The 59760-nt window shown below is 32.6% G+C and overlaps 2 protein-coding genes and 1 long non-coding RNA gene across 5 annotated transcripts; 1 reads left to right on the plus strand and 2 right to left on the minus strand.

Annotated features, from left to right (window-relative positions):
* Nucleotides 1-2739: 2739 nt before the first annotated feature.
* Nucleotides 2740-6447, minus strand: LOC132728355 (uncharacterized). Its single transcript, XR_009625472.1, has 3 exons — nucleotides 6333-6447; nucleotides 3917-4088; nucleotides 2740-2873 (listed from the first exon to the last, which is right to left on the minus strand). It is a non-coding gene; the product is annotated as an uncharacterized LOC132728355 (long non-coding RNA).
* LOC132728354 (forkhead box protein M1-like) lies at nucleotides 6130-16024 on the plus strand. Of its 2 annotated transcripts, none has more exons than XM_060714007.1 (8): nucleotides 6130-6255; nucleotides 8981-10439; nucleotides 10807-10946; nucleotides 11533-11700; nucleotides 12413-12545; nucleotides 13341-13502; nucleotides 13824-14000; nucleotides 14687-16024. In XM_060714007.1, exons 2-8 carry the CDS (start codon nucleotides 9008-9010, stop codon nucleotides 15568-15570), a joined length of 3096 nt encoding a protein of 1031 aa, XP_060569990.1. In that variant the 5' UTR covers nucleotides 6130-6255; nucleotides 8981-9007; the 3' UTR covers nucleotides 15571-16024. The 2 variants fall into 2 exon arrangements, with proteins under 2 accessions (XP_060569990.1, XP_060569989.1); XM_060714006.1 differs by lacking the exon at nucleotides 6130-6255 and adding an exon at nucleotides 6537-6653.
* An 8145-nt stretch (nucleotides 16025-24169) lies between these two features.
* Nucleotides 24170-40189, minus strand: LOC132728356 (myb-like protein X). 2 transcript variants are annotated; one of them, XM_060714009.1, is made up of 4 exons: nucleotides 39902-40189; nucleotides 29088-29171; nucleotides 27470-27637; nucleotides 24170-25003 (listed from the first exon to the last, which is right to left on the minus strand). In XM_060714009.1, exons 1-4 carry the CDS (start codon nucleotides 39917-39919, stop codon nucleotides 24395-24397), a joined length of 879 nt encoding a protein of 292 aa, XP_060569992.1. In that variant the 5' UTR covers nucleotides 39920-40189; the 3' UTR covers nucleotides 24170-24394. The 2 variants fall into 2 exon arrangements, with proteins under 2 accessions (XP_060569992.1, XP_060569993.1); XM_060714010.1 differs by lacking the exon at nucleotides 27470-27637 and having other exon boundaries at nucleotides 39902-40187.
* Nucleotides 40190-59760: the final 19571 nt, after the last annotated feature.

Genomic DNA, 59760 nt, shown 5'->3' on the forward strand with positions numbered 1-59760 from the left:
TTTGTTCATGTCGGTGTTATTATAAGTGTCATTGGTATGTTTTTTCTTTAAGTTAAATTTTTAGTGATATTTTATGTATATTTGTATTAAATACATGTATTTGTTGTTTTTTTTTCTAAAATGAGAGTAAAATTCTAAGTCACCAGAATAAAACACTGAAAAAAAACCCATAAAACTGCCTTTTGCTTATTTATTTATTTTAAACTACATGTTCAGTTGATGCTAGTTTTTGTTATATATTATTTATGAGGGAAAACATTGACTAGTAGTTATGTATTTTCTTGATAAACTGATGGATGTGGATGTAACTTAACCATGAATTAATCGACAGTCCTGAACCCATGATGACTTCGGTTTAAGTGAAGACCAAGAACCATTTATATGGAAACATAGTTTAAATGGTCAGTCCATAAACTACTTAAATGTAAACACAGTTTTAACAGTGAATGGTTCAGAATTAAGTGAAGACCAGAAGCCACTTACATGAAAACACAGTTTTAACAGTGAATGGTTCTAAGCCCATGATGACCTTGTATAACTGGAGACAACTGAACCACTTCTGCCAGAATTCAAGGTCACATGTTGCATTAACATTCCCCAGAGAGTTCAAGAATGCGGCTTTCATCAATATTCAGATGAATATTATAATTATAATATTGTATAAGTGGATATATATAATTTATGTGACACAAACGTTTTGGGAATGTCAAAAAGTGGACTCTTTGCTTGCGGAAACATTTGTAAAGATATGATTTCTTGAATATAATACTGTTTTTGTGATCATTAATTATGCAGGTACATGTGAGGAAAATGCCGTTATTGAAAAAGTTGTATTAAGTTGCTTAATACTTTTATTATTTATATATAACTGTCTGAAATAAACATTGTTGTTTTATAAATTCCCTGATCACACATTTCTTTGTCATATTTTGAAACATTTCCATGTCGCAAAATTAACCACTTATACAGTATATCATAAAAATATGTTAGATAGTTTACTTTAAGCAGTAGGAAAGGAGGCAGAACTTTGCAAAATTAATTTTATCATTATGATTATAATTATAGTTCTTTTGAAATTGCGTCAAATTTTAATTGTGAACATGTATTCACCATTTAACAATTTTTAAATTCCTGGCACAACAAGGAACACATGCTCTCCTATCTTTGTTTTGAAAAACCAGTTTGGCTGGTTTATTGATAGCTCAAAAATAATTTTATTCAAACAGATTGTCACTATCAGTTTTTAGCATATATTAAGAGTGAAAACAAAGAGCTATTTTTAAAGACATGAAATATATTAATATGCTACAGTTCAAATACATGCAGCTAAAGCTGCAGAATGAAAACTGTATAACAGACTTTATTTAAACTGCAAGATCAACAGTAACAGATCTTGAAGGTCAATCCTAAAAAATTATTATGTTCAAGTTTGAAGACAATCCATTCAAAAATAACAAAGTAATAGCCACTTATAGCAAAAAACAAGCAAAATTTAGACATTAACCTTGAAGGTCAAGGTCATATATGAATGAAGGTCAAGGTAAGTCTGGTCTACTTAAAGGTGTTATCCCAATGGTTGTTGTGGCCAAGTATGAAGACAATACACAAAGAACTTAAAGTCATGATTAAGGTTTAAGTTTGCGGACTGAAAAACTGCTGACATGAATGTAACAATACCTCAAATTTTTTTTTTTCAAAAAAAGTCGAGCTAAAAATAGGCTAAAACAGGCATGTTGTAGAGTTTTTAAATCTGCTCTTGAAATAAAATAAAAACATTGAATACAGTCTGTATACTTTACTTTTACTCTTGAACTTTTTTTCTACAAAAGACTTTACACAAAAAGAAACATCTTAGATTCTTAGACTACAAATAAATTATCAACATGATTTGATGTGATTGAAAAAAGTGCATAAATTATGGGTTTTTTCTAACAAAACCCAGTCATGACTTTTTCTTGAGATACGTAATCAACTGTCGTTTTCTCTTGCTCCAACCATACTCATTTTCTGGAGTATTTGGAGCTAGCACTACTGTCTGACAAGTCAATTTCCTATAACTACACGGTGACTCGCAGTTTACTAGCATTTTACCAAGTTCTTGTATTCTCTCTGATCGCCTAATATGAGGCGAGTTAGTGGAATCCGATTCACTGTCTGGTACAGTTAATGATTCATCATTTAACTTTGTCCTGTTCTGCACTACTTTTTCATTATCAAACATTTCATCAGCACATTCTTGATCTTCAGAATCAGCTTTGACTAAAAGCTGACAAGCGAACAATCTTTTAATGGGAGGTTTATCCATAACCGAATGTTTTCTACTTCTTGTTACATTAAGATCAGTGATTTCTCCACTACTACTTCTTTCATGATGCTCATCCAACTTATTTCCATAATTTTCTAACACTTCATTAACCTCTCGATTAATATTTAAAGCGGTTTCACTTTCTTCCTGAATATTAGCACCAAAGTTATTCCTTTCCAAGTCCCTTTTATGAATGTGCCCTTTATTTCTAGATTGACGATTTTCCAAACATTTGTCGCACTGACTGTCATTCACGGCAATTTCATTCTGATCACCATCCTCTCTTTCAGTTTCCCGCATATTCTGTCTGGTCTTCTATAGACACTTCAACATCTTCAATTATACTTGGAATGTTCGACTTATCGCACCTATTAACCTTAGTGAATTAAAATTTCTCAGTTTATTTCGAGAGAACCCAGTGCTGTTATTTTTCTTTATTCAATGAATTATTGTCTGAATATGATGCGGCAACATTTCTATGACCAGCAACACTGTGTCTTCTTTGCCTTGTTAGTTTCCGTTTACCTTGTCCACCAGAGAGTCTCACATTTCTAAATTGTGGGGAAACCTGAAACAGACAAGGAAACTTAAATAATACGAGGAGAAAATATAAATGATCTGAATAATCAATTTTCCTACCCTTCTATGACTTGTAAACAAATTTTTGGTTTGAAATATGTCAATCTTTAGATGAATCAGTGAACAATGCAAAAAGACACTGATAACCTCAAATATCATGTTATGTCAGTTTGATATTTTTACTAAAAAAAGTAAATCATCCTTAACAATTAAGCACTTCACACAGGGTAAAAATTATCTTACAAGCTTTCTGAATTGTATCTTTTCTTTTCCATATTAAGTTAAATGTAAAATAAATATGTCTTTCAGACTGGTCTGGTTAAAAAGAAACTAAAAACAAGCTGTAATTTCAAGACTAGATTTGCTAGTTGGGCAGTGCACTCAATCAGTGTCCATTAATAACACAAGAGCCTGAATAATGCAGGAACTTTTATGTTCCTCAAGAGAAATGTGTTGGTGAAAAATCATGCTTTTACAGTTAAGGATCTTGTTAAGAGACCTTCAATGATGACCCCAAAGACTATGTGAAGTTACAAGTGAATAGTTTCAATGATTGAGGACTGGTTGAAATATCAAGAGAATACCTTCAGTACATGTAGTTCATGAGACTAATGAACAAGAAAAATAAAATTTCTCCCCAACAAGCTTAAATTTAAGTCAAATATGAATCTTTATGGAAACACTTTCAATGTGTACTTTATTTATAAATGTGTATTTTATATTATCATCTGAACATTTTTTTTTGTTGTTTGATTTTCACAATTTTATTTTTTGGTTTCCATACAAAATGTACCTTAACTTTTAATGATAATTTGACTGTATGGATTGATGCAAAAAAGAAAAGGTCATATGGCGACTATCCAGCTTAATTTGTGGAGAAGGACCTCACGTAACCCTCTATGCATTATTTTATGCACAAACGGGCACCTAAGTAGAACCACTGACATTCCATAAGCTGGCATTGAAGGTACATGGTAGAAATGCATATTTCTTTTTTTCTGCAAGAATATTTTTTAAATCATTAATCAATACCCATGACAGATTGTGTAGTTCATCGACAGGGATCGAGTTTGCTGTGGGGGGACATCTTGCACAAAGTACAGGAGATGGTACATTATTCTGAACATGCACAGGACTCTCTGTGAAAACCAGTGATGGTCTGGTTGCAAGAGAAGATTTCTTTTTTCTTCTTGGCATGTTTGTCCTGAAATTAGAAGAAGAAAACTTTTACATCCAAAAGCTTTGGTTAGGTAAAGCAGCTATATTTTCTTTTTTGGTACATCGCACCATCATTATTTATGGCAACAAAACAGGAAAGATGATTTTGGCTAACCTCTGGTGTAACAAACTTAAAGCAACTTCAGGGGTCAAAACCTTAACCACCTCACCTGTGGGTGGTAAGAGATCCATAGACTGCAGTATTTTGGACCCATTTAGTCGCCTCTTATGATCAGGCAGGGATAAACAGTGGCTGCAATTCTGATGCCTGAACCCCTTAAGGCAACCCCTTAGCCACAAGGGGGTAAAGCAGCTATATCATGTATACTGAAATCTCTTCAGCTAAAGCCGTCAAAAGAGACAGCATGCTTGACTAATTTAAATAATTAAAACTTGGTATAAATAAAATACAAGAGTGATCATTGATCACGTGTTGTCTCATGATAGCGGTAAGCCAATTGCATGTTGCAGCTGAAACAAAAATCATTAACAGTGCAAAACGCGATTAACATCCAAGGGCCATAACTCAGCTTAAGTCATTCTACTGAAAAACCTGTGTATTGTAATATGCTCAAGTATTTGAGCTACCAATCAATCATGTAAAATGAAATTACTTTAGTGGTATAAGAGATGTAGTCTGGACAAACTTTATTAACACCTTTTTTATTCAAGGGCCATTACTTCAACAAAAATCATTCAACTTTAAAACACCTGTAACATGCACAAGGACTTTCAGAGCTACTGATTAATCCTTTAAAGTTCCATTGAAATTACCTCAGTGGTATAAGAGGAGTAGTCAGGATAAAATATTTATAAATAAATTATTAACTGGCTGTACGAGAAAATGGTGATAATATGCACAACTTAGGCTTAGAACTGACCATTCCTATTAAGTTTGGATGAAATTGCACAATTTACTATTTAGTTAGTAGTTAGCTTCTGAGTAGCTGGCAACACACACAAAGAAAACTTTTTTATTCAAAGGCCATTCAACCAGAAAACCCATGTAACATATGCAAGTACTAATGAGCTGCTGATCAATCCTGTAAAGTTTCATTGAAATTGCATTTGTGGTATTATACGGTATAAGGAGAAGTCCAGACAAATTTAAAAAATAAAAATTATTAAAGGCCTATAACTCTGACAAAAATCATTGAACCAGAAAATGCAGACAATATGCACAACTAGACTAGTACTCTCAGATCATTCCTGTAAAGTTTTGATGAAATTGCACCAGTAGTTTCTGAAGAGTAGTCCGGAAAAAAATTGTTATGGGTGGACAGAGGATGGAGAAGTGATCCCTTAACCTTAACATTTGTTACTCTGAAGCAGCTCCTTACATAAAAAGTGATATAGATTTATAGTAAACATTCAAGAACTGTCAGATGAAAAGCATGCCTGACAATTCTCAGTGCCTGATAGTATATCAATATTAAATAAATCATTAAATGAGCCGCCATAATAAGTTGATGCTAACCAAAAAAATTTTTAGTTCACAAAGGGCCATAATTTTGTCAAAATCTCAGCTAAGCAGCTCAGATACATATATTAATATGAATCATGTACCTTGGCAGCTAGAGATATATTGGCCTTGAATATTATAGTGACTACCTCATAAGATTTTAAATATAAGTAACAAATAATAAGCAAAATTTACAGCTTTAGAAGTTGGTGATACAAAGATCTACAGAACAGAAATAAACCGTTTACATTTGTAATTTGGGTGACTGAGACTGATAAACTATATGACAAATTAAATGTTTGCAAGTTTAAATGTCTGAATTACATGTGGTAACAATTTAATGACCGTCAACACTGTTCATTTCATTTTATATTGTAAAAAGTCCACCTGTTAATAAATATATAGATTCTCTATTAGAAACTTTAAATAAAATATGCAAGTGTGGACTATCTTCTACTGTGTAGACTACTGTACTTCTATATTTAACACGGCAGTATACTGTCTCCAAGGCCGATAGCTATTTCATTTTCCAATAAGTTATTTTTAGAATGATAGATTACCTAATGAACCATGAAAAACAAGTTGAGTAACTTGACATATCGTTTGGATTAAAACATGAAAATAAACGTTAAAACTGGATACAATCTGACCAAATTTTATTATTTTGGCACTTTGTTCTACAAAACAACAGGTATTCTTATACATAGTAATTCTGAGACAACATTATCAAGTTGTAAAAATTTATTTAATTTAAAATAAATTATATACTTCAGTTACTGTCCATATTATGCCGCTTTAGCTAAAACAAGTCTGGACACATTTTGACGTTTCAATGGTGGCAGCCATTTGTAAATAATGAAAGTTCCATATGACGAGCACGCCGATTGGTTACTTATTTTGAGAAAGCCAATGATAAATTAGATGACAAACGAAGCTCGGCAGCTTGCCTCACTGATGTTCACGTGATCATAGTCGTAAAAGACGATTGGTCAATTCTAAAGAGGGTTCGAAATTTAAAAATGGTTGTCATTCCTGTCCAGGCATGCTAAAAATTATTTGAAATGTCCATTTAATCCTATATATACACAGGTAAAATAGAATAATTTAAACGATCGTTAACCATTTTTTGTAATAAATTCAATTATTTGAAGGGTTTCTCCAGCATTTGCTCATGTTTGAGAAATGCAAATTTGCAGATTAAAATTGCAGATTTGTTTTTGTTTTCTGCAAATTCTACTCGTTTATACCTTCCATTTTCTGTCCAAATCCCGGGAAGGTTAACGATAGCTTATTAGGAAAAATAATGCATCAAACTAGCACTGTAAAAATGGGCTGAAATGCTTAGGGCGAGGGCACATGTGGTCTGTTGTAACGAATAATTTCAGTCAACTGGCATCTGTACAAGGTGTTAGACATTTTAGTAGGTATGCACATTTTTGTGTATACGAAACCAATATTTAATAAAATCAACCATTATTTGTAATGCATATATATGAACATTTTTAAGAAACATTAGGCATCTTAAAATTTTATTGTTTATTATACTTGCACATCCCCGACACAGATCCAGAGCAGAAGTTTTGGGGATTTGTCAAGGATTTTTTGCAATATGCATTAAATAAAATAATAAGTGGTCAAGCCCTTTTCATTGTTTCAAATATGCAATAAAATAAAATTTTAGTAAATGTTTTTAAAATTATATAACAAAGGTTTACATAAGTCCATTTCCCAAATAAAATTTTCTTTAATAAAAAAACTCATGCAGATCGATATCCCCAAATCCTAACTTACACAATTAAGGTATTCACTTAAGCAATTTTTGTAATAATTTCCCCCAAAATTTACTGCCCTGGAACCAAAACTTGTGACAGGGATGCAGAAAATCTGCATGAAGTAAAACCTGTTTATATTTCACGGTTCTAGTTGTGAAAGTATTTTGATGTGCCAAAGCTAGATTCTGAAATATATTTCTTTTGGGTCAGAATCTCACTTCTAGAGGGGAGATATTTCCCATACAAAAAAATAATAGCACATTATCTCAATGTGTAGTACAATTATAGTCTGATTTTATTGACCTGTCAATTAGTTACTAATTTAGTATCAATAGAGTATAGCACTCATTTAAATATTCGACCCCACTTCGGTTTGGTTGGTCTGTAGTAGAGCTGTCATCGATATCGACAATATTGATGTATCGTTGATATTTTTTTGCCGATCAATAATCGATACACATTTTAAAAAATCGATACTTTTGACTAATAAATTAAATGTCTAGAAATTATAAAATTCACCCAAAATATATACAGAAGCAGTTATTTATATCTAATGTTATGCTTTTGTTATATAGTGGAATTATTTCATAGCAATGGTGACAAAAAATATTGTCTGGAAAAAATCATGCAGTGGACAAAACACCGTACAGAATATGTTTTTGACTGAAATCATTGAAACAGGTATGAAAGTGAATGACAGACAAGTGAGTATAGGAAATTATCGATATATCGGTGTATCGTTGATTTTACTCACTTGATATTGATATATCGTTGATATGCTTTGCACTGAATCAATGACAGCTCTAGTCTGTAGTTTACCAGAATTAATGTGGGGTATATTAGTCATGTTTTGAAAGTCAGACCAGCTTAATGTGAAAGTTTTCGTTAATTCACAATAGCACAGTCGGTTAAGAGAATGCCTGATAATTGAGAGGTCTGTGGTTAGATCCTAACTGATGACATTGTTTTAAGCTTTACTCTTTCTTTACTTTTGCAGTATATTTTAATGGAACCAATTTGTAGTGTGTTTTATGGCATTGAAAAGACATTTATTGATTTTAATCCATTTTAATTTTAAACGTGAATTCTTAAAACATGTTATTTAAAAAGAGTGCACATAGACTTTACAAAATTAAGTAAAACATAATAAAACAAAACAAACAACATAAAAAATAATCATATATAGCTTTAATAATGTTGAAAGTATTAACAAGGAAAAAAAACATGGACCAACGTGCATGGTCTCGAACTTAAAACAGATTATAAACTTGTGCTTTACCCTATTGCGCGATAACGCTCAGTACCTTTAGTTCATAGATACAAATTAAATTCCATCGTACAGGCTGTCAGCGTATATCTCACAGAACTTACCGAAAATCTACTGAAGATTAATATACTTTGTGCATCGACTATGTAATCAGTATGTAATAGACAGGTTAATAAAACCAAACAATAGCTGGGCTTACTGTGCTAGGTGTCCTAGATTATAAGGTTTGACCTTGTTTTCAAATTCAAAGTGTATTTCCCAAAATTTTATGAGATCACTTTAGCAAGTATACAAAGGGATTTTTTGAACATCAAAAACAATTTTTTTAGCATTTTCATTTACAGTTTCATTAATTAATTATGTTCTTTTCTTTCCAGATGTTATTTGAGTTACTTTGAGAGAAAATGTTTGACTCTGGTTTTCAAGATAGAGAAGGTACGATGGATCATGGCACTGCAGTTGGTCATCTTACTGGTGCTATACCCCATGGCCAGATCCAGAAAATATCTCAAGAAGGAAGTAAAAACACATACGTTATCATTCTTAGTAAAGATTATTTAAAGTCAGAGTCATCTCAAGGTCAGTCTCTGCTAAAGTATTCAGCAGGGTCTAATGTGACAGTCAAGAAAAAGGCAAGTGCTGCAGCTTTAGAAAGAGATTTTGACTCCCCAAGTGGGGAAGTTGCTGTTTGCAAGAAGAAGTTGCTCAATCCTCCTGAGGACGTGAAGCTTAATTTGTCAAATATTAACGATGAGGAGTATGACAGTAACAAGTCAGCTAGCAGTGTTTTCTTACAACAGGATTTGTCGGAAGATGATTCTGCTATAGATGTATATATGCCGATGGAAAAATCTGGTGAAAGAGCTTCGCCTTTTAATTCAAATCAACACTCGGGCGAACAGTCTAAAATGAACACCTATGTTATTCCCACACCAGTTAAATCACGTAAAGGGAATATTGAAAAACATGATTTTCTTAAAACTTCACCATTGAAACTTAATGAGCAGGATTCCAAATCAGGATTCAGTGCCTACAGTCCAAACTTCAAAACTAGTCATCCAGGCACAAGGAAGGTTATTCAACTGTCCTCAAATCAGGACTCAGGTCTGAGCGGGTTTAAAAAGACTTCTTTCTGCAATGAAGCGGTTCCTGTTATGGGGAAACCAGCTGTCAATATTCATCACACACCTATTTCAATGCTACCAAAGACTAATCCAAAAGCTGTGCCAACATTCAGTGACATTTCCCCCATCAGCCAGCAAACTGCATCACAAGCACATCGCAGCACTTTCATCCCGATAAACCCTGCTGATTCACCAAGTGATGGTGCTACTTCTACAGGTCCTCTAACATCAACACCGCTTACTGGCGAGCCAAGTTGTCAAAAAAGAAAATCTCATGTAATCATAGAATCCAGCACACACAGGCCTGTTTATGTTATACCATCGCCGTTTGCTCGGCAAAACTCGGTGCAAAGTCAACAGAAACTCGACATATCAACTCCAGGGGCACACTCGTCTTCAATGAACAATAGCTCCGGCTTTATCAGTGCAAGTAGCAGTTTAGAAACTCCAGATGCTTCCTCATCATTTGATGCAGAAAAGAGCCACCCATCGGGAGGCAGATATAGCCCGATGGAAACAAATAATGTTTCCCCGGAATCTAAGGCAGAAAAGAGGGTGGCCGAGATGTTTAAGTGTGACGGATCAGGGGGTGTTGTTATAACTGTGAATGAAAGTGGGGATATTGAAGAACTTGATCAGGGTATTGATAGCAACTCTTTGGACCCTTCAGTTTGTAGCTCTCAGGAATCAGAGACAAGTGAGCCAGAAAAAGGTAATTTAACATTTATAACAATAAAAGTTTATATTTAATAATTGAAAAAGATTGAATAGGCAGTGCCATTTTAAGAGTGGCTCTTACTTAGGTCACAAAACAATTTTCCATGATTTTTAAACATTTCCTTTGTACAGTACAGGGTTATGTCTTAAAAACTATGTGCACACAGGTCCGGCTTTCGTATTTTAAATTCCAAATATATTCAATAGAAGTAAAATTATTCAGTTTTTTTAATTAACACAAAGCACATATGATAGAGATAATGTTCCTTGCTTTTGCAATTTTTATTGATAAAAATCTTTTGACTTATTTTTCTGAATTCACCATTTATAACATTTATGATTACTCAATCTTGGGATTTCAGTTAATTTGAATCAGTCGTTGACAAATATCCAGTGGTTAAAAGGAATGCAGCTGAAAGACGAGAAACCTTCAAGTAACAGCCAGTATCAGCAACAGCAAAATATACATTGCATGACACTTTCACCTGAAGAAATTAAACAGGTCAGTAACTGTGAAAAAAATCTTATCATTTGTTGAGGAACATAATTATAATATTCAATTAGTCAAATTTTGAAACGTCATTCAAAATTGTAAATACCGTTTTCGGACGAACTAATTGTAATTGGCAGAAATACTGGGATCAGCAGTAATCTGTAGGACCCTTGTAAAATGTGGGAAGAAAATACAGGGCTCACTGCCATTAGCGATTTAAATCTTTAGCCATATGCCTAAATTTTCTTAATAAAAAAAAGTTAATTTCGCTTCAGAGATAATTTTGCTACAGGATTTCTTATCCACATTTTGCTATTTTAAATAAATTTTTTACAAAATTTTGTATGGTATCAAAAAATTCTGCTATCCTGTCTGGCCTTTGTCTTAAGTCAATTTTATGTTGTTGTTTTGTTGTGTTTTTTCTCTCTTATTTTTAAAAAAATTCAAGTATTAAAGTTTACAAAACTTTGTTTATTCAATTCAGTCAGTCTTGGTTATGTGTTTAGAAAATGAGGGATACCCAGCTTAACTTGATTGGTTTGTTTCAGATTGATGATGATCAAAATTTCTTTTTCTTTTTTTCTGTTTGATTCAGATAAGCAAAGAATGCGGAGCAACGAAAAGGCCACCTTTCTCTTACATGTCAATGATACAGATGGCACTGTACAGTCGTGAAGATCGTAAAATGATGTTAAAGGAGATATGCAAGTGGATAGAGGACACCTTTCCTTACTATAAACACACTGCCAAACCTGGTTGGAGGGTAAGATCACTTTAAGGCACATTAAGCCTCAGAAATTTTTCTTCTGTAGAAAACTACAGGATCACAAGAGAACCCCCTATGGGTCAAACATGTTATTTAATGTTTTAATAATGAATTTTAGCTTGCCAGAAACTCAATATATGAAGAAAGCAGTGTTGAATGTAAAATTATTGGTCATAATGATAGTGAAATTTAAACAAAGTGATTTTGTCTTTCATTTTAAGAAGCTAAATCACTATCCGATACTTTACTAGCAACCAAATAGCAAAGAATTGTACAGTCAGCTGAAATGTGGCCAATTAGCATCATTTCAGAAACTGACTAAATCACTTACCTTGACCCTCTGTTTAAATGAATGATACACAAAAAGCAAAGTAAGATCAGTCTTGAGTAAATCTAATTAAAATGGATTGAAAAATTTGTCATTTGTTGGCATACTAGCAGGCATCGAAAAATATTTTCAGAGTCATTCGACCTGCAGGACGAGTAGCTTCTAAATCCAATGTGCAAGCAACATTTTTCTACTTGTTTTGCAGCGAGTTCTCTTACATTCTACTTGTAATTACGAATGGACGGGTGGAATATTCGATTACTGACAGTGACTAATAATGTTACTGGATGACTGTTGAGGGTAACATAAAATTTAAATTCACACATACATGATATTTAACATTTTATCATGGTTTACTTGATCAACCTAATTCATTTTCAGAATTCCATCCGGCACAATTTGTCACTTTACAATATATTCGAGCGCGAGCCATCGAAGCGCCATGGATCATACTGGACGATCAAGTCAAACGTTGAGCCAAAGATGAAACAGTATCCACGAGAAAAACATTCAAGTAATAACTGTTTTTAAGATATCTATAATACAAGATTTAAGTATGTTACTAAGAGCACCTCTACCATAATCTGGGCTTCTGTAAACAGAAGTTTTGTAGTCATTTACTCCTTGATTTTGGCTTGTGACTTCCAAAATCTAATACTTATCCAACTTTAACTATATAATGCGACTTCCAATATGAGAGATTTTGCAGTCTTTGACTTCCAAATTTTGAAACTAATGGCAGCCCTGGGTAATAGACATATAGTAAAATAATGAGTCACTTTACATTAAAGCAGCTGAATTTCCTAAATGAAGTTTTCGTCTGCTATTGTAGATGAGTTTATATTGGTCAGCTAACAATATAGAGCTAGGTGTACTTCACATGGATGATTTTCTATTTGCAAAGAATCGTAAAGAAACTCCACTAAGGTCCAACAGGCTAAAATAAAAACATGAAATTTGAATTTCTTACATAAATCTTACATAATTCTTACATAAATCAACTGGGGGCACTTTAAGCAGAAAGACTTGCAAAAGATTATTAAGAAATATAATCGGAAATTGATTGGAAATCATAGGTTTTTAGCCAAATATGAGTGAAAAGCATTGCGATATTCTGGAACAATGGAGTGAGTGAGTAATATGAATTTTTGCGAACAAATTATTTGTTTAGACCTTCACCAAATGGAATAATAATCTTGAAAAAATATTTGTCAAAAAAACCTTGATGAAGTTCTTTTAACATGGAATGCTTTCTATGAAACCTAACTGAGATTGTTTTGTATAGACATGATGTTGTTTTTCTTCACAGGTTCCCATCATGCATCAGAGACGCATCGTTCAATGCCCACACTGCCATCACAAATACCCATTATACCTATGTACAGCTCTATGGGCCAGCTGTCTGCCGTGTCTCCACAAACATTTAGTCAGTCAGTACAACTGCCACACAATACTGCCATTAGAAAGAAAGGTAAGATCAATTTTTAACATTTCATATGTTGTTTTTTGTTGTTGTTTTTTCATTCAGGAAGTAATTGGACATCACTCAGGAATCTGTTTTCTGGGTACTGTACCAGTACTGGTGATCACATCATGGACATGTCTATTTATGAACATTCTCAAAGAGTCTGAAATTTGAATTATTGAATTTTTAACTACAACAAATTTCGAAATCAAAGATCAATTAAGTGCTGAATTTTGTTTAAAACTTTAAAAATTTATTTTGTTCTTTCAGATATATTTTTGCATGGATATTAGATATATAAGAACATTTACATAATTGATATTTCAGGTCAACCACCAATCCTGCCCCGTCCTACAGGATACAGTGCTTATGCCCTCATTCCGATCCCTAATGTGAATCAGTCATTCAATCCTGCCAGTCCAAATCCTACACAGCCACAAGTACTCCTGAACCTGTCTACACCAGGTCAGATGTCAGCCTGTCCGAGTCCCATCATATCAGAAGGTATTTATACTTAATTACTACTAATATATGTTCTATTATAATACTGCATGTTTGTTACATCGTTTTTCATTGGATAATCAGGATGGATAATCAGGATGATTATAATAGTCTATATATGCGGCTCACATGTGTTTGGTGTTTTGCCATGACTTACACTATACCCTTGTTTCAAAAATAAAAATAATTTGAGAGTCCTAAAAAAAAATTTTATATAAATGATTTTTGTCAATACTTATGATGTTTGGATGATGTTTAAGGGTTTTGGGTTGTAGAGGGGGAACGGGGGTATAGTGTAAGTCATGGCCACATGCGGAACACCTGTTATGCAGCTGTGGTGGATTTATGTAGTTAATTTCTTTTTTGCTACAAAGGATGTTTACAGTATTATTCATATATATTTAGCTAATGAGTATTTTTTTTAGAAACATTTATAAAAACCTAAAATGAATTATTTTGAGAAATAAAAATGATAGCGTTTAAAAAAGAGATTGAAAAGTGGACAAGGCTATAATACAATACTTACATGTAGCTTAAAGAAGGGTTTAAAGCACTTTTTAATAAACTTTGGTATTGTGAAGTGTGCTTCTTAAACTTTTTAACACATACTGAAATGATTTATGAAACTAATGAAACTATGACTTCAGGAATAACAATTGTGCTAAATCTTGTTTGATATTCTGTTACAGTGTCAGCAGCTGTAGCCTCGATTCAAGTGTCCGGTGCAAGTCCTGTCCCTCAAGAGCATTACTGTGATACTACCAGCTTACAAAAAGAGCATTTTTATAATAAACCAATGAATATCGTGAAACATGCCTGGATCAACTGCCAAAATACTGACACTGCCTCGTCCCTCGACAGTGATAGACTAAGTCAAACTGATATAACAAGCTCAGGTGAAATTGTCAGCTCAAATGAATTTACGGGCCAAAGAACTAAATCGAAAAGACCGCGAGTGAAGCCAGGGATACCAAAGCCGACATTTTATAAAAAGGAGGAGCAAAAAGTGAAAACGACGGGCTCAAAGAGGCGGAAACTTCAACAGAAGGTCAGGACTTTGTCAAACGAAAGTTCTGATGAAGACGAGGACGGGGTTAAATTTATAGCCAATTTAGAAAAAGAAATATTTTCGAAACCTTTCAAGTCCCATGAGGCTGAAGATATGGAACATTTATTAAACACATCTACTCCTGCCAAAGGTCTTAGTCATTCAGCTGCAGATCTTCCGTCACCTATTCACGGTTTTACGCCATTACGTAACAGTGGATTATTCGATGGTAGTTTTCTGGACACCCTAGGGGATAGAAAAGCGTTAGGATTGTCGCCAGAGACAAGCGATCTTAAAAAAATATTGCAGACTTCACCAAGTCTAGGTGATAGTCCGGATGACTTCTTAGATTTTAATGTGCTAGCTTCTCCTGGTAAATTTGAAGGCAGTCCCGGTCAAAACGGGAACTTGTCTCGAATCTTGAGTGAATGCGGCCTTGACCCAGGCATGGACAATGCTGAAAATTTCCCGCATCTCAACTGGAGTGTGGTAGATCAAATTGTTGACAGCATGGATACCAACTAAAGAATAAATTAGGACCATGTGGTGTCAAAGTCATACTCTAGTATTAGTTTAATATTTTGTCAGTGTCTTTAGTCAGTTTCTAAAATACAACTTGTTTTTGGATAAATTGAGCTCAGATGGCAAGGGTTAAGTTAAATAATTATTGTCATAATAAGTAATGAAAGCTCGATTTTTGTTGTTTTTTAAGAAGCCTGGAAGCCTTTTCTCTCTATACTTGTGATATGGATTTGTGTTGCTTTGAATTTTGGAACTTTCATGTAGTAAATGTAAAAGGTTCTGTTATCAAAATGGTAAATCTTAGCAGATGACACTGTTACACTATAGATTCTGGTCAGACTGCATTACTTGGGTATGCTGGCCTGGCTCTATACTGTCTGCATTAACTAGTCATTAAAGCCGCTATTATAAAGGATTATTATGATAAAAAGATATCTTGATTTCTAATGACAGACTATTGTATCTCTAAGATACTTTAACACACTATGATCAAAACGTGCTGTCTTTTGTTAAATATAAATGGTCTTTATTATTTATAATTTTTTATTTGAAGTGTTAATGATAAAAAAAAGATTGAATCAAAGAAAATTTTATGTGAATTAATTGATTTATACGGAAAGAAGAAATATATTTGTGAAGATACATGTACATATGTATACTATCCTTTGTTGCCTAGATCTAAGTAGTTATGACCTTATAGTTTTAAAGCTACATGCCTCCAGATTAGCCAAAATATTTCAAGATTTTCAAATCAAATTTTAGAAAAAAATGTACTACCGTTTTAAGGAAAGTAAAAAGATTTAAGATTCAAGTAATAATTTACGTGTAATGTGCAATTAAATACTATTTTTGCATATTTTGACTCCTTTTTGATAATTAATGTGGATTGTCTGCAATGTGTAAATTTCTTTCTTTGTTCACTTCACAATATTTTACTTTTAAATATATTTTCAAAACTTTCATGAAAATTAGCATGAATCTGGAGGCATGCTGCTTTAACTCAGTCGAAATAGAATCAGCTTAATGCCATGAGTCTTAAATTTTAAATAAAGTAAACCAAGACCTTTGTAAATGGTACCAGTTCTGGTTGGTTGGTTCCATGACATGGGTTCAAGTCCCATTTGGATTAGCTCTTAGCCTCTCATCTTTCAGCATAGGCTGAAATGAGCCGCTTCATGACAAAACCTACGTAATGCGTTTGCGACCAGCATGGATCCAGACCAGCCTGCGCATCCGCGTAGTCTGATCAGTATCCATGCTGTTCGCTTACAAACTCTATTACAAGTAGAGAAACTGATAGCAAACAGCATGGATTCTGATCAGACAAATATGTTGTTTGTTGTTGTTTTTTTGCTTTTTTTTTGAAGATATATTGAACAAAGTCATGAGACCTTAGTCTTTGGAGTAAAGACTACATATCACTTCTGTGCAGATTACATAATTGTTGAATTGTTTGACTGTGATATTTATAGAGTATTGTTTGTATTTATATGTATAAATGATGTATAAAAGAAACAGAGATGTTTATTTTTTTTGTTTGCTATAGCATAAAAAATCTAGGTTATGAAATATTTTCTTGCATAATACAGATTTTGATGCACAAGATTAACTGCCATATTGTCTAGATTTAATGTGTTTATTTATGAATTGAACTTTTCAAAATAACATGAAATAGTGTTGAATAGCCAAAAGAAGGTTATTTTAGTGTAAAATTTAGTATATATATTTTTGAGAAATGTTGAATAAAATTTTTATTGAGTCAAGTACATAGAAAGGTGATTTAAAAAGTTTCAAAAATAATTTGATATTAAAAATATAATAGATTGGCTAAATTTCAGATTTTTAAGAGTAAAGGACATTATTTGGGAGTATAAGCAAATTGAAATTTAAAACTGTATTATGAATTTTTCTACCCTTTATTTAAGCAAAAAAGTCCAATTCAGGGGCAGATAACTCAATAACGAGGATGGTAACCCCTAATTTCTTTTTCGCTTCAAAATGCTTTTATTATCATACTCTAGTGACCTGCCAAGTTTTAAGAAATGCTTTTCAACAGTTATAATTTTTAATGTAAAAAATATGTCTATATGAAAACTCCTGAACACGTCTTTAATAATACCTAAAACCTTATTATTACTTTAAAATTGATCCCCAAATTATTCCTGCACATTTTGAATTGGAAAGAATGAAGAGAGTTTTCAAAGTCCCTTTTAAATTTATGTGTATTGATTAATGCATTTATAAGTTATTAAAGTGGCGAGAAATGGCTTTCATTTTTACAAGCAGCAAAATATTTAGTTGCAAGAGAATTTTTGTGTTTGACGTGGCATGATTTTTGTCGCTGACATACGTCCTGAATATTAAATCCCAAGTTTATCATAAATCTTCCGAATTTGATGTAATGGATTTGCTCTAATATTGTAACAGTCCAATTAAAGCTTTTTTTTTTTGGATTTGACAACTTACTAGTAATGTATATGCTTTATTATGTGTTACAATATATATATCAGTTATTTTGTTCTGGTTGATTAAACTAAAGGTTGCTATGTAAGCTGCAGTGCAGTGGGGTTTTTAACGGGGAGACGGCCTACACTAACTGATATATAATTATTTAGTTTGACGTGCAATACAATGATAGAGGTGATGGAAAGCAGTTTTTGAAATGTTGCTTCTGATGTGATAAATTGATAAATGTATTGGACAATACAGTTAAAAAAAATCTAAACTGTCATACTTTATAAAATAAATAAAAATGTCTGTCTGGGATATGCTTTGACCTGAAGTAGTCTTTTTCTTGCAAATTGGTGCAAACGAACCTCATTTTTTTACCAAAAAGTTTCAAATCAAAGCATCGAATGCCAGCAAAATTTAGATTTTTGAAACTTGTAAAAATCTCGGAAGGTTCTTATCTTTACATTATTTTGAACCCTCAATTTATTGCAATATGTTTTTAATTGTTTGGGCAGATTTCGAGAATGAGGCTCGCAGAGGAAACATGAATGCTTGTTATTCATCATTGGATAAAATTACAATTTTTTGTCAAAACATGTTTCGCTTTAATAAGTGTCTTCAGACTTAGGTGCGTCAGAGTATCTTGCCATATCCCTTGGTGTCTTGTATTTTCTGTACAAAGTGTAGATTGTAAAAATTATCTAAGCAACATTTCATGAATTACTGAATATCACTCGCAAAATATTTGTTTAATTTTTCCACAGTGTGGATATATTGTATGATGTAACTTGTAAATGAAGTTAGACAGTTTAGTGTTTGGTTATGTGTTGCCATTAAATAGCATATTAAAGTTTACAGTATTTGTTTGTTGTTGTTGTTGTTGTTGTTGTTGCTGGTCCTTATAACTGTATGCCCAGTTAAAAAGTTAATGAATTTCTCTTGTTGGAGGTACTTTCAGTTTCCAGAATCAATCAAAGATGTGTGAGATACAACCGCAAAGGTTAAGCTTGGAGAAAGCATCTGTACTGGATTCTAAACAGTGAGCATGGGTGCCAATTTATTTTTTTGCCTTTGATCTTGATTTGTGACCTTGACTTTTGACAAGCAAAAGTTAAAAATTTGATTGAATGACAGTTCTGATTTGTCAAATACAAATAGGTACTTAATTGGCTTCTCTTAATTTTTTCCCCCACCATTAGTGAAATTTAGCCACATATTAAAAGCAACAGAATGAAACGTTTTAGGCACCAAAGTAATCCATATGGACATACATTCTACCAAAATGGACTTGCAGGTCATTTATTTGCTATTATGTTATGGTGAACAGGGGTCATGGCCCTTTTTTATAGTTTTATAAGAAGACCATTGAAGTAGTAAACCAGGGGTCACTGGTTTGATCTTCGAGCAAGGCGTTATTTCTCTGTGACAATTTATCTGAGTCTAATAGTTACTTGTCACTCAACTTGTTATAAAACATTGTGTCACTTGTGGGGAATTTGTAATCACTTGTAAGTTATCCAGTAGAGCTGGTTACTGATATTGGTAATCACTGGTTAGTTATTGAGTAGCACTGGTTACCGATATTCGTAATCACTGGTTAGTTATCCAGTAGAACTGATTACCGATAATGATAATCACTGGTTATTCATCCAGTAGAGCTAGTTACCAATATTGGTTATCACTCTTTAGTTATCCAGTAGAGCTTGTTATCTAAATTGGTTATCACTGGTTAGTTATCCAATAGAGCTGGTTACTGATATTGGTTAGTTATCCAGTATTGCATGTTACCTAAATTGGTTATCACTGGTTTGTTATCCAGTAGAGCTGGTTACCAATGTTGGTAACCACTGGGTAGTTATCCAGTAGAGCTGGTTACTGATATTGGTAACCACTGGATAGTTATCCAGTAGAGCTGGTTATAGATATTGGTAATCACTGGTTTGTTATCCAGTAGAGCTGGTTACCAATGTTGGTAACCACTGGGTAGTTATCCAGTAGAGCTGGTTATAGATATTGGTAATCACTGGTTTGTTATCCAGTAGAGCTGGTTACCAATGTTGGTAACCACTGGATAGTTATCCAGTAGAGCTGGTTATAGATATTGGTAATCACTGATTAGTTATCCAGTAGAGCTGGTAAGATGAAGTGACCACTGAGATATTTGTTTAAATCGATGAAGAAAGTAAAAACCAGAAATATACAAACATTAGGCTGCTTTTGAAGATTTTATTTGGCGTGCAGCTTTAATATATATGGTTTATTTGTTTCCAAATTTTGAGGCTCAATGGAAAAACTAATTTATATCTGCATTCAGCTAATACAGCATGTTAATTTTGTCTCCTGCACTGAATTCACTTTTGTGTATTCATGTTTTCAAAATTAATGTTGACGTGTATATTGTTTTATTATGCACCCTGAAATAAGCTCACTTTGTGGTTAATTTGAACTTATGATCGCATGTTGTCCATCGTCTGTGTGCGTGTAATCAACTATTTCATGCCTACACACTAGCAATTTTAAGTTTTAATTCATTCAAACCCAGCTTGAACAGACCTTGTAGCACCAGTAGATCTTCGTTCCTTTTTTTCCTATCCTGATATCATCATGATATGTGTTGAAAGGCCTCGTGTTCCGGACAAATTATAAACATAAATATCATGTGGCAGATTTTTTGGTAAAGTTACATTTAATGGCAAAATTTATCTTCTTTGTGTTTAAATGTTTCCAATAAATCATGCCATAGACTGAAAACCTTGCCTATAATGTCTTGATTGTCCTTTATTTCCAGTTTTATACCTTCAAACCTTAATTATTCAAATATAAACTTTGACCTTAAAATGACCTTTTAGTCAATGTCAAATTATCAGGTTGTGATAGCTTTATCATGTATTTAGGAATTTAATTCATACTTTGGCAATACATTGCAAAAATTGACATGTTGAACTATTCAAGTTTCTCCTTGACCTCAGTCACCTTGACCTCAAAGTCACCTTGACCCTCATCAGGTCGAGTTTTCCTTTTAAATTAATGACTGTTTCCAATGTATACATAAATTAATGACTTTCCAATGTATACATGTCCTTACTCTTTACATATAGCTGTAAGTTTCTCTGGACTTTATGATTTACCCTTCTTCAAATTTTGATCAATAATATTTCATCTTAAATAATTATCTTTTATTCCGAAGAAAGGATAGAAAACTGTAAACACATTTTTCTTGTTTTAAGAAACTCAGTGTTTACAGAAGACATTTCAAATTAATCTATAGCCCACAAAAACATATAACTAACAGATTAATATCCAAGGAGAAGCTATCTTCGACAGACCGCAAAAGGTTTAAAGATATAAAACTGGAAATAAAGGACAATCAAGACATTATAGGCAAGTTTATCAGTCTAAGGCATGGTTTATTGGAAAGATTTAAACACAGAGAAGATAAATGATGCCATTAAATGTAACTTTACTAAAAAGATACGACAGATGATATGGAAATAAAAGCAATACAAATGTCTTTTGTAAAGTGACTGCGGCCTGATCACTTCCTATTCATAAGAATTTACATTTAGGTTCCAATTTGGCAATGGACACTGAACTTACTGTAATTTGCGGTGTTTCATTATATACATTAAGAGGTTTACAGATTAGAAAATATCGTCACTTTAAATGAAAAGTATATACGTATATACAGTTTTTTAGTATTTCACACTTCATATTACACAAGGTTTAACATTATCTCTTTATATTCATCACCTGTTAAACAAACATATCAATAAATGTGTGGAGAGTCATTGATTTCTGTTCACATTTTTAATTACTAGTAAATACAGAAGGTATAAACAAAAGGAATATTACAGCTGTGTGCAAATCTGATAAATATTGAAACTGTCTTGTTGTTATCATAATGTTGTTTTCGTACTTAACCTGCAGGCTTGTAGGGCACTCACTCTTGGGGCTCATAGGGAGCAGTAACCCTATATGCTATTAGGGACAATTAACCTGCGGGTTTGTCAGGGCAATCAACCTGCGGGCTTATAAGGGGCACTCAACTTGTGTGTTTGTCAGGGCACTCAACTTGAAGGCTTGTAGGGGCATTCAATCTGGAAGCACATAGGGGACACTCAATTTGTGGGCTCATAGGGACACTCAACCTGCAGGCTTGTTGGGGCACTCAACCTGCAGGCTTGTAGGGGCACTCAACCTGCAGGCTTGTAGGGGCACTCAACCTGCAGGGGCACTCAATCTGGGGGGCTCATTAGGGGGCAGACTTGACATAAAAATTATTGTGACTTTTGGGAAAGACCTCAGGTGCACCCCTGTGTGTATCATTATTTCAGGCATGCTCTGGCACCTGAGTACCCCGGCAGGGTACATCTTTAGCATTCTACCTTGATAGATTCTTCACATGATCCAAAGCTTGAGGCAGGATTCAAACCCACAGTTGTGAGAAGTAAGTGGTTCAAATTCGACAATCTAAACCACTTGGCTTCAGAGGTCTCATTATATTTATTCTATTTGACATAAAAACAAAACAATGCATAATTATTTTCATACATAACTTAAGTTATAACTATTCAACTCTTTTTCTCATTAATACAAAATGACCACTGGATTTTGCAGGACATTAACTTATTTCCTAATAATAAAAGTCTTTGATACTTTAAGGGTTAAACACAAGAAAACAAGGGTTAAACACAAGAAAACATCAAAAGAAATTCAAAACTTTGGGAAAATGACTCTTGAAAAAACTGAATTGGTCAAATTAAACAGAAATGGGGGTACATATTTGTAAATATTTGTTATGGTTTTTTTTCCAACTCTCCAGGCACACAAAAAATAGACAGAGATGAATTTTTTCTGTTGATAACCAAATCAAGCAAGTCTCTTTTTTTATTCAAATTCATACAGTAAAGTTTATTCTTTGAAATTTCTCTCTGTGATTTTTTTTTTATACCAATTTTAACACAATTTTTTTGACATATCTCTGCAGTGATCCATCTGATTGGCTTTCCTGGATAACTAACCAGTAATTACCAATTTCTCCTCAAGTTACCAATTACTGAATATCCTACATTATTTCTGAATAAGCAGTGAGAGACAAATAACATTTAAACTAAAAGCTGAAGATACAATTGTCGCAAAAGAGTGGATATAACATATAGTACTAATTTTAATTACATGTACAACATTTCTATTAGGATAAATGAGGCGCGTCACGACAAAACTAACATAATGGGTTTGCGACCAGCATGGATCCAGACCAGCCTGCACATCTGCGCAGTCTGATCAGGATCCATGCTGTTTGCTATCAATTTCTCTACTTGTAATAGGGTTGGTATATAAAATATTTTCTCTTTTAAATACCTCTCATAAAAAAACAACAATAAAAACAAATACATAACACCTAGTTTACATAACGCAATCCCAATTATATATGTATCTTTTACTTATAAATTATATTAAAAAACATAAGTTTACAAGCAAAAAAATATTAAAAATCTACTTTAAAAGATTAAACAATTCTAGATTTTAACTACATTATAATCAAAATACCAGTCACAAAAAAGAATAATAATAGAATATTAACACCCACAAAAGACACATAGATAATGCATAAAATTAATAAATATAAAAATATCACAGTTATAATGTAGTAATACATGTTATATTTGAAAATTATAAAACTTTCAAATGTTTAAAAAAAAAAACACAGGAAAAATAAATTATGATAAAAGATATATATTAAATTAAAACAGCAACAGAAAAAATATTAGTGTCTTGCAAAATATCATACTTTGTAAAAATTACAAACTAATAACTAATTAAACTGTCTCAAAGATTCAAGGATTTAATGAGTCCAGTTAAACTTAATGACCCTGTTAACGCAAATTTTTACATGGTTTTATATCATAAATCTGATGCTCAAATGAAGATTTATTTATATTGTAAATTTCAAAAAGCATTATTTGTAAAGATATTACAAAATTTAGCATTTCATATAAAACTTCACTTAACTGTATGTTACATCCTTAATTACAACATACAGGATCTTTGTGATAATTAAATGGGTTTTGTTAGACATAATTCTCATACTTCCCTTACCTTGCCAAATATCTTATCTTTCAATCGAGAAAAAAACATGCATCCTTTAAATTGTACAACAAGTTCTGATTAGGATATACATATTTACTATTTTTCCAATATAAAAAAAAAAACAATCCCAGAATCTGAGCAAATCGCTTTATCATCTGTCCGATACTGTGTAAAACCATTTTTACTTTGCTTTGCATTGCAATCACTTAATCACTCAAAACACAATTGTATTAATTTACATTATCCAAAAGTTGCATTGTTTCCATCCTCTTAGAAAATCTTTAATCTAAAAGTCAAAATCATCTTCCTTAATCTTATCATTATCACTTTCATCGCTATTTCTTTCTACTCTAATATCTTCTTCAATATCCTCTACATCGTCAACAGTTTCCTGTTTTTCTACGGAGACAGATTTTGCGGCAGTAAACCCAGAGTTAACTTCCTTGAGACTTGTTGTTGTTTCAGTGGTTTCTTCGCCATGATTATAACGCATCGAATCTTGCGGAGAAAACGGCTGAGTTGAAACCTGTTCTGAAGATTTTTGTTCAACGTTAAAGTTTTCACTCATACGATATGAGCCATATAAATTCATGGGTGGTGGCGGTGAAGTAACGTTAACAAATGGCGATTCTTCTGTTTTTGGTTGCGTCGTCGGAAACGCGTTATCCAGCAGTGTATTTTTTGTTTCAAAATCTGTTACAAGTTTTTCTTCAACATCGATCAATGGTTTTTCTTTCTCTTGTTCAAGTGTCCTTCGTCTCTCTTCCTCCTGAAGTAATTTAAGGCTGGCCTCGAGGCGTTCTTGGCGTTCTGCTGCTTTCCTCTGCTCATCTTGAAGGCGAGTTTCTTGAGTTAAACTGGTCAGATTATTTCTGTTTAAAGTCTCTATAAGATCCTGCAAATACATTATTTTACATCAATTTAATTTTCTCAAAAAATAAATAAAATTGCATTGAGTGTTAAGGAAATGTAACTAAATTTCACAATCTATGTGGCCTTTTTCTTGTTTCAGGTAATATTTTGTTTCCACACAATTACTAGAGGAGCAAAGGCTATTTTTAGATCTATGGACATGCAATAGATGTTGTGTGGAACTTGGCAAATGTGAGTTTTTCCCAGCTAAGCCGTAGGTACAGTTATAGCTTCACGGTGCACTATCTGTCATAATAGATAAGTCAACCTGTTGCACATATTTTTGAAGCTGTAACTGTAAAGGTGGATTTAGATGGGAAAAACCCAAAATATTCTTAATTCCTGAATATTTGTCTAGTAGTATTGTTTTGTGACTTCTAAGTCAAATCATTTTATATGTACACTGGACGACAGTTTTTTCATGATTTAAAACATTTTCTAAATTTTCATAAAAATTAGGGACTGGTGTTCTGCTTTACAATGTAAAAAGTGAAAATGTGGTGCAAGGAAATTTGTATAAATTTCCATCAAAATTTACCTTTAACTTTCAAGTTATAAAAAGAGTGGGACAGTCTATTAATATTTAAGGCAGATTTATATTTTATACTAGACATTTTCCAACATCAACTGTTGCTTAACCAAGCCCCATTATAGCAGTCAAATCTTCAGAAACATATACATGTAGTCAATTCAGCTCAACTTGACAATGAAACTAGAAATGTGTCATCACGCCACAGATGCTGGCCCGCATGCAGCCAAAATTTCAGATGTTAGTTAGATTTAGTTCCAAATTTGTTTGCACAAACTATATTTTTGATGTTAAGTTTAAAGCCCTTAAAACTATTCAATGTTTTTTTGATGTTAAGTTTAAAGCCCTTAAAACTATTCAATGTTAACACAAACCATTTTATACACAGTTCAAGGCACTGAAACTATTCAGTGTTAACGTTTTGTAAATTGCATTTTGCATATTTATAGCCAAAAAAATTACTACATACACTTACACAAAAGTATGAGTGCTGAAACTGAAAAGTCAAATTTTTCTAATATTCAAGATAGATAACTTTGTCCAAAATCATCAAACCATGACCAAATTCAAACATGACCTGCGCATTCCTTTGACATATCCATATGTCAAATTTGAGTGGAATGTGTTATAAAAATGGGGGAGATAATGAACGGAAACTGAAAATTCATATTATTTTCAAAGTGGAAGGGGCATAACTCTGCCATAAATCATCAAACCATGACCAAATTGGTACTTGACCTGTGCATTCCTTTGACGTATCCATATGTCAAATTTGAGTTGAATGTGTCATACTGTTGGGAAGAGAATGAAGGGAAACTGAAAATTTCACATAATTTTCAAAGTGAAAGGGGCATAACTCTGCCAAAAAAGATCGAACCATGACCAAATTCGAACTTGACTTGCCCATTCCTTTGACTTATCTTTATGTCAAATTTGAGTTGAATGTGTACAAATGTTGGGGAGATAATGAACGGAAACTGAAAATTTTATCAAGGGGCATAACTTTGTCAAAAATCATCAGACCATGACCAAATTTGAACTTGACCTTATTTTCTCATGATATATCCATATGCCAAATTTGAGTTGAATGTGTGCAACTCTTACAAAGATAATGAATGAAAACTGATGATGACGGAATGACGGAGGGACAGAAGGACGGAATGACGGAAAAGAGTAACACTATATGTCCAGCCATCTTATGGCGAGGGCATAAAAATGAGCATAATGTCACTTTAAACCAAATGCTAGTTAAAGCAGCATGCCTCTAGATTCATGCAATTTCTTATGAAAATTTTCTTAAAATTTATTAAAAAGTAAAATATTGTCAATTGAACAAAGAAACTTATTTACACATTTGGCACTTAACATCTACAAAAAAGCATTTTACATTTTTTGTTTTTTTGCTCATCTGGAGGCATTCAGCTTTAAGATTTAAAAGAAATAAGAAGAGTGAGACGGAAAAAGCAGATAATATACTGCAATCAAATTTCAAATTCAAAGACTGCAAAGGAAAATTTTGAAAACTTTTAAGCCAAAATTAATGGCACCTTTTTCTAAAGCTAATTAATTGAGTAGAACCACTGAACTTTCATAAACTGACTTGATAGCTTCCTGACATGAAAGAATCCAAAGTCTCTGACAAACCCAAGAAATGAGGGGCAAGACTGACTTGAAGTCAGCCACTTAACCATTCAGCCATAGAGGCTTCTTTTCAGAATAAGACTAGTTCTATAGAATTATAATTCTTTCATTCAAGAACTCACCCATGAAATTAATTCACTATTTTCTAGAAATTCATTCAAAATTTATTCTCGTCAAATATTAAATTTTAAAATTATTTAGAACAGTTTCTTTATTCATAGATAACTGTATAATTCATATGCCACGATGATTTTTTTCTAAATCTTAAAAATACATTACCTGTGAGGGATGCTGTGGGCTTGTTATGGAGCGAGACGGGTACTGTCTCGATGCAATACCTGACCCCTGAGTCTGCGGGCGCAGGGCAGAATGGGTGTTAGCAAAGTAATCGGCTATATGGTTAGAATGTAGCGTATGGTTATGTAGCAAGGGTACAGAGGCATCTAGCTGGTAAAAATACACAGGGTAAATATTAAACTACGTGACATATAGAAATACATAGAATGCAATATGTGATATGTTTGGCTATTCTATAATTTATAGCAATAGAGACACTAGCTGTGAGAGAAAAAGCGTGAATTTTTAAATAGAGAAATCTGTATTATTCCATATTTTAGTTCAACATATCTGTATAATTCCATATTTCAGTTCAACATATCTGTATAATTCCATATTTCAGTTCAAAATATCTGTATAATTCCATATTTTAAAGTTCAACATATCTGTATTATTCCATATTAAAGTTCAGTATATTCTGTATTATTCAATATTTTTGTTCAACATATCTGTATTATTCCATATTTTAGTTCAACATAATTATCTGTATTATTCCATATTTTAGTTCAACATATCTGGATCATTCCATATTTTAGTTCAACATATCTGTATTGTTCAACATACAATATTACACACAGATTTTGAGACAGAATAACCTATACCCATTGTCAGAATAGAGAAATATATTATATATAAATAAATAAATATATAACCATTCTTTATTGACATCTACTTTGGTTAAATCAAGTAACATGATGTCATAGAGCTAAATTATATAAAAAGAGCGGATAAATACATATGTAAACCAACCCAAGATATGTGATTCTTTTCAATTAATTTGGGTGCATTTCAGTTTCTCTCTTTCTTTATTCTAGCCAAAGTTAAACATATAAAATACATGTAGTATAATCAAATCTACAATTTGTCACCTTAGTGCAGTAACAGGTTAACTCTTATTAAATCATACAAGGAGTTAACCTGTTACTGCACTAAGATGATGAATTTTTGTACTCTTTACCAATTAGAATACATAAATATATTTCATAATTTATTCCACAAGTTTGACCAATCAAAATACATATTTCATGTATTACAAGCTGAACCAATAAGAATGCAGAATTATTTCATATTCTACAAGTTTGACCAATCAGAATACAGCTGGACCAATAAGAACACATAACAAATAATTACTTATAGAGTCAGAATACATATTTCATACACTACAAGGCTTAATGTTTAAATTAATCTTCATGAAGTATTATATATCACATATTGCAAGATTTGAATTAAATAGATAATTAAGATTAATCAATTAAAAAGCAACAAGTTAGAAAAGGCAACATATTTAAGGTACCAGAATACAAAATTACCAAACATTTCAATTTTCATACATTATCTGATTAAAAAATTTCTACAAAAAAACAGTCATTAAGAAACATCTGAGTATCCTGATATTAGTCATTAAATCTATTTAGTAATTCAAAAGTTCAAGATAACAAGTAAGACAAAATATATTTATTTTTTCATCATTTTGTTTCCAGGTACCTTATGTCAAAGAAACTGTTAGAAATTATTTTAGGAAAGATTAAAAACAAACACCCCAAGCCTAAGAGTTAGCTACCTGGGTGTTAGCGTCTGAAGCAGACATGGAGGCTAAACTGCCCTTGGGTGCTGCCCGCATGTTGCGTCCCAGCTTCATTTCAACCTGAAATATATAAAATAAAATGTCATCTTTTAGATTAGTCTATCATTTTCTGTAACTAAGAAACAGTAAGTTTGATTGTTTATTTAGTTTTTATGCTTATATATGCCGACACAATTATTTCATTATGGTTGGTCTACCTCACTAGCTTTTCTGGATAACTAAATCAGTTACATATTACTCTGCATGCTACCGACCACTAAACCAACATGATTTTTTAATCAGCAAAGTGAGACAAATGACCATTAAACTCAATGTTAGAGATCAACTGTTAGTCACAGAGAAATTTTGAATTACCCAAGGATCAAACTAAAAGTTCCTTGTTAACAAATCTGATGCTGAGACTCCCTATTTCAACTGGGCGGTGTAATGAATCAGACAAAAGCATATTCAAATCTAATTTATCCAAATCTGCTCCCTTAAAAACCAATGTCTCAAAAGGTAACATGGCTTAATGGCCCCAGAGGTTATTGGCACTGGAACCCTATGATCAATGAAAATAGAGTACTAGTGTAACACTCAGCTCAGTAAGTACAAGTGAACTTTAATTTGAAATGCCCTGCAACAATAAGTTTCCCAGCATTCAGTATAATAGAGCAGTCGCTGCAGTGTATTTGCACGTCCTTTCAACCGGACAAAACTGCCTGATGCTTGTCTCAACGATTATGACCTTAAATATACATGTATATACATCATAATTAATAGTTTATTGTTTATTCTAACACAACCCGCATTTATCCTTATTGAACATAGAAGAACAGAAAGTGTGTGTTATTATGCAATAAAATCACTGTTGACAGTCTATATTTAGACAATGTGTGTGATGCAATCATTATATATATGTGACGTAACCACTAAAAATGCTACGCGCTGAAATAAGTACGGAAACAAATCAAGGGTAATTTAGCTTAATATCAGGTATGGCAGCATTTATTTGTTTATGTTGTGTTAGAATCGAAATAATATATCCAAATCGGTGATTTGATCGCTTGATAAAATCTCTGTTTGTCATTCGGATGCGCATCATTATATCACAAGTTTATTGTTTAACAACTTTATTTTAGTTTGATTGCATTTGAAGCTGTTAATATTAAGCTTATGGAAAAACTCTTGAATCCGTTCCTGTAACTAACCAATACTAAGCAATGAGTGTAAAGTTTCTTGCTCAAGGAAACAACGGCTTGCCCCTGACTAGATTTGAACCCATGCAGCCAGCAATCCTTAAATCACAAGTCAGTGTCGCATTCATCACTCAACCAGGCAGCCACTCATTTCCTTTTACCATACATGTAGGTATAGAGCCAGGCTAGTCTGATTGGGTTCGATATTGTTACCTGACCAACTTTAATCACATCTTGATTTCCCCAAATTATTAATGGACACTTCCAAAAATGAAAGCTGGACATGTCCATTTTAAAATTCAGCAAGTAACAGGTTTAAAAATTTGTTAACTAAAAAAACAAACAAGAAACATGGCAATGCCATGAAACCAGGTTTTCAATTATCACCATTGTAGATAAATATGTTGTATTTGAAATACAAATACAAGCAACAAACAATGTAACTATGTGCAATGTAAAACATGAATAATGTAGGAGGAATTGCCACTGAAGAAGTGTTCACTATAATATTATGTATAAGGAAAAAAACAAAGGGCCATAATTAGGTCAAAAACTATCCAATCACAAAACCCCGACAATATGTGCCAGGGTGCTTGATGACAAAGCTTCTGTGAAAGTTTGAACAAAATCCGTTGAGAAATGTAGGACGAGTTCAGCACAGAAGAATTTGTTCACTATAATTATATTGATAATTCTGTATAATGAAAAAACAAGTTACAAAGTAGACATGAAATAATATATCATATCTTTTTTAAATTACCTCCAAAGATGATATGACCTTTGACTGCCAAATCAAGTTAAAATCATGTAAACAGGATTTTCAATGTTAATGTCACTGTGACCTTGACCTTGGAGCCAGCCATGCGGAACATGCGTTCTGCACGTCATCTTGATGTGGTAAACATTTGTCTGAAGTTTCATCAAAATTCTTCAAAGGGTTGAAGAGTTACAGAGCGGACAGGATTTTCAATGTTAATGTCACTGTGACCTTGACCTTGGAGCCAGCCATGCGGAACATGCGTTCTGCACGTCATCTTGATGTGGTAAACATTTGTCTGAAGTTTCATCAAAATTCTTCAAAGGGTTGAAGAGTTACAGAGCGGACACAATTGACTGCCAAATCAAGTTAAAATCATGTAAACAGGATTTTCAATGTTAATGTCACTGTGACCTTGACCTTGGAGCCAGCCATGCGGAACATGCGTTCTGCACGTCATCTTGATGTGGTAAACATTTGTCTGAAGTTTCATCAAAATTCTTCAAAGGGTTGAAGAGTTACAGAGCGGACAGGATTTTCAATGTTAATGTCACTGTGACCTTGACCTTGGAGCCAGCCATGCGGAACATGCGTTCTGCACGTCATCTTGATGTGGTAAACATTTGTCTGAAGTTTCATCAAAATTCTTCAAAGGGTTGAAGAGTTACAGAGCGGACACAATTTCGTTTGACGCCCGCCCGCCCATCCGCCCATCCGCCCAGCCGCCCATCCGCCCATCCGCCCATCCGCCCGCCATACCCCAATCTAATAACCAGGATTTTCAAAATTGAAAACCTGGTTAAAAAAAACAATGTTCTTTCTTTTTATACAATGATATACTGTTTAACCTTTTCTAAGAAAAATATTTCTCCACTGTTTTTGCTTGTAAATTCTTAAGTTATGAGTCTCCACACGCCAGCTGCAATTGTTTTCCGGGAAACATTTACAGCAGAAAAAAATATTGTCCCCATAAAACTTTCCTTTTCTCAATGTAACAGTATTGCCTAAAAACTTGTAAGTATCTAACAATGCAACAATTTATTACACAGTTCATAAAACCGATTCAAAGGTTAATGATTACGGTTGGTCCGTTTCCCCCAATCTTTCTAAGAAATGGAAAAAATTTGATTTGCCTCGTTTCCCGAAGGAGACTAATCTGATTCAATCCAATCAGTAAAGTACCGATATATAAATAGATCAATCATGGAAATTGAATCAACGAGAAAAATCAAATAAGACGATCAAGTTTACAGGCCATACGACCCCTCATGTTATAAATTTGTACCCATATAATAGATTGCTTTACTTCACTTAGCTGTATTAGGCTTGTAAGGTTGAATGAACTACATTTCAGTTCAGAAGCCTATTTTGATAACAGCTAAAACTTCTAAGAGTTTCATTATTTGTGTAATGTATATATCTTTGATGCAACATAATTAATTATGGTTGTTTGACTGATTTCAATTTCAGATTGCTGCAGACTCTACCTTGTAACAAACAAGAAAATGCCACAGTCTGACAAGAAACTTTTAAACTGTTGGCTAAATATCTAAAATAAAACAGAAAATTTCAATACTCCGAAATACACTCACTGTGTATAAATTCAATGGTAGGATACTACGTTATTGCGGTGGCGCACCTGCAAAATGCTCCCAATCGAACTGTGTTTTGTCAGCTCATAGATAAAAAAATAATTTTTTTCAAATAAATCGTAAGAATATCAAAATATAATATACACTGTGCACCAAAGATTGGCTTTAGTATTTGATATAATTTTTAAATTTTTTTAAAGTTTTACTGTCTGGTTTAAACCTGAAAACGGGATACATTTTGTTTGTGAGTCCATGTGGGGGCATTTAGAAAAAAAAACTTAACACGTTTTCAGGGGTAAACTCAGGCAGTAAAATTTTTTAAAATTATATCAAGTACTAAAGCCAATCTTTGGTGTGCTACATTATTTTTTTTACATTCTTAAAATTTCTTAGAATAAAAACTTATTTTAAAAAAATTGGGAGCATTTTGCAGGTGCGCAATGATGTAGTACATGTATGATCTTCTCAATTTTGAAATTATAATTAGCAAATCAAAAATTATTGCAATTCCAAAGACTTAAAAACATCAAATTTGAAAATCTTTCATATTTTTCATATCAATTTTTTATTCAACTCGTAGCACGATTTCAGAAGTGTTTAAACACTGTTCATTTCTGGGTCATTTTTCACAAGTAAAATGTCTATTCTTGGAAAATGTTCCAGGTGAAAGATCACAAATTTTGCACAAATTTTTAGTAACAGACCTACACAAATGGTACACAAATGGCAGCAAAAACTTTGAGTCATGTCATGTCAGAAAAAAACTTCAGTGGATCCCTTTAACTTAATAATAACAATAATAATTATGAATTAAATTGTCATACCATACAGTATATTAAGGTGATAGAAATAGAGTCACAGACCTTCCTGTTAGAATTAAAACATCAGGTGGTCTTCTATTATTTTTTCTGGCATGAATGGGCACCCGGGTTTTATCAAGCCCATTCATGCTAAAACAAATGGATAGCAGCTGCTGTCAAATGAAAGACTTTGTCTATTTTCAGGTACAAGAACATTATAAGTCCTAATTATAAAGGTTAACTTCATACATATAATTATAAATAAAAAAACAAAAGTTCATTATTCATCAATTTTTATGGAGCATAATAAATACATTATTCATCAATTCTTATGGAGCATAATAATTCATTAGAAACCTATGAAACAAGGGGAATTTGTCCGAGTAGGGGATTAATGTCCACTCATGGAGGGGATTTTGTCCGGATATGCGAAGGGCATGATGTCTGTACACCGATAGCTTCCTCACATAAATTTTTGTTGTCTATTTTCACATGCATTTATATTTTATAAAAGAATGAGTGGAAAGTGTCCACACATGGAAGTATCTGTCTATACTGAAGGTATACCTGGATAGACTAAGCTTCTTCACATAAAAGATGGTCAACACATTTAATCATATCTGAGGCCCCCGGTTTCACAAGTTGTTTTGACTTAAACTAAATTACGTTCTCATTAAACAACTTCAGTTGAGTAATGCGTTGAGTTGGGTTTCACGAAATTTTAATTTTTCAGTTGCCAACAGATTGACCATTAGTAGCATATGTACGGTATCTTTTTTCTTTCCCTTTTTTTGACACAGAAAAATGGCTTCAATTCCAGTAATTATGAGAGACAAGTCTTTGGAAACATGGGATAATTATAACTTGCATGTCACTGACCTTGTCACAGCCAGAAATTCCTGTCAACCCAAGCAGTCTGATTTGACTATTCCCTTTAAACCCTTGTCTCACTAAAAAAATCTTAAATGGACTTGCTCATCTTTCAATCTGACAAAATTTAAGGGAAAATTACAAAATAGTATACTGAATGTATAGCGAACAGTGCAGGGCTCATTATTAGGTGGTCCAGAAGCTCTTGGCCTGCACTGGTCATATGAGTAGAATATGTAGCAGCCCACAGCTGGATGAGAGTTGGAAACTTAAAATTACATACAAAAAAACATATTGCAATTCTCATCACAAAAACAAAAATAACTAAAATACAGTCTGATTGGGCCATATCTTTCTAAAGCGTCTTTTACCATAATATAGGTCAATAGATAAAAGAGAAAAATGGCAATTATCTAGCCCCGCATCAGACATATAGGGTAACATTATGAAATATGCAATAGTTCTGAATATGAGAATCTTCTAGATCTCTCTCGAGACATATTCATTGGCATATAAAATAGGCAACTTTAGACACTCGAATGATCAAGTTCACCAAAAATTCCTACGGAAATTGTCTTGCTAATTTATTATAGCCCAAACGTCAATGTAGAAATGTCCAGGACTATTAATATAATCATACAGACTAAAAGAGTTCTTAACATATCTATTTGTTGGTCATTTACACTTGAAGCTAAATAATGCATAAATTTTGATGTACATGAAGTTCGGAATAAACTAGAAATGTGTCCATAGGACACGGATGCCCCCACACGCCACTGTTCTATCAATCTTATGACTTTAGGTCAAATATTTTTTGGACTACATGTGCCACAAGTTGAAAACGAAAAATCAACAAAAGGCCATAATTCTGTTAAATTTGGTCGCAGCAAAAATTCCTTCCTTTACTACCATCTACACATTAAGGTTGTTCATCCCTGGAATTTTAAGCAAAATCTGCCATCCGGTTTAAGAGGAGTTGCATTCACAAAATTTCTACATAGTATATAGTGAAAAAATCAACAAAGGGCCATAATTCTGTAAAATTTGGTTGCAGCAAAAATTCCTTCCTTTATTACTATCTACACCTTAAGGTTGTTCATCCCTGTAAGTTTAAGCAAAATCTGCCATCCGGTTTAAGAGGAGTTGCGTTCACAAAATTTCTACATAGTATATAGTGAAAAAATCAACAAAGGGCCATAATTCTGTTAAATTTGGTCGCAGCAAAAATTCCTTCCTTTACTACCATCTACACATTAAGGTTGTTCATCCCTGTAAATTTAAGCAAAATTTGCCATCTGGTTTAAGAGGAGTTGCGTTCACAAAATTTCTACATAGTATATAGTGAAAAAATTAACAAAGGGCCATAATTCTATTAAATTTGGTCGCAGCAAAAATTCCTTCCTTTACTACCATCTACAAATTAAGGTTGTTCATCCCTGTAAGTTTAAGCAAAATCTGCCATCCGGTTTAAGAGGAGTTGCGTTCACAAAATTTCTACATAGTATCTAGTGAAAAAATCAACAAAGGGCCATAATTCTGTTAAATTTGGTCGCAGCGAAAATTCCTTCCTTAACTACCATCTACACATTAAGGTTGTTCATCCCTGTAAGTTTAAGCAAAATCTGTCATCCGGTTTAAGAGGAGTTGCGTTCACAAGATTTCGGGACGTACGGACTGACAGACGGACAAGTGCAACGCTATATGCTCCCACATTGTGGGGGCATAAAAATAACTTAAAGAAAACCTTTATAGAGTTTTATCATAAACATAATCAAGAATTTTATTTTTGTGCCCGCATATGCACAACTGTGTACTGAAATTCTTCCTAAGGTTTGATAACTGAAGACAGACTAAAATACCCCCTGTGCCATCGGTTTAGAGCCAGGTCATTCTGCAATGTACAATGTATTTCTGTTCTGCATTGCAAGTCCGGTGTCTGATTAAATTTCAAAATAAAGATATTTTTCAAAATCCACCTGCAGCATAATATGAAATGCCTAGACATATAGCTATGAATAAACAAGAAACATGGCAATGCCACGAAACCAGGTTTTCAATTATCACCATTGTAGATAAACATGTTGTAGTTGAAATACAAATACAAGCAACAAACAATGTAACTATGTGCAATGTAAATCATGATTAATGAATTTTCTATTTTTAGTAACTGTAACCTTGACCCTAGGAGGCCAAAAAGTGAAGTCTTCATAAAAACTTGCTTTACAACAAATTTCATAAAAATATCTTATTCCAAACAAGTTATTGACCGGAAACCTATTTTCTACTTTTAGTAACAGTGACCTGACTGGAAACAGATTTTCTATTTTTAGCAACAATGACCTTGACCTTGACTCTACAGGACCCAAAAGCAGGCAGATGAGCTGGCAGGCATGCAACAACCTAGATTGTTTCTGTTTTATAACTAAATAAAAAATGTTGTGATTAATAGGATATATTACACTAATAATTAAATTTTAAGGAAAAACAAAGGGCCATAATAAGGTAAAAGGTAAAAACTTATCCAATCATAAAACCCTGACAATACACAGCAGGGCACTTGAAGATAAAGCTAATCTGTGAAAATTTGAACAAAATCCTTTGAGAAATGTAGAAGCAGTTGGGCAACAGAAGAAATTGTTCACTATATACTCTATATAAGGGAAAAAAACAAAGGGCCATAATTAGGTCAAAAATTATCCAATCACAAAAACCCAACAATATGCATCAGGGCACTAGATGACAAAGCTTCTGTGAAAGTTTGAACAAAATCCCTTGAGAAATGTAGGAGGAGTTGCGCACAGAAGAAATTGTTCACTATATATTCTGTATAAGGAAAAAAAACAAAGGGCCATAATTAGGTCAAAAATTATCCAATCACAAAACCCCAACAGTATGCATCAGGACACTTGATGACAAAGCTTCTGTGAAAGTTTGAACAAAATCCTTTGAGAAATGTAGGAGGAGTTGCGCACAGAAGAAATTGTTCACTATATATTCTGTATAAGGAAAAAAAACAAAGGGCCATAATTAGGTCAAAAATTATCCAATCACAAAACCCCAACAGTATGCATCAGGACACTTGATGACAAAGCTTCTGTGAAAGTTTGGTCAAAATCCTTTGAGAAATTTAGGAGAAGTTGCGCACAGAAGAAATTGTTCACTATATATTCTATATAAGGGAAAAAAAACAAAGGGCCATAATTAGGTCAATATGCACCAGGGCACTTGATGACAAAGCTTCTGTGAAAGTTTGGTCAAAATCCGTTGAGAAATGTAGGAGGAGTTGCGCACAGAAGAAATTGTTTACGCCCACCCGCCTGTCCGCCCGCCCGCCCGCCGACATACTTCAATCTAATAACCAGATTTTTCCTTCGGAAAACCTGGTTAAAAAGATTAAAGCCATTTATTCCCTGTAATTACTGATAAACTCATCATTTCTTACACAGAGACCTTTCGTCCTACTTTCATTGAAAACCCTTGCACACACTAGGAAATAGAATCTAATCATGTGTAAAACTTCATATAATTTTTGTTCTGGAAAAAACCAAAGCCTGCAAATACTACCACTTACATAAATCATTTAATGGAAAAAAAACTACATGTGGCCTTAAAAAATCATTCTGATAAAATCACAGCCTTCAAAAGTTGTTCGAGAAAAATTTATCAAAAATCATTCTGAAAAAAACTAAAGCCTTCAAATATTGTTCTGGAAAAACTACTGTTCTGGAAAAAAAACTATATACAGCCTTGAAAGTTGTTCTGCAAAAACTTACAGCCTTCAAAAATTGTTTCGGAAATAGACTTTCAAAAGTTGTTCTGGAAAAATTACAGCCTTTAAAACATGTTCTGGAAAAACTACAGCCCACATAAATTGTTCTTGAAAAATCACATCCTTCAAAAATTGTTCTAAATAAATTATATATAGTCTTCAAAAATTATTCTGGAAAAATCATAGCCTTCAAAACTTGTCTTAGAAAATGTAATACAGCCTTCAAATATTGTTCCAGAAAAATTACCGCCTTTAAAAATTTGTCTGGAAAAAGGAACACTTTTAGAAGTTGTTCTGGGAAAACTGTATCCTTTAAACATTGTTCTGAAAAATAAAAAGCTTTCAAAAATTGTTCCGGAAAAATAAAAGAGCTTAAAAAATTGTCTGGAAAAATAAAAAAGCTTTCAAAAATTGTTCTGGAAAAATTTAAAAGCTTTCAAAATTGTTCCAGACAAATAAAAGCTTTCAAAAATTGTCTGGAAAAATAAAAGCTTTCAAAAATTGTTCTGGAAAAACTACAGCCAAGACACTGCATCAGTTCTGAACTTGAGTAATAATATTTCACCATAATTAACTCAAAATAAAGATCTAATTTCTAATTAATCTAATTTCTAATTAATATATGAAACTTCTTCGAATTTAATAACTGATATAACTTTTTGAAAATTAACTTATTCTTGAACAGACTTTTAAAGACATTTTCCTGGTCTGCACTCTTCCATTTTCTCAATTCAAACCTTTATCATACAAGTTTCATGTTATTTTGTTGTTTTCATTGCTACTTTGGGATCTCCTTTATTCCAGATTTTTATTATTGAATGCTTAATAACTACTTTAATGTTATACCAATTCAAATGGTAAGAGAAATACAGACATTTTCTTGGGATTATTACTAAACATCCTCAATTATTATAACAATATTATTATATACATTTAAATAATTGTCAATCATTAAAGGGATATTCAGGCAAAATAATGACAAAAATATCAAAATTATCTTTTGTACTCAAATCAGGCTAAAATGATGTTTCTTGAAAGTTCAGCATGAATTTCAGTTTGAATTTTATATATTTTGGGTTTGAAACGTAAACATTTCTATATATGTTGAACAAAATTTTGACGGCAATAGAATCACCAAATAGTTTTAAAAGAAGTCAGGTGACTTGAACCAACTCTTTAAGTTACAATAAGAGATATTTTGGATATTGTATGATTGAAACAAGTCTATGTCATCAAGTTAGGAAACCACCATTTTATTCTTTATATGGAGAAAAGTTTTGTTCCATTGACTGTCTTATATATTCATTTTGAGGGCATTTACAGAATAATGAATGAAAAATTCAAAACTAAGAGATGAAAATTTTGCCTGTGTCTCCCTTTAAGTCCCTAGTGTCTTAGATTAAAATTTTTGCACTAAATTGCTATGCAAATCTGTTTAAATTAGGAATGAAAAATATAATGCTACATGAATACATGAAGGTCCTATGATTATATTTGGAAAGTAAAGAAATTAACCCTTAACCAGCTGAATTTGTGACTACAATGACAATTGTCAATAAAATATCATAATAAAACTTTTAAAGAAAGCCGGTTGGCCAAGGCCTTAATTCTTTTATTATAAAAATGCTCCAATAACTTAAATTTGATTACCAATTTAAAACAAGAAACTGAAAATTGCACGACTCCAACAGCCAAGCTTGTGCAAAGAAAGTTGGTCATTCTTTTTTTTTTCTAAACATTTTAAGTTTCTTATCCCTCTGTAAAACATTATTATTCACTGTTTTTATACATGTACATTTGTATATAAACAACTAAAATACTTACACCAAAGAAATTAAACATATTTCCACAAATTTCACAAAATTCCACAAATTTTCTTTCATATAAAGTCCTGGAATACTGACAAGACTTTATGCCTTTATCCTTTATATCTCCTTCATTGTTTGAAAAATATATGTATGAAACCTTTTACAGCATGCAACACTGCCTCGTAATATTTGTCCTCCAACGGAACAAAGAATATCAATTTTACAATTCAGCATTCAAACTATTCCTGGAATATGAATAATTCATTCAAAAATTATTTTTCATAAATCTATCAAAAATATTTTCTGCATCTTAGCCTAATACAGACCTAACATGTGAATAACATGCCGATGGAAAATTTCTGCGATATTTAATATATACATCTACGTCTTGTTTGAAATATTTGCGTGATAATTTTATACTTTTTAAGTCACTCGTAAAATACTGCCAGACTGTGTTACTGAATTTCCATGTTAAGATGCACAGACTGGCACCTATTTATATCCAGAATTTCCTTAGGGATGACTAAATATCCATTGACCACAAAATTTCTGAGACAATTAAATTTAAAGATAAACTTGAACAAGTCTTTCTATATTTAGTATTACCTCTTTTAAGGATGGGAATACCAAAATAAACATAAATGACCTTTTTTTTAATTTCATTAGCAATGAATCAATACACTTTCTCTGTTCAAATTTTTTTTTAACACAATTAATTTTTCAAACAATTCCCCCTAAAATTATTTAAAGAAAAATAACATCAAATAAACAAATCAATTGAGAAAAATTCAAAATTTACCAAACAAGAATTTGATAAAACAATTCACATAAACATAACATAAAATTTATCCATTCTTAAATTTTAAAAACATTATTTTTACTTAAAAATCTTTTCTTTTTTTAAAGCCATTAGAGATTTTGTTATTTATTTGTTTTCACATTACAACGAAGACAAAAATCAAACAAACAAATGAAACGTCAATTTGTTAGAAGAAAATTCATGTTTTCTACGATATCGGAGATATTGGAATAGTTCGACACTCTTCGATACAAGCATTACAATGTTGATAATAGGGGAAGAAATTTTGTCTCAGTATTCAACAGTAATCAATGAAATGTTCTTCGTAGAGTGCTTGTACCTCGTTCATTAATTTGTCAAAAACTCTACACCCAATTTATATGGTAAAATAGTTTCCAAGCCATTCCATTGATACAGTACAAATACAAAACGATCCTCTAAGGGAAGGTTTTTATTTCGTCATGTTTAATCTACATCATGTCCAGAAACCTTCAGGCTTCAAATTAGTGATGTTCTCAAAATATGTTATGTTTGTACATTCTTGCAAAGAAAAATAAAATGAGATAATGCTACATAAAGAGGCTGTGTGCATGAATGGACGTTTAAAATTGTAAATTTATAGATCTAATAATACACAGGCATCAGAAGAAGGTGCACGAGGAGTTTGGAATTGGAAAGTAGGACCTAAGCAGGGTCCCAAAAGTTTTTCAACAGGACCACACTATTGATGTGTCTGTGTATTTCAGTTTATTTATAGTCGCCACCGGTTTCCCATATGGGCAATTCCTCCAGAAGAGTATATTAGGCATTTTATATTTTTGAGGATTGTGATTTTAAGTCTCATCCAAAAGATTGATTAGTAATTGTAGTTGGCCAGCCCGAGAATCGAACCAACAATGTCGAGATTTAACTTTAGATGGACCTGAACTCTAATTTACAAGGTGTTTGTAAAATAGTATTGTCATAATTATTAGTGTTTTTTTGAAAAGCAACAAAGCTCATAACATCAGATTTGAAATATTTTGCACTCTACTGAAATATAAATATTTTAAAAAAAAATATTTTTTTTTTTTAGAAAAGGCTTATATTCCCCTAGCCACTACATGAATCTCTTTGATAATACATATGGTAATAATATGTTTTATCACATACCTGTGCCATTTTTGCGACTCCGTAAATATGGTATTGCATAGCCGTGCATATTATTTTTTGATGTGACATCATTTGAGTTATATAAACAAAGTGTTAAGATGCGTTAAAATGTTAACGTTATGCTATAGGCGCATCAATGAAAATGGTATTTTTTCACTTCAAACAGTCTTTATTTTTGGTATGTGATGAATAGAATATTAAATTTGTGAAAGTTCATTACTAAATTTATTGAACTCCTTAAATAAAATATTATGCTCGCCTGAGGCTCGCATATTATAATTTTATTCAAGTCGTTCAATAAATTCAGTATGAAACTTACACTCATTCAATATCCTCTGTATATAATCACACTTGAAAATATGCATTTCCACTGAATTATTGATAAAATGTATTTTATGCATTTATATAACTAAGTTTAATATACAAATATTATCCATTTCAGAAGCAACAATTGGTTTATTTAAACGATGAAGCAATTATGGATCTATATTAAGCTTTGCTCCAAACATCTGTCTGGAATTTTAGTTTTGAATAACACTGGGGATATAAAAAAAAATAGAAATATATGAAAGTACTACACCTGAATATTTGAAATATTTGCATTTTGTTTAAAGCTGCTATAATCTCCAGATAAATGAAATTAATCTTCAAAAATGAAATTTGTGGTCAATTCCTACGCATCAAATTTCAAAACCAGTTTTAAATAGCCGATTAACATCGCTCAGACTGATATTATTCTTAAAAATATTACATATATACAAATGTACATGTATAATCAATTCAAATAAAAGCTTTCGACGTTTTTCTTTTTTTTTTTCATTTTCTTTTTTTTTTCTTTTTTTCTTTTTTAAATATTATTACACCTAACACATGTAAAACAATTGCCATTCAATTCCTTACAAACTTAAACAGGGTTACAAAATAACTTCCTTAAATGACTTTTACAAATAAAATTATCTATTTTTCCCCTCATATGATATTAATTATATCTAGAAATTCTGTTTTTATCTTGGGATGTTCTCATTTTATCATCACTGTAACATGATTATGGGAAAAACAGAAATTAGGATCATTAAAATTGTAAAATAACATCATCTATATTCATTTCAAAATTTCCATGGCATTTAAGTTAAATTATTAAATCTCAATTGTAAAGGGAGTTAATACTTCTACAGTTATTGAACAGCTCAGAATTTTTCACTAAATGTCATAATGACCTTGACCTTTGACCTACAGACCAAAAAAGTGAATTCAAATTTTTCATTTCAGTCTTATTACAATGACTTTTAAGTAATAGCTCAAAAGTAACTAAGATACATGCAGAACTATGTAGATCTTGATATAAACAAATGAAATCTTTGAATTTTCATTACAACTCTCCCGTTTTTTAGGCATCATACAAAAAAAATGAATTGTCAAATAAATGTTACTTTAGCAGTATAAAATTTACTGAAACAACCTTGACTTTAACCTTTATAGTCTCCTTGTAGTAACTAAATATATCCATGCATCCCCCTGTGCAGACCAAGATCTTGGTCTACCCTTCAGTCAGACTACTTATTTTGAAAATTTTCCCTTAATATCATAAATGGTTTTCTCTAGATTGAAAGACAGATAAGTCCATTTTAGATATGTAGTGGTGTAAGGGATTTAAAATGCATGTAAAGAAGACGTTACTCATTATTGTGAAAGAAATTCCGCTTCATGTACGATAGAGCTGTCTGCGTCATTTTCTTTAAAAAAAAACCAACTTCAAAAGTCTGCAAAACTTCTTTAAACAGTAAATGGCGGAATCCTTTTAAAACTATTGGCAAGGTTTCTTAATGTCCTCTTTTCTTTCCAGAAATATAAAACCATAATGTACGAAATATTATTGAAGTTCTACAAAGAAAAAGCAAATATTTGCGATCAATACGAATCAGTTTGGCGCCACTTAAATATGATCTGTCAAAATTATAACAAGAAGTCTTCAATGATCACGATATAGGATGTTCCTTCTCGTCTCGTTTGTTTAATATATACCAGACATTTGAGTGGGATTTATTCCCCTCCTCCCCTCAATTTGATTAAAGCAAATTAATGTATTATGAATACCATGTATTTTGCAATGCAGTAGTTTCGCTATCATAATATAAATTAGAGAATATATGTGACTGTAATATATCCTTTAAAGTGACTGTGATATAATTTTTACAGTGACTGTAATATAACCTTTACAGTGACTGTAATATAATCTTTACAGTGACTGTAATATAATCTTTACAGTGACTGTAATATAATCTTTACAGTGACTGTAATATAACCTTTACAGTGATTGTAATATTACCTTGACAGTGACTGTAATATAACCTTTACAGTGAATGTAACTTAATCTTTACAGTGATTGTAATATAATCTTTACAGGGACTGTAACATAATCTTTACAGTGATTGTAACATAATCTTTACAGGGACTGTAACATAATCTTTACAGTGAATGTAAAATAACCTTTACAGTGACTGTAATATAACATTTAAAGTGAATGTAATATAATACTTACAGTGACTGTAACAAAACCTTTATAGTGACTGTAATATAATATTTACAGTTACTGTAATATACCTTTTACACTGACTGTAATATCTTAAATATGCTACAATGAAGCTACTCAATTTTAATTTTAATGAGTCTACATACACACGATAAGAAGAAGATTTGATCAGCAGTTTTAAAGAAGTTGAGGCTATTTAGATGCATGGCTAGCCACACATCATATGATCATAACACTTCAACTTTGTCATGATCTATATTGAAATATTTTTTCCTATGTCAATATCTTAATATCAACTTGGCGTCAAAATCCCACATGAAGTCAAATAACCTAGCTGCTACTGAAATTTTCTATTTATTAACTTAATTAAAATTCAAATCATGGTTTTGAAACCAGAAGAAAAACTTTCACAGATTGGCTTTCCCCACAAGAAACTTCCTTGATTGATTCATTTAAAAAAGATTATAATATTAAGCTTTTAACTTCATTAAATTCCATGAATTGAAGCTTTTAGCATTTTAATGAATTTTCCATTACCTAAACCGTCAAAATAAAACTGTAATTTGAAAATGTCACCAAATAAATAAGTCGCAAAAAATCAAGGGTTTAGTACACAAGAACTGCCAGTTGGATTATGAAATGAGTGTGATAGTGCACGTAAACAAAGGGAAATTATTCTGAGACAATCAATGCTTGAGTTATGGTCCTTGGAATGTGAGTTAAAAGACTCTTGCAAGGTGCTTTTTTATTCGTTAAGTATCAAAAACCTTGTGAAAGCTAGATAGCTATAGTTTTCGGATGAGAAAGGAACGAAAGTTGTGGTTGGGATTCGAACAGCGGACATTGGCAAATGATTCAGCATCTTTAATTACTCAGCGCCACAATTAAAGTCCTTACAGTAACTTTATAGACAATTCCAAAATTCAAAATAGGACCAAGTCCATAAGCCCTTAGCCATCTGGCAGCAACTGAATATACCATTGCGAACAGTGATCATGGTTTGCACTGTTTGCTATTTAGTAAGTCCTGACATTGAAATCTTCCATAACAATGATGAATAATTTTGTCCAAACTGAAAAACTAGATCAAGTCTATTTTTAGATATTAAGCCTTGTAAGTGCTCAAATTTTTAATTAAGCTCAAAATCCACAATTTTATAAATAAACAATCACAATAAAAAATATTAATAAAAACATTAACATCTGATCATCCTAAACAGTTTTTCATTTCAATATGTTAACATCAATAAAATTGTGTGAATTGATCTAAAGATCATATACCAATTGCTTTGTATTACTATTTTTTCCATTTTTACAAGAGATTTCTTTATCAAAGTACTTATTTTCATTTTTAGATAGTAGATCCTTCTTAAAATGGATTTGCTGGCCGGTCTTGGTCTATATTTAGGTGACAAATCGACAGTAAGCAATTTCATTAGTGCAGTTAACATGCAGTCAGTTGAATATTACAACATAAATAATGCATGGAGTTAGGTAAATTAAACACATATATTATCAACTTATCTGTTTCTGTTCAACAAAAGTACTCGATATTAGGGTATATATGTCAAAGTATACTTATATGTCAAAGCATCTATGTCAAAGTATTTATATCAAAAAAGAACATTGCAATAAATAACATTATACTCCTCTAGCATGATAACTGGACATTTCATTAACAAAAAGAATAATAAGAAGGGTAAGACAGAGTGTAGCACTTTGTGACTTGGACAATTTACCTTTCTAATATTAAAAATAGCTGATTTTTATAGCATGTCATGAGCCTTTAAAAATAGCTGATTTTTCATAGCATGAAATGAGCCGTTAAAAATAGCTGATTTTTCATAGCATGAAATGGGCCTTTAAAAATAGCTGATTTTTTATAGCATGAAATGAGCAGTTAAAAATAGCTGATTATTTATAGCATGAAATGAGCCTTTAAAAATAGCTGATTTTTTATAGCATGACATGAGACTTTAAAAATAGCTGATTTTTTATAGCATGAAATGAGCTTTTAAAAATAGCTGATTTTTTACAGCATGACATGAGCCTTTAAAAATAGCTGATTTTTTATAGCATGTAATGAGCCTTTAAAAATAGCTGATTTTTTATAGCATGACATGAGCCTTTTAAAAAAGCTGACATTTAAAGCATGAAATGAGCTTTTAAAAATAGCTGATTTTTTATAGCATGAAATGAGCCTTTAAAAATAGCTGATTTTTTATAGCATGAAATGAGCCTTTAAAAATAGCTGATTTTTTATAGCATGACATGAGCCTTTAAAAAATAGCTGATTTTTTATAGCATGACATGAGCCTTTAAAAATAGCTGATTTTTTAAAGCATGAAATGAGCTTTTTAAAATAGCTGATTTTTATAGCATGAAAAGAGCCTTTGCCAGAAAGCTTTATACAGTTGGCAGCTCAATTTTTGTAACAGAGGGCAATCACTCTATAATGACTCTGGACAGAGTTATGGTTCTTGTGCACTTCCACCAGTAGTGTATTTAGCCATTGATCCTACATGTGGATTTATTAGTCATTGAATTCTAATAAATTTATTCAAAACCAACAGACAAATTTGCTTTTGTTTAATCTTACTATGCCCAAAGTTTTCTTTTTTCCCATCCAAGATCCTAAACATGTTTCAAACCTTCATATTACGGTGTAATGACAAACCACCTTATATAGGCTATATTTCTCAGAAAAATCATTCCTTTAGAAAATGTGATGATATTTAAGGCATGAAAGCACTCTTTCAATTTGCCTGCTGATGACTTTTTAAGCTAATGTAACAATCAAATTGTCATCAGCACGCTACAATACCCCTCTCGGTTTATTCTCTAACAAAATCTCTATTAATTCTGCATGGTTCAATGTAACATTTGGGTTAAACAAAAATGACTCTGTTGCAAAAAATGTCAAAAACAAATGGCCTCCACTATAACAGCAATGTTATTTGCAATATACAAAGATACACTATAATTAAAATGCATTGAAACGTAATACTGCATGTACAGTACAAGATGTTATGATATTGCAATGAAATAATGCTGTTTTTACCAGCAAGCATTTTGCCAATATCACTATAATATCATGTAATATTGGCAATGATAAAAAGAAAGTAATATATGGCAATAAATATCAATCTGCATTTACTTAAAAGTTAGCATTTTCTATTTTTTCATTATTTTTGTAATAATAACAAACATTTGTCACAAAAACATTAATAGAAGTAATATATGGCAATAAAAGAGTAACGCTCAATTACTAAACTATGGAAGGGATTATCCGCCAATCTAATTATTATGAATACATTGTAATTAATATGAAGACATTCTTATTATTTTGAAGACATTCTTATTGATAGGAAGACATTATTATTATTATGAAAACATTGTTATTAATATGAAGACATTATTATTAATACGTTGTAATCATTATTCAATTTTAAGATGTTGTACTTGCTGACGTAACTCGAGTTCTTATTGAAATATGCGAACATTCAATTTAGACTTCAGTTCTAAGGCTGTAAACATGCAAACTATAATTATATATTTAATTTGCTGGCTTTCAAATATTTTTCTTTTATTTGTATTTGCTTTCTAAAATTAATTTGACACACATTTCATTCTTACAGTGTTTCAGTAATTATTTTACAAAAATCATGGTAATTTTAGTCGCATGCTGACATTGTGTATTATGTATTCGAAACAGCAGTTTGCATAGCACACTAAGAGTTTCGAAGTATAATTCAAAATTAATCAATTAATTTTGCACTAGAATTGGCCCTTTTAATCAACGGGGAATAACTGGTAACAAGAGGGCCATGATGGCCCTGAAATCGCTCACCTGTATATAGGCCCCAAGGGCAGGGCCAATTTTAACCCAGGGGCTTTTATTTGAACAAACTTGGTAGACACTCATTTGAAGATGTTTCATGATAAATATCTAAGCTCTAGATGAAAGAAATTTTTTTAAGTTTTTACTATACACATATAGGGAAAAACATTATGACCCCCCCCCCCCTACTCTGGGCGGGGCTAATTTTGTCCCCAGGCCTTTATTTTGAACAAACTTGGTAGTCTGACTCACTAGAAGATGTTTCATGCTTAATATATAAAATCTAGCTCTTTGGATCTTTTTTAAAAGAAGATTTTTTTAGTTAACATATAAGAAAAATGAATTATTATGATCCCCGGGTTTGGGGCCAATTTTAACCCCAGGACCCTTATTTGAAAAAAAATGGTAGACACCCATTAGAAGATGTTTCATGCTAAATATCTTAGCTCTAGCTATTAGGGTTTTTTAAAAGAAGATTTTTTAAAGTTTTTACTATATACATAAAGGGAAAAACAATGACCCCCTTGGGTGGGGCCAATTTTGACCCCAAGGCTTTTATTTGAACAAACTTGGTAGACACCCTCTAGAAGATGTTTCATGCTTAATATCTAAGCTCTAGCTCTTTGGGCTTTTTAAAAGAAGATTTTTTAGGTTTTTAGCATATACATGTAAGGAAAATTAATGATCCTCGGGGTGGGTCCAATTTTAACACCAGGGCCCAATATTTGAACAAAAATGGTAGACAACCATTAGAAGATATTTCATGCTAAATATCTTAGCTCTAGCGCTTAGGGTTTTTTAAAAGAAGATTTTTACTATACATAAAGGGAAAAACAATGACCCCCTGGGGCTGGGCCAATTTTGACCCCCAGGGCTTTTATTTGAACATTCTTGATAAACACTCACTAGAAGATGTTTCATGCCAAATATCTAAGCTCTAGCTATTTGGGCTTTTTAAAAGATGATTTTTTTAAGTTTTTACTATATACAAATAAGGAAAATCAATGACCCCCTAGGGTGGGACCAATTTTGACCCTCGGGCAATTATTTGAACAAACTTGGTAGACACTGACTAGATGATGTTTCGTGCCAAATATTTAAGCTTTAGCTCATTCGGTTTTCTAAAAGAAGATATTTTAAGTTTTTTCTTTTGGTTGCCATGGCAACCAGAGTTCTGCTTGGATTTAAATTCTTTGACCATTTTTTAAAGTTGACGACCAAAGAAACATTCCTGTGAAGTTTAGATGAAATTGGCTTAACTGTTTATGAGGAGATGTGGTTTAAAGTAAAAGTTTACGGACAGCCGGACGCCAGACGAAAAGCGATCACAAAAGCTCACCATGTCACTTTGTGACACTCTGGTGAGCTAATAAAAAAGGGCAAATCAAAGTTAACAGGGAAGATTATTCTGGAAATGTGGACAGTAGATTTATAAAACTAGTCATATTATTATGATCTAGGAATTTGAAGTTTGAAGTAAATCCTGTTAGAAATGAGGAAAAAATAATATTTATAGAAAAAAAATCTAAGTTCAAGTGTGTGTGTGTGGGGGGGGGGGGCATAATGCTGGAAGGCTAGGATATTGAATCTTCTCACCCATGATTTGAGTCATAATATGGAACATATAAATGTACTTAAAGTTTGAAGTAGACACCTTAAGAAATAAAGAAGTTCTAGAAAACTACATTTTTTTCATGAAATTTCCTGAGTTCAAGGATGATAATTCTGATAAGTGAAAGAAATACAATAGTATGAACCTTAATTGTGTGGGTGATGATAAAAAACATATATCTAAAGTTTGTAGTAGATACATTAAAAATAAAGAACTTATACAATCAAAGCACAGAAGGCGCTGAATTTGTTTGGAGAAAGGTGAAGGTTGTGAGATTATAACCAATTTGTTTGTATAGTGTCACCAATGCTGTTTCCAGTGTTATAACTACAGTAAACTTATGGCTATAAGACTAATTGCAACACTGATATTCAATTCAATGTTTATTTTGCTTAAACAATAAAAAACAAAACAAAAAACAAAAAACAAACAAACATAACGAAAAAGAAAATCATAAGTTCTGAACTGGGATTTGAACTCCAGACCTCTCGCTTCCAAAGCGAGCATATGAACCCCACGACCATGGGGAGTTATAATATAGCAGCTTGAAGAATACCATATCATTCTTAATTAGAGTTGGTAACCCTTATTAATTTCTATATATCTTGTTCACGGTAAACCTGTTGTTTAACTTTGTTTAACACTGAAGTCAATAATCATGGAGCTGAATAAAAGCATGTATATCTATAAGAACAAGAGCCGGTTGAACCGGGTGATGCTCCCCTACTAGGATTTGGACACAGAAAAGTATATCTTTTGTAGTTTCAGAGTTATGTCCCAGACAAAGTTCAAATGGTGATAATTTCAAAATTAGGCAATGCAGAGTTACTGTTCTTTGCACTGCACTTCTACTCAATTAGGTCTAATTCTACCAACTTGCGCGACAAGTCGTCTCAATATGGTGATCATTTCTGTGAAAAAGTTGTAAAATCCGACTTCAAATAACGAAGTTATAGGCTGGACACGATTTTGCTGCAAGGTCATGTTGTGACCTTGACCTTGAAGGTAACGACCCAAAAGTTGCTCGCGACACGTCGTCTCAATATGGTGATCATTTCTATGAAATAGCTAGTTGTCAAATCCGACTTCAAATAACAAAGTTATGGGCCGGACAAGAATTCGAGAAGTACGGACTGACAACCTGACGACTATCATTAATGCTCCCCCGAAATTTTTCGTATGTACTGACGGACAGACCGATGGATGGACAACCCGACTATAATTATGCTCCCCCGAAATTTTAGAAATCTTCAACCAATCGGGAGCTATTTTTATGTTACAAAAATTAATGCGCCTGTCATTTGACAATCTTTACACAGTGATCTCCCCTTAATTTTCGGCGTTAATGTACATAATATTATGAAGGGAAGTAACTGCTTCGAGGAGTTTGGACTACTTTCGGTATTCGAAATAAGAACATCAGGGTCTGAAATTTCGATACCCGATTATTTGTTTGGGCTGATGACCCAAACAAATAAAAACAACATTTTTTCTAAGATAAGGGGAGTAAATCTAATGAGTTGTGAACTTCCTTGTGCATAATCTCCATATCTATCCATATTTCAAGTTTCATAAAAATATTTTCAGTATTTTTTGATTTATCACAATTTTGTTATATTTGCCATCTTTTAAGTCTTTTTGTTGCCATTATATATAGCAACCAAATTTTTCAACATAGATATGTGCACAATCTCCAGACGGCCATCTACCCATATTTCAAGCTTCATTTTTTTTGCAATATCACAGGGTCCAGTTTTTGTGTTATATTTGCCATATTTTATATCTATTTGTAACAATAACAACCAAATGTTTCAACATAGGAAGAAAAGAAAAATGCATGCATAATCTTCAGACTGCCATCTACCCATATTTTAAGTTTCACAAAAATATTTTCAGTACTTTTTGCGTTATCAAGGGATCCAGTTTTGTGGATGGATGGATGGATGGATGGACGGATGGATGGTTTGAAGAATGGACGTGCTCAAAGTCTGGTATATTAAGTGGCTACTCTTTTGTTCTCCCTATTCTTCTTTTAGCCAAGTAAGAGAAAAAGTAGCCAAATAAGAGCTTACTGAATGAAAAGCATCAAAGGAAATTTACTCTTCCAATAGCCCTCTAAGTATCTACATGTTTGTACAGACAGGCAGGCAGACAGACAGAAAGAGGGTAAACCTAAAGTCCCCTCCAGTTAAACCAGTAGGGGTCCAATAACATATAGGACAAAGTTTTATCAGAAGATCTATTGCCATATAATTATTTTGTATACCTACATAGTTTTTTATTTGGTTTTGTTTGTTTTTGTTTGGTTTGGTTTCACAGGGCACCAACTTTAGTAAGGTCATATATGGTTCTGAAACAGGAAAGATGAATTTGGATAACCCTGGATGAGCAACACCAGGGGTCAAAGCCAACTTAACTGCTGGAGCTAAGAAAGAGTTAAGACTCCAATAATTCAAACCCATTTAGTCACCTTTTATGATCACCAAGGGATAAACGGTGGCTGCAATTCTGATGCCTCAACCCTTACAGGCAACCCCTCAGCCACAAGGATGACAAGTATGTTTTCTCATGAAAATACTGAGTTTTATCACAAAAAAATAGTCATTATAATTATATATCTTAAATTTATAAATGATAATACGTTGTACGATATTCATATGAAAGTCTTTCTAAATTTATTGAATTTTCAAACATAAAATTATTAAAATCTTGATTGGACATGTATGTTACACATTTTTTGTATACCTATTAGTTTTCTTATGAAAATACAGTTATTTATCTCTGAAAGAATGATTGTACATGCAATATTCTTTAACCTTTTGCCCCATGAGCATATTGTGAAAAATGGCCATTTTCATTGAAAAGCCTCCTGTAACAAGTTCAAACTGCTATGAAATGATGAAACTTGGCTTAAATGTTGACTGGACCATAGCCTCTGTAACAGCATGCTCAATGGTAAATTTCCAGTTACCATGGCAACAAGGGGGTGTCTCAAAATTGCGAAAAAATCACTATTTTGCTTTTTTTTCCCATTAAAACTGATTTCAAAGTGCTGTAACTTCTCAATGAATTGAGATAGAGTAAAAGGCTTTTCTGCGCCGGTTACTAGTTACCCCAAGATCGACCAGAGGCCATTTTTAGCCTGTCACATGTCCAAAATTTCCTTGGTGATGAGGGGGGAAACCGCCCCCCTTCAAACCCCCCAAACAGAAGGGGGCACATCCCCCTTCTGGCAACCCCCTGATGTACCATTTTGATGAGACGTGGCGCCGAAAAGGTGATTACCTTTTTTAAACAACATTTCTGAAACGAATAGGGCATTTTTTTCCACTGTTTGAGGCATCAAAAAGGGGGGGGGGGGCAAAAAGCCGTCAAAACACGTCTATATGAGGTAAAAGATTAAATAATTTTAATTCATATGTTGTCTTATAATAATTTCTTTATTGCTTTCATAGAAAGCACTTTATATTAAAGTCCTTTATAATAGTCCTTATAGTTTCATGTATGTTGTGGTTTTCTTCAACAGAGGAAACAATGAAATTTCTTATAAAACAATAGGATGAAGAAATGAGTTATTTTCCTCTTCACATCATCAGAGGAAGTAAAAGTAGCAAAATTTCTTTCAATCTTGCGAAACAGAGTCAATACAATTCCTTTGATTTGTTTCTGTGCCATAGTACGAAATCATCTTTTCAAAGTAAGTTTATGATTTATTTTTGTACACATAATATTTTAACAAAGTATTTCATTGAAAATTTAATTATGTAAGAGTTTTATGCCAGTTAATAATGTTTATATTTAGTTCCAGTATCCTTTTCTTAGCTTCTGCTTCAAGTTTCAAGGACTAGTTCAATTTACTATTGATAAAATATTAATATGTTATTTATTTATTTTTTATAAATGTTTTGATTTTTTGTTTGTTTTGTTTTTGCTGTTGTTTTTTTTTTACAAACAAAAATGATTTTTTTTTAATAAATTGATACTGGAAAAGTTGTAACACAAAATAGACTGATAGAAAATTCACCATGATAAAAAATATTCAGTTATAATTTGCCAGGATTAACTTAAACATTTGACAGTAATAAGAAATTAGTTAATCACACATCCCTTCATCTATTAATAAAATTAATGACATCAAAATGTTCATGTAATAAAAATAGGAGACATATTGAAACACAGATAAAAGGAAAAAAATAATCTATAAAATTATATTTATTAATTGATATCTACCTAAAATTATGTAAACTTTCCAAATTGGCTATCCTGTAATGGCTATCCGGTACTGTTCTGTTCTGTTCAAGGCCAGTTAAGTAACATGAAAAAGTATGTATTCAAAATAAACTTGGTTGCTGACTGAAACAATTTTTCCTTTTACTAATATATTACAGAATGTTTCAAGAACCTGACTACAGAGAAAACCTATCATTGGCGTTATCAGAAGTTTTAGATGACATTTGTGTCAATGAAAGAATGGTGATGAGTAGGAGAAGACATTTAATGCTGAAAGAGACTATGAGGAATATCATGTCCAGGTTAACTGATGGAAATGTGACTGTATATCATCTAGGGAGCCAAAGTGAAGGTACAACAACTAAAGGACTTAATTCAGACTTTGATACACTATGCTGTTTTCATGATAACAATATAATACAAGACTGGTCAGAGTGGGAACATGGCAAGTTAAACTATCTCATGATACAGAATGAGAACACTACCCCTGGGTATTGTTTCTTACAACTGCTCCTTTCTGAAGTACCTCTTCCTGCCACTTACATTCCTAATGATAACCATATAACTGATAGAAGTGGAAGAATATTGTTTAAAAACACAGTATCACATGGTATTATTCCAGGTATTGAAGTGCATGGACCATCACTTGCTATACAAGGACAACATGGATTATGTGATAGAGACAGTGTGTTAGCTTTACCCTGTAAATCCTTGCATCAATCAGCATCAGATATGTTAGAGAGACAAGGTATTGGCAGATGGCCAACACAAGACATGAAAGGATATGCAGCCAGTACTAGATGTTTTGTTGTTCCAACAGGAAGTAAGGTCAGTGCATGTCCTGAACTGGAGTGGAGAATATCTACAACATTGGCAGAAAGATGCCTTATGTTTAATCTAAATATAACACAAATAAGGTGCTATGTGTTATTGAAAATGATTCTGAAATCCCTCCTTAATCCTAAAGGGGAAATCAACATATCAAGCTTCATGTGTAAAACAGTTCTATTACACTGTATAGAAAACACAGAGTCAAGTATATGGAAAGAGAGCAATTTATCTATATGCTTAACATACTGCTTATTAGAATTACATAGCTGTGTACAGAATGACCATTGTTCACATTTCATTATCCGAGAAAACAATTTGATGGCAGGGCAATTTACAGCTGAAAAAGGACATGAACTTTCAAAAAACATAAGTGATTTTTTACAGAATGACAGACAAAAGTTACTTACAATTGATATTGATGATCTTGGTCATAGACTACAAGTTAAATTGAACATGGTTCCAAATGGAGCATATCATTATCAATTTTCTCTTGCGATACATGAATTTTATATGACCCAAGAATATTTAAACACAGCATTCAGTGTAGACGGAATTCATAAGCTTGTTTTGAAACATTTACACACAAAAAACATTAGAACAATGAAGCATTGGATAGGTAAACTAATTACTTTCAATGTTAATGGTAACAGATTAGAAAATGATGCATTCAAGTTTCTAGCACCTTGTGTTTATACCACATATGGATCTATCCTGGCATCATCTAGTATTAGTGAAAATAATCAAGTGTCACCTGAAGCATTGGTTTGGCTGTCAGCTGGTTTAAACTCCGATATCTCATCTAGCAGACTTAAATTGGCTTCAGTGTTCTACTGTACAGGCGATATGGAAAAAGCTGAACTAATATTGCGATACACTGAACAACAATATTACACTAATCCTGTTGTACCTGTCTGTGAATGCTGGTGTACGCCTTCACCATCAGTAACAGCAGAACTCATGAGGGTATGTGGTGAACAAAGTGAGGACTGTATTAAACATATCACAGTATTTTGTGTCAGATTTATACAGAAAGAGATCAACTGTGTTCCTCATGAACTACAATATGAAATGTTTAGATCTACACAAGATGACATGATACACAGAGATGAAGATACAGACTTTTGGATGGACTGGGCTGAAGTTGATTCTCTACCTTTCCTGTACTTCCTACAATACAAGATCTACCGTCATCTTCAAAGACATCAAGATCAACAACAAGCACTTAGTAAACTTATAAGAACCATAGAAACTGATGAAAATCTTGGACATAGAGAAACAGCTCTAAACATCTTAGGACAATGTATGGAACAAGAAAACAGACCTCAACAAGCATTTAATTGCTACCTGCTTTCTCTTCAACAAAGAGCAAGAAATAATGCAGCAAACTTCCATATATCGTCACCTTAGTGCAAAAACTCAATAACTGCATATAGATAAAGAAGCAGATATTGAGTTCTTGCACTAAGGTGACGATATGTAAGCTCCTTTCAGGCTTATTGGCAGCACAATAATAAGGGGTCAAAAAACAGTGACAGTGTTACAACTGAAGTTTTCAATGATTATAATGCTTATTGTGTATATCAAACTGACTCAGATGCTAAAATATATATATGCCTGTCATCATTCTTTCTGTTACATTTTAGTCTCAAATAAAATAATCAGAGTGAATTAACAACTAATATGTGATATGATTTTGTAATTATATAATCTTATACTGTTATAGAATATGAAATAAACAAATAACTAGAACTTCACGAGTTTGCTCTGTGTCACCTTGAAAACAGTTGAGCTGTCACTTAAATAAGTCATTTTCTTCTTAAATATCGGTTATTTATAAACACCACTCTTACAATTTACATGTACCTTTGAACTGATTGTAACAATGTTACATCAGGATTAATAAAACTGTTACAAAAATAACTAGAAATGTCACGGATGCCCCCACACGCCACTGTTCTGTCAATCTTATGACTCTAGGTCAAATATTTTTTGGACTACATGTACCACAAGTTGAAAACTAAAAATCAACAAAGGGCCATAATTCTGTTAAATTTGGTCGCAGCAAAAATTCCTTCCTTTACTACCATCTACACATTAAGGTTGTTCATCCCTGGAAGTTTAAGCAAAATCTGCCATCCGGTTTAAGAGGAGTTGCGTTCACAAAATTTCTACATAGTATATAGTGAAAAAATCAACAAAGGGCCATAATTCTGTTAAATTTGGTCGCAGCAAAAATTCCTTCCTTTACTGCCATCTACACATTAAGGTTGTTCATCCCTGGAAGTTTAAGCAAAATCTGCCATCGGGTTTAAGAGGAGTTGCGTTCACAAAATTTTTACATAGTATATAGTGAAAAAATCAACAAAGGGCCATAATTCTGTTAAATTTGGTCGCAGCAAAAATTCCTCCCTTTACTACCATCTACACATTAAGGTTGTTCATCCCTGGAAGTTTAAGCAAAACGTATGGACGGACGTTCTCACAGGACAGTAATTATGTGGCTACTCTATTGTTCTCTCTATTGTGCTTTTTAGCCACACAAAAGAAAATAGCCACATAAAAGCATTACGGAATGAATGACATCAAAGAGAAAGAACAGTTACCTATTGTCCCTCTAGCCACATAACTACTGTCCTGTGAGTGCGGACAGACACTCGGACGGACAAGTGCAACGCTATATGCTCCCACTCTGTGGGTGCATAAATATACCATGGAAAAGTTTTTCACTGACAGATCAAATGGAGGACTCTGTGATTGATTCTTAAGCACCCCACTTCAAGTCAAAGAAAAAAGTTTACATACCAAATTTGGAGTCAATCAAACTTATAGTGACCAAGTTATGCTCTGCACAAGCTTATTTACTAAGAAAATAAACAAAGGGCAATAACTCAACAAGACGGCCATGATGGCCCTATATCGCTCACCTTAAGGAATAGATCTTAAAAGAATTTTTCTTTTTAAAAACAAGCACCAGGTTTATAAAATTCTTTCATGTCATTTAAAGGTTAGTGTCAAATGTAAAGTATTTTTGGCCAACAGGAATGCAAACAAGAGGGCCATGATGGCCTTGAAGTCGCTCACCTGTTTATAGGCCCCCGTAGTGGGGCCAGTTTAAACCCCAGGGCTTTTATTTTAACAAACTTGGTAGACACCCATTAGAAGATGTTTCATGCTAAACATCTAAGGTCTAGCTGGTCAAGTTTTTTCTTTACACATATAGTTAAAAACAATGACACACCTGCGACAGGGCCAGTTTGGACCCAAGGGCTTTTATTTGAACAATCTTTGTAGACACTTACTAGAAAATGTTTCATGCTTAATATCGAAACTCTAGCTATTCGGATTTTTCGAAGAAGATTTTTAAGTTTTTGCTATACACATATAAGGAAAATCAATGACCTCCGGGGTGGGGCCAATTTTGACCCAAGGGCTTTTATTTGAACAAACTTTGTAGACACTTACTAGAAGATGTTTCATGCTTAATATCTAAACTCTAGCTATTTGGGTTTTTTCAAAGAAGATATTTTAAGTTTTTGTTATACACATAAAAGGAAAATAAATGACCCCCGGGGCATGGCCAATTTTGACCCCAGGGCTCTTATTTGAACAAACTTAGTAGACATCCATTAGAACATGTTTCATGCTAAATATCTTAGCTCTAGCTCTTTGGGTTCTTTAAAAGAAGATTTTTAAGTTTTTACTATATGCATATAGGGAAAATCAATGACCCCCTGGGGCGGGGCCAATTTTGACCCCAGGGCTTTTATTTGAACAAACTTGGTAGACACCCATTAGAAGATGTTTCATGCTAAATATCTTAGCTCTAGCTCTTTGGTTTTTTTAGAAGATATTTAAAGTTTTTTCTTTTGGTTGCCATGGCAACCAGAGTTCTACATGGAATTAAATTCTTTGAACAATTTTCAAAGGTGACCACCAAAGGAACATTCCTGTGAAGTTTGGATGAAATTGGCTAAGTGGTTTATGAGGAGATGTCATTTAAAGTAAAAGTTTACGGATGACGGACGGACGACGGACGGACGAAAAGCGATCACAAAAGCTCACCCTGTCACTTTGTGACAGGTGAGCTAGAAATGTAAAAAATAATAACCGCTCCCTGACCGGTGTTCACAAATCTGATACTACGAAAACTAATCCGATCATGTGGAGGTTAATGACAACCAAATATTTCCCCCTATATATAACGTATAGTAAAAAGGACAAGTTTGAGGCAAAATATCTCAAAATCCACCGCATACAGTATGCCACATGCATACCTTTTCTGAAAGATCTTCAAAAATGAGTTGATTTAAAGAATGAAAATGATATGATTTTCAAGGCAGGGTATTGCGATGTTTGATCGGATCTTTTTCATGAGGTGATTTTTACGTCCGCACCGAAAGGGATCAGTTAGTACATTCGGAACTGCCTCGGCTATTATCTATAATATTAACCTCGTAAACAATACGGATTAAAAGTAGTTCTACCACGTGGTTCCAGATGTAAACAGAAACAGAGATAATGTAAAACGAATGTATTGGCATCTAATGTCTTTTCCGGTACTCTTATACTTGAAAATATGTCTGACAACAATATGTTGTTTAATTATGCCCACTGATGTTCAATTTTAAACAAATCCGACTAAATGTCAACAGGTTGGTTTTTTTGTACTTTCGGTTTCTACAACCATAATAATAAATATATAAATAATGTATTGTTTGCATTTGTACCTATGAATTCACTTATTTTAGGTGGACTTTTACAACATGTATTGGAAATAAACTTGTAAACAACTCCCAGCATTAAATTACTATTTGTTTACATGTTTAGTTTCTTAGCGTAGGTTAGACCTAAATACCGCATCTGTTCTGTGTATTCATACTA

This window comes from Ruditapes philippinarum, unplaced genomic scaffold, assembly GCF_026571515.1.
Source record: "Ruditapes philippinarum isolate M1 unplaced genomic scaffold, ASM2657151v2 ctg6265_1_1_1_1, whole genome shotgun sequence".
Taxonomy (NCBI): Eukaryota; Metazoa; Mollusca; class Bivalvia; order Venerida; family Veneridae; genus Ruditapes; species Ruditapes philippinarum.

Excerpts from the sequence above, each read along its gene's own strand:
- LOC132728356 (XM_060714009.1), bottom strand. Across the intron at positions 27,638-29,087 it reads CTTCAGACGCTAACACCCAG|CTAGATGCCTCTGTACCCTT; the intron begins GTAGCTAACTCT and ends TATTTTTACCAG. Across the intron at positions 25,004-27,469 it reads GCCCACAGCATCCCTCACAG|GATCTTATAGAGACTTTAAA; the intron begins GTAATGTATTTT and ends ATGTATTTGCAG.
- LOC132728354 (XM_060714007.1), top strand. The coding sequence starts at position 9,008 with ATGTTTGACTCTGGTTTTCAAGATAGAGAAGGTACGATGGATCATGGC. Across the intron at positions 10,947-11,532 it reads CACCTGAAGAAATTAAACAG|ATAAGCAAAGAATGCGGAGC; the intron begins GTCAGTAACTGT and ends TGTTTGATTCAG. Across the intron at positions 11,701-12,412 it reads CTGCCAAACCTGGTTGGAGG|AATTCCATCCGGCACAATTT; the intron begins GTAAGATCACTT and ends ATTCATTTTCAG.